The 72,089-nt window shown below is 26.5% G+C and overlaps 1 long non-coding RNA gene across 2 annotated transcripts; it reads right to left on the bottom strand.

Moving 5' to 3' along the window:
- Positions 1–55,210: 55,210 nt before the first annotated feature.
- Positions 55,211–59,942, bottom strand: LOC129957040 (uncharacterized). 2 transcript variants are annotated; one of them, XR_008782721.1, is made up of 3 exons: positions 59,730–59,811; positions 57,065–58,610; positions 55,211–55,469 (listed from the first exon to the last, which is right to left on the bottom strand). It is a non-coding gene; the product is annotated as an uncharacterized LOC129957040 (long non-coding RNA). The 2 variants fall into 2 exon arrangements; XR_008782720.1 differs by having other exon boundaries at positions 57,065–59,942.
- Between the last annotated feature and the right edge of the window lie 12,147 nt (positions 59,943–72,089).

The following is a 72,089-nucleotide window of genomic DNA, read 5'->3' as shown; positions in this document are numbered from 1 at the left end:
AATGTTTTACATTAATACAAATTTAGATTTACTGGAGCTTTAAAAATTGTGGCATTCGGAGTTCATGTACACTGTTTTCATGCGACGTCGGAAAACGCAATGCCTATGGTTGTTAAATGACGATGTTTACCGAAAAGAATGTCAGCTGTTTCATTTGAAGGTTGATAGAAAATTGAACCGGATCATTTCTTTAGTGACGCATTTTCTTTAAAATAGACGATGAGTATACTTTTTATTGCATTAAAGCTCACAATAAATAGGGCTTTAATGCAATAAAACAATAGGCACAAAAGTAGGTGACTGAGAAAATTTCTTAGATTTTCAGAAATTGTTAGTTTTTAGTTGATTCGTATTGGGAAGAATAAGGATTTTATACAATTTCTTTTTCATTGCGTAATTTTAAATGCATTTTAGGCAACGTAATTTTAAATGCAATTAAACGGTCTAACATTTAATTATAAGATATTTCAACAAAAATTTATTAATAATAACATTTAGTTTAATTTCTTTCTATCAATGTTTAAAAATTTCATATTTTCTTAAAGTTATTGATTGCTAAAAATTTCCCGCTTCTTTATTATGATTATACAGGTTTTAATCATAAAAAATATCAATGGTTCATATTCATTTTTGAGAGGAATAAAAAGAAGTGAAAAAAATATTGCGACTTAGATTCTTAGCCAGTTTGAAGCATTTTATTTGAGGCGATGTGTTCTTAATACATAATGACACCATATGAACAGAGAAGGAATATTTTCTACCTTTTATACAGCATATTTTAATATTTCAAGACAAAAGACAACTAAGCGATATAAACAATTAAATGATGTGGATGATTAATTATAACTGGTCATTTTCAACAAAAATGATTAGTTTTCAATAAATCCTTAAAGTTATAAATGCCATTCTTTACAGAAACACTTGCTTTATTTTTTGATTATTGAAATACAATCCATTGTGTATGTAGATAACATTGTATGTGTTGATTTAAATTTTTTAGATGGACAAATGCAACTGCAGCCTTGCTAATTAGAAGAATAGGATAATATTCAAACATAGGATATTAATTTTGGAATAGAAAAAATAGAATAAAAGAATTCTGTAGTGAGATGCACTGAATTAAAAGATATAAAAATCTATTGAAGCTTATCAAAATAATGTAATCAAAACAATTTATTTTAATTTTGTTTCAGTTTGTGTGTAAAAGTTTATTGATTATGCTTGCCAAAATGGGGGAATAGTTTATAAAAATGTTTTTTTTTTAATTATGTCGTGGAAATGTTAGAGCGTTCATTTTACTATAGCAAACGAAAGGAAGTTAAGCATAATATATTTTAGGCAAAAATTGTTATAGTTAAATTTTATGAAGATTCAGAATTGAATTATTGGTCTCAAAAAACCTGTTGAATTTTAAATAAAAACCATTGAAGAAATTATATTTGAAATTCCTTTCTGAACGCATTTCTACACATTCAGCATTAATTTAAGCTCGTATTTTACACGCGGATATCATTTCTATTTTTATTTTCAAATTGTAATAAGAAAATTCGGAAACTAAGAGAAAAAGTAAATTACATTGACAATGACTAAATTTCGTAAATAACAAGAGGGCACCACATATAGAAATTGGCTTTATAGATGACAGCAATATCTTGATCTCTTTTGTACTAAAGAAAACTAAAAGATATGGACTTATTTCTTTTAAATAAACTTTAAATTGAAATTTTAAGATAACTCAGATGAATTCTGTGCTAAAACATTAATAGAGCGCTGTGCCTTTTTGTCTAGGAAATTTTATACTCATAATGTAAGATTTTTTTTATTCGTCGTCTACTATACAAACTATTGTAAAGAAGGATAAGAAAAATAATTAAAAAGTTAAATTAAAATTTAATTTTTAGTTAATATTAATTTTAATTAATTAAATCATGAACTTTTAATTAAGGTTTTTATTAAATATTTCTTTTTCTAACCACAAATGTTTTCAAACGATAATTTTATTAATGAATTTACAAAGTAATTCAAAATTAATTATTAAAATAAAAAATTGCGTGATTTGATTATGAATCATTGCGAAATACAAAAGTTACAATCTAAAATATTGGTCTTTATATCATTTCAACATTCATAATTTATTGTTTATTATGCTGCTAAAATACCTTAAGTTATTTCTGAATAATCATGTGATAAAAAATGACGCATGCTATTTTTCTTTGCTCTCATTGTATAATGAAATTCAACTCAAATCGTGATAAACTTTTTTCCTTCAGTTTCTTATAGACAAATCAAGTAACTTGTAGCATTTTATGTGGGAATAAATTTTACTTTTCCAAGAAAGTAAGTACAAAAAATGATTGTTTGAGTTCTAAAGACGTATTACCAGGAAATGTACATTTGGCTGGATTTTTATTGTTTTCGATTCCATCAGGTTTGGATCCACGTGTAAGTCGTCAAATTAATATAAAAGACGAGGATTTTCTTTCAGTGTTTTCATGCTCAAGAACGTTATTTAATCAATTTAATTTATGCAATAATGTTTATTATCATGGATAAATTCACGCTGTACAACAGATATAATTGCGTTTAAGAAAAAATAAATAAAATAAATATAAATAAAATAAATATAAATAAAATAAATAAGTTTTTAATATATAAAATATTATGAAATAGTTTAATTCAATTTTTAATTCAACTAATCTTTAATTCAATTTTATTTAATTCAATTAACCTTTAAATGTGAGATTTGTCATTAAATGCGAGTTATTTATCACTATAAAATAAATATTATTATTTCTCTTATAAGGTGAATAATAATTGCACATTAGACTTATAATTAAAACAATAGTATTATTATATGTACTTCGGAGTTCATATTTAGTTCATATTCATATTTCATACTTTCATATTTAGTAAAGATTTTTAGTTTTGAATTTAAAAAAAAAGTCAGTAAATTAGTAAAATTGTTGATAAATATAGCTTTAAAATAGAATTTATTGAAGAATTATTTCTCAATATTTTCCAAATATTCATTCATTCAATGTTAGGAGAGGAAATTGTAATCTGTTTTAAACAGATAGTGAGTAAGGGGATATATTCGATATTCGTGGTTTGAAGGGGAAAAAAACTTGTTTAGAATTCCTCAACATCAAAGCTTTACATACATGTTGTTCTCAATTGTATTGAAAGAAATTCCGAAACTGGATTTTCAGATTTTCAGACATGCAGTAATCTCTTAATTAAATTCTATTTATCCTTTCTTGAAAGATTTGTATATCAAACTCTTATCTTAATTTTCTCTGGAGCAATCGATGCAAATTAGTAGTCAATATTTGCATTTTTTCGTGCTTAAGATATCAAGCAGTTTATACAACATTTACTCCTTTCGGTAAGTACACAAGTACTCTAAAATATAATTTGTGTTTTTGAATGCATTTTTTTCCTATCGAATGGAACGGAAACTTGATAAATATTATTACGATTCCAGTCAAAAGATCACATGCCGAATTGCACCTACATTATTCCACTTGCACTCATTCGAAAATATGTCAATTAACAGATGATCAACTCTTTGACAGATTTTGTTCAGAATTTGATAAGAATCTACATTTTAGATATTAAACCTGTAACTCTAATTTTATCTCTCAAGATGTTTATATTTTGCATCATCGAGTTCATTTGTATTCAAACAGCAAGCCAGATAAAATTAATCCGAATGTATTTCTTTTAAAATTTGATAGAAACGTACAAATTTGGTTTTAAATCCATATGTTAAATTTCATCCATCTAGTTCAAGGCATTTTTGAGTTATAACGTAACAGCTAAATTGACAGACAGACAAACGTGATGTGAAAAATGTGTTTTTCGGACTCATAGAGATCTAGAACTTCATGGTTTATCGAAATTCCGATTTCGAAATTTTTTTTTATGATTACATTGCTTTCTTTATACTTCGTATGTGAGAAAGTAAAGATCTAAATTATGTCGAGTCAAAAATTTATTATTTTTGTTTGTTATTATTATTATTATTTCCATCGTGGCAAAGAAAAGATGCAAGATTCAAACAGCAAGCCAGATAAAATTAATCCGAATGGATTTCTATTAAAATTTGATAGAAACGTACAAATTTGGTTTTAAATCCATATGTTAAATTTCATCCATCTAGTTCGAGGCATTTTTGAGTTATAACGTAACAGCTAAATTGACAGACAGACAGACGTAATGTGAAAAATGTGTTTTTTGGACTCATAAAGATCTAGAACTTCATGGTTTATCGAAATTCCGATTTCGAAATTTTTTTTGATGATTACAGTGCTTTCTTTATACTTCGTATGTGAGAAAGTAAAGATTTAAATTATGTCGAGTCAAAAATTTATTATTTTTGTTTGTTATTATTATTATTATTTCCATCGTGGCAAAGAAAAGATGCAAGATTCAAACAGCAAGCCAGATAAAATTAATCCGAATGGATTTCTATTAAAATTTGATAGAAACGTACAAATTTGGTTTTAAATCCATATGTTAAATTTCATCCATCTAGTTCAAGGCATTTTTGAGTTATAACGTAACAGCTAAATTGACAGACAGACAAACGTGATGTGAAAAATGTGTTTTTCGGACTCATAGAGATCTAGAACTTCATGGTTTATCGAAATTCCGATTTCGAAATTTTTTTTTTATGATTACATTGCTTTCTTTATACTTCGTATGTGAGAAAGTAAAGATCTAAATTATGTCGAGTCAAAAATTTATTATTTTTGTTTGTTATTATTATTATTATTTCCATCGTGGCAAAGAAAAGATGCAAGATTCAAACAGCAAGCCAGATAAAATTAATCCGAATGTATTTCTTTTAAAATTTGATAGAAACGTACAAATTTGGTTTTAAATCCATATGTTAAATTTCATCCATCTAGTTCGAGGCATTTTTGAGTTATAACGTAACAGCTAAATTGACAGACAGACAGACGTAATGTGAAAAATGTGTTTTTTGGACTCATAAAGATCTAGAACTTCATGGTTTATCGAAATTCCGATTTCGAAATTTTTTTTGATGATTACAGTGCTTTCTTTATACTTCGTATGTGAGAAAGTAAAGATTTAAATTATGTCGAGTCAAAAATTTATTATTTTTGTTTGTTATTATTATTATTATTTCCATCGTGGCAAAGAAAAGATGCAAGATTCAAACAGCAAGCCAGATAAAATTAATCCGAATGTATTTCTTTTAAAATTTGATAGAAACGTACAAATTTGGTTTTAAATCCATATGTTAAATTTCATCCATCTAGTTCAAGGCATTTTTGAGTTATAACGTAACAGCTAAATTGACAGACAGACAAACGTGATGTGAAAAATGTGTTTTTCGGACTCATAGAGATCTAGAACTTCATGGTTTATCGAAATTCCGATTTCGAAATTTTTTTTTATGATTACATTGTTTTCTTTATACTTCGTATGTGAGAAAGTAAAGATCTAAATTATGTCGAGTCAAAAATTTATTATTTTTGTTTGTTATTATTATTATTATTTCCATCGTGGCAAAGAAAAGATGCAAGATTCAAACAGCAAGCCAGATAAAATTAATCCGAATGGATTTCTATTAAAATTTGATAGAAACGTACAAATTTGGTTTTAAATCCATATGTTAAATTTCATCCATCTAGTTCGAGGCATTTTTGAGTTATAACGTAACAGCTAAATTGACAGACAGACAGACGTAATGTGAAAAATGTGTTTTTTGGACTCATAAAGATCTAGAACTTCATGGTTTATCGAAATTCCGATTTCGAAATTTTTTTTCATGATTACAGTGCTTTCTTTATACTTCGTATGTGAGAAAGTAAAGATTTAAATTATGTCGAGTCAAAAATTTATTATTTTTGTTTGTTATTATTATTATTATTTCCATCGTGGCAAAGAAAAGATGCAAGAATAATAAATTTGACTAAACTTATATAATAGAAATAAGAAGATGATAAAAGCATATTATTTTTTAAACATTATTTCATAAATATTTATTACATACTTAATATTAATATGCATATTTAGCATAAATACATACATACCTTTATTTTAATATAATTTGATATATTAAATAGTATAATTTATTATACATATCTTTCATATACATCTCTGTATTTAAAAAAATCCCTTAATAATCTCTTGCCCATTAGGAAACAACAAAAATTAAAAATTTAATATCAAAAAATTCCTGAAGGCTATTATCATATGGGTAATATGTCATCTGTACATTTTGTCTTTCTTTATCAGAAATAAATATGTTCTTATACAGCTGAATTTTAAATTTAAAAATTAGTAAAATCAATATATAGCAATTCCATCTTAAAACAAAGTTATGCTTGGTTAGAAATAATAGTTATATGATAAAATTTCAATTAAATTATTTTTGTTCAATATTTAATAATTCCAAGATATACTTAATAAAATACTTTCTTGTTTGAAATCGTTTGTTTTTATTGAATTATCGTTATAAAGTTCACTATTTAATCAAAATATAGATGATATGTTCTAAAGACAAATCAAATTTACAGAAATATAATGAACTGGCAAGATACATAGATATACTTTTAAAGGACAATAAAATTATTCAAACTACAGAAATTCAAGCATATGATAAATGATTATAAAAATAGTTCTAAATTTTTATTCCTAAAACTTTTACTCCAGGAAATGTCTAATTACAAAATTAATAGATATTTATTGAAAAACTTCAGAAGTAATAGAAAACCATTGTTGTCATAAAGAAAATTTATAGATCTTTTCTACGAATTATAGTACTATTTATCTGTAAATTTTGCATTAGAGTTTTTTAGATACATCTCGAACGCATTATCTTTAGCAGCTATGTTACGATTCTATAGAGAATTCAAAGGAAGTTTATTTATAATATAAACTAATATAAAGGAAGTTTAACTGATATGAAAATATTTAAACAATTTTTTAATGAATATTATGTAGTGCTTAGAATATACACGAGGAAAACTATTCGTTCTTTTATTTTATACAAGTTGAGACACAGATTTAAACACACTTCTATTCTGCCAGGCAGCAGTGAAAGAAAATCACACTATAAAACATTTGACTTGAATTTCAGGGCAATAATGTAATTTATTGTTAGAAATCAAGAAAGAAATATTTCCGAAATTGAGGAAAACTTTTCACAATTATTTAATTTGGCACCATTAAAAACCAATTTTAAAAATATTGAACTAGTGTGAAATTTATTTTTTCGTGCATTAATATTTTCAAAAATTGCGATAATTTTTAATTAATTAAAATTATAATTAATTTTTTTTTAATTCCGGAAGTTGTACATTTTTACCTTTCAAGATATCTATGTGCCAAAATGATAACTGTAGAAAGCAAACTTTCTAGTCAAAACAAACACACACACACACTCATCTTTATTAGTAGTAAAAAAGATATAATATTGCATTAATTAAGGTATCTATTTTTCATTTTCTTCTTGCTTAATTCTATTGTAAATTAGAGTTTCTATGAGTAATCTTCAATATTTGATTTTGAATCAATCAGAAATGACATGAGAAATTATATTTAATATAAATTATACTTTCTGATTGGTAAAATAATAAAATAAATAAATAATAAAATTACTTTCAAAGTTTGAAAATTCATATTTGCATTGAAAGTTTTCATAAACATAGAAAAAAAATGCAGTATTATAATGTCACGCGGACGATGCTTATCTCATATCACTTTAGATCTTTCCTGATTTTGTTTGTCCAATGACCGCAAAGAAAATACTATATAATAAATTACCTTTTTATAGCCTCGAGACCGTCATGATAGATTCAGCTGTACTTTGTAAAGAGTAAAATGCATTGGGTTTACCATTTTCTACAAGTGTATCACTTTATCACATGCACCTGTTTTACGAATTGTCAGGCATTTGGGTAGTCTTTCAACTATTTTACCTTTTTACAAAGTTCTGTATTAAGACTGCGAAATTTTCTACTTTTCCAACTCTTAAAGCTGTCATTTAATCATTGCTAATTATAATATGATTCCTTTAAATTATCTAACGAATATTTCAATGCTATTTTATTTTTAAAGCTTAAATTGTACTTGATTGCTAAAGTTAGAATATTCCAATTTTTGAAAATAACATAGGAAAATTCTTCCCGTTTCAAGATTTCTACAGGTGCATGCGATAAAGAGATATTAGTGAAATTTTGTTCATCATTTAGTATTCGTAGAATTTCTTTCCATTTCAAGATGGAAATAACTACGACATCAGGCCACGTAACGTATTAGTAAATGTTGCTTTATAATTATTTCCTGACTGCAAATTCAGTGTTTCGAGATCTGATATTATTGAAGGCCTACTTTATATAAGACGTTATTGCATACTGAATCTATAGAGATTTTGTCCTGAACGAGATTTTTTTGATGTGGAGTAGTATTTGGAGAGAGGTGTGCCGTCTTAGCTGATTCAAAATTATAAGTCTGTCACTTTCTACACGTGATTAGAAACTAAAGTTAACTAATAATTTAGAGATTATAAATACCCAAACTCACAAGTACAATGTTTAGTCATCCCATTGTTGTAGTGCGGAAGTTTGGAGAGGGGGTGCCAGCTCAGGTGTCGTCCTCATAATCTAATCGTGGTTCAAAATTACGAGTTGCTTTAAAACAGGAAGTTAATATAACTAAATTAAACATGATGTTTAAAAGATCCGAACTAACAATTCCTAATTTTATAAAGCAAAAGAGTTATGTCAATAATACCTTGAGTCGAACAATACATGGCCTCATAACCGATAAATGATAATATAGATGTTTTCATGCAGTCCTTAGATACGGAAAGAGCTCATGAGATTCTGAAATTTTTATTGTATATATAATTTTTCATTATAAGTGTTTAAAAGCTATCGCTTCTTAAATACAATAATCACATTAAAAATAATTAGCCTGTCACTAATTATATTTAAAATGAATGTCTAAGAAGACATTTATAAAAAAAATTACTGCTTACACATTATGTTATTTACATAAATTGTTCTTTTAATCTTTGAAACAGTTTTGCAGATATCAAGCTTCCTTAATTTTTCGTTCATAATTGAAATAAATCTTTTGTGAAATAGCACAGGGAGAATAATATCTTATTAACAAAAAGGAAGAATTAAAAATATTTTTGATTTGTAATTTTTGAATTTTTTGAAAGAAATTTTATTTATATTTTTTTAGGTTTACATGCAGGGAATAAAACTGACGCAATTGATTATGTGATGAGAAAATTTATTAATGATGAAATGAAATATGAATATCCAAATTAATGGCATAATACAGTTAAATAACCTGCAGTAAAATGAATATAATCTTCGGAATTCTCATACATCTGTGATAAATAGTTCAATTTAGAGTTTTTTTTTGTTAAGATGAAGCTAAAATATATAAATCTACGAATATTTCATTGAACACTTGCACACTATTCAACAGTACTTTCATGCGAGCCTTATGCTGAATGTTTCTTGAGAGACATCAAACTCATCTGCAAAAAATATATAAGTATGTAAGTCGAAATTATATGTGATTGGTGTAAGTTGTTATTGTTTTGATTTGATTTTGATCATTCCTTCTTAATTAATTTAATAAACTTCTTGTTCTCAGATATAGAATCTGATAGTATTCAGTTTGAAAATTATGATGAACTCGTATTCGCGTCAGTTTAACAATATGACACAATAATATAATTCATCTAATTTAAAAAACTGTGAGAAACACTCAACTTTTACTTCGCTTCTTGTTTTGATGGGACCTGGATGTATCTTTTGTTTTAGGTATTTATATTGCTCACATTTCGATTCTACATGTATTTCGTATTCTACATGCATGGATAATTCTTGATTGAAGAGATTGAAGTAATAGAAAAGAAACAAGCACAATTTACAATTGTGCAATCTTCTTTGAAAATTACCTTTTTTTACATATTTATGAAAAAAACTGTCATTAACATAAATATGATACAGTTTTTATCATTAATATTTTCTTAAAAATTGACAGAACAATAAAATTATTTAGTGGAAAAAAGACTATTAGAATAACAGAAAAAGAATTTTTAAAGCATATTTAAAATTATATTTTAAATAAATATTATAGACTTCAAAAGTATTTCCTAATCTCATACGATTTTAGCAATTCTTCTCATACATCATATTTCACCCAAATGCTTTAACTCACGATTTTATAATGATTTTTTCTGACGTACATGCGCCCGTAAATATTTTGTTCGTGGCCAAGATAATAATAAATACACATGTTGTAAAATATCATGTTAACAGTATTTTGATTTAAGTTTAAAAAAATCCTTCTGGTTTGACACTGAAAGGGGAAAGTTTCTAATAGAAACATATAAATGATGTACACAGAATACAGAGCAGATGATTTGGTAATTTACGAGATTTCTTAAGCGATATATTTTATATCTCTGAAGTCGGTTAGAAAACCTCCTTATTTCGTTTAAACCATGAAATAATTTTCAGTTGGTTATTATTCAATTGAAAACTTCGATTACAAATAATATTTTTAATAAAATATAATTTAAAAAACATTTTTAAAAAATAAATTATAAGAAAATTCATCGGACTTTCCCCGATTAGTAAGAAAATGCATACTTACAATCATCTTTTGTATGTACATGATTTCTGTGACCTGATAAAAGAATATTTGAAATTATTTCTATTCGTAAAAATACAGATTTAATAAAATTTTCATACCAATTGAAATCGAAAACGTTTAATAAATCTTACACAGTTATTAGAAAACTAAAATTAAAAAAATACTGAAAAAATTAAGGTATTAAGAATTTTTTGTAAGTAAGTGTTATAAAATGTAATTCTGAACATTAATGGCAGAATTGCTTCATCAACCTACTCCTAATTCTTATCTTATTTTGTACACTTTTGTAATGTACAATGCCTACTTATCTCCAATAAAAAATATAGATAAATAAATAAAAAATAAATAGTTTCAACCTTTTTGGGATAGATTACTTTTCACTAGCGTTAAACATAAGCAGTATTTGGACATAAAAAATTTTTTAAAAAAAAAAAACTTATTCTTAAATCTTTTTTGTTAGAAAAAAATAACTCGGTCTTAAAAGACAGCAGAAGTTTCCATCAGTATTTGCTTGACACGTATTAATAATCATATCATTAATTTTTACTCACCTTCATTTTCATTCTATATTGAATTTTACTTTTTAATTTTTTGACATTTTAATTCTTTAACGTAGAAATCATTTTCCCTTCCAATTAACTGACAAATATCTAATCTCTCGAAACTCTCAGAACCATCAATGAAGGATTAAATGAAGGACAATGTTGATTGAGCTGGTATGAGCCTTGAACTTAGTTTTTAAATTCAAGGCTAAAAATAGAAATTAATTTCATTTAAAATTTAAAATTTTTAAATTCAAGGCTGATAATAGAATTCTGAATTTCATTCAGAAATCATGGTATTTAACTATAGTTTTCATGTTTCATGTCAATTCGGATAATTTAGAGACTTGCTATAATAAAATGATTGATTTTTTTTTACTCTTATGATTTTCTTTATGCATTAATATGCTTTCATTCATAAATATACATTGATATAAATCTAATATTTTTTTTTGAAAAAATATGCTTTTAAAATATACAATATACTTTAAACAAATAAAAAGCAGATTTGGGAAATTTCTTGATTAATTTTGTTTAGCAACTGATTCTCGACATAAATTCAATAAAAAATATTATTGCTTATAATATTACAACACACAATACAGAATTATTCAATAGGAATCATTATAAATTATTAAATATGTCAATATTTATAAAAGATTAAAAAAACTAGTGAAATAATATTGAAACGAAGAGACAAAAAGTAAGTGATTTAATGAAGAAATTACAAAGATATAATGAAGAAAATTTTAAAATTAATATTTTATGCATTCAAAATCAGTGCTCAACTTACTGGAACCATAACCTGTAAATAAAAAGAAAAATGTTAAAAATAAATAAAGAAAAGAGTACCAATTACTAAACTTTCACACTGAAAGTAAACAGAAAAAAAATAAAAAAATAAATATAAAACGATGCACCAGCCAGCAAATTTTTAATATTGCATGATAGTGCATTTTAATATCACGTATTCAGTATATTTTACTATAAACACAAACTTTTTTGAGATTAAAATTACGAAATATTCAAATTTCTCAAAAACTGGATTACTTTTTAGAGAATGGTCATAAACAAAACCTTGTGGCTAAAACCGGATACAAATGCAACTAACACAGCAACCACAACGTTTTCATAAACTCGAAATGTAATGCAATTTATTATAAATCTAGATTACCTTTAGAGAATGGTCACAAAAAAACCCCTTCTGGCTAAAACCTATTACAAAAGCAACTACCACAGCAGTCACAACGTTTTCAGGAACTCGAAATGTAATACAATTTATTATAATTCTGAATAACCTTTAGAGAATGGTCACAAACAAAACCTTCTGGCTAAACCGGATTACAAAAGCAACTACCACAGCAGCCGCAATGTTTTCAGATATTCGAAATGTAATGCAATTTATTAGTCCTTGTTTTTCTGAAAACTTGGGTACTTAAAAAAATCATGGATCAAAATGGGATTTATATATTGAATTTTGTTATAGAAGCTTTTGAATATGGTACTAAAAACCTCGGATTTATTTTCAATGTTTTCCAAAAAAGTTTAGGAAAATTCGTTGCACAAAAATTCAGCACAAATTTAAGTTAAACAACTGCCAAGAATTAGTATTGCCCTGGAATTATCTGCATTTACGAATGTTAAAAAAACTGTAACAATAATAGTAACTTTTCAAGCCTACAAATAGCTGTTGGGAAATCCTGAAATATCAACAACTTCAAGAGAAGAGCAACTTACGGTTGTTTACCAAATAATAGAGAAGTGGGATATAAATGATGCCTGGGCAAATATAGAAAACTAACCAACGTAATTTTTGCAGATACTTTGACAACACATTTTTCAGTTAGTTCTTTTCAATCACGAGGGCAAGCTCTAGTTCAAAATGGCGCTTTTCAAAAGATTTAGAAAAACTTGGACAATACTCGCCAAAAATATTTTCATAACTGTTAGCCTGATGATATGCTCTACTATCAATTTCAGCATTTGATAAAGAGAAGATTATGTATTTTTCTTGCTCAAGTGTGCGTTCGATTCTGGTTTTTATCATTGAGAATAAAGCACCTAAGCATTCTAATTAACTATTCATGGGTCAACTGTTAAATTATCAAGATATTAAGAAATCCCTGAGGTTGTCTTCAAAATTTTTTTCAAACCCTTATTGGTACTTAGTTCCCGAAACTGTGGCTCTGTGTTTATCTAAAGAAAATGTTTCAGCCATCATGAAAACAAATATGGTTCTAGTTGTGCCTGAAGCAAACAAAAGAAAGAACAGAAAAAAAAATTATTAACTAAAGAGGCACACTTTACAATGAAATGGTTTTCTTCTTTTTTAAATAAAGAGTTTTCGTTTTTTATAGGCTAAATTACAATAGTTATCTCCAGGAGATTTACTATTAGCATAAATTTTATCTCCAAGGACCCTTAAACATGGAAGGATGACCTTGGTTACAAAAGTGGAATTAAAAAATTATATAAAACAGTTGTTGTGAATGAATGATGCTGCAGAAGGATATGCTAAACTAATTCAAGAACACAGTACCACTCTTACTCCAAAAGATGAAAGGAGAAATAATCTGTTTAACCGATTGTTGTAAAAGAACATAAAAAATACCCAAAGGCTACCAAAAAAATCTCTGAGGAAAAAATACTATTCAATGTTAGTTCTTTCAAATTTTGGAAATTATTACTCTAAATAAAAATGTATTTCCTTTATAGAAATTTTTGCCTTAAGAAGAAAACATAATATTAAAAAAATCTATATTATTTCAAGGATTGTTCCAACTGCAAGGTGTTTGAGAATCACTAATAGTTGTCCGAATCAAGTGAAATTTTGTACAGCCCATTTTTTTATTGATTAAAAGAATGATTAGGTGAATTCGGGAATTTAACTGTAACTTTTGTCATATGATTGACTGTAAAATACATTTCTTTTTTGTTATTCAATATTTTTATAGAGATTAACAAATTTAGAACTTTTGTTAACTACCAAACATAGATTCTGTCAGCTTTTTATTTTTCAGTATTTTGACACTAATTGATAAGCCAATGGGATAAACAAAGCAGCGCTTACATTTTTCTTGGTAATTCTGTATGGAATAGTTTTCATAAATTAGCCAGGAAATAATGCATTGCTCTGAAATAATACTTCAATATGCTGTTGTTATAATTGTCGAATGTGAAATAATAAATATAACAATTTTCTTACTTCGAAACATAAATGAAAATGTCATTTTTTAAGAATTAAAGAGGAGTGGCTTAGAACAGAACTTGGGAACTTCGTGATTGGTTGATACGCTTACGGTTTACAGTAGAAAGCCTGGACTAATCATTTTGCGCATAAGGAATTTTGGTAAGGTATTTCTTTTGAATACCTGACCATTTTGCATTTCCAGTTTCTTCACTTTTGAGAAATTCCTGAACTTAATTATTTATAAAGAAAATATGCAGCTATGACTTCTAAACTCAGTCGTTAAACTTAAACAATAAACTTTATTGAATTATCAGGTATGTTCTTAGAAATACAAATCAGATACAGGAGCTCTGAAAAAGAAAATTGCTTCCTTCTAAAATAACATCATAAATAATATAAAAAGAATCCTGGCTAATACCACTAAAGAACACTATGTGATCACGGAACATAATGTAGAATGTATCAACAAATTAATCAGTTTATTAACTGTTCATCTTCAATACAATTTTCAAAGATTCTTAACATTCCTAAAAATTTGTTGAGAAACTTCGCAAAGGAATTTATATTTGTGAAATCCCAAAAAAATACATTCCGCCCTGTTGCATTTCACAGTAAGCAGTAAATTTTGTGATACGTATAATTGTGAAATTTCTCTTTATTATATTTTATCAATATATTTTAAATTGTATCAAATGTTATTCTCAGCTTTAATCATTTGATGAAATTCCCTTGAAATATTAAATTTTACTTAGTATCAAAAGTTTTGTTAATATGTAATAGTGGTAAGTTCTAATATAAATTTAGAAAAGTAAATTACTATATTTTTCTTAACAAGAAAAATCTCCTTATAAGAGCACACGAGTATTTAAATACATTCAAATATTTAAAATTCATTTTCAATTCAGAATAAAAGTAAGGAATTGAAATAAAAAGAAATTCAGACTGAATCAATTTAAAATAGAATATTTAAAATTTTGTAAGCCAAAGCCAAAGAAAATTTTACATAAATTTCATTTACTCAGTATTTTTTAAATTTCTAACAGAATAAAAGATTTGTTAATTATTTTTTTTCTAATGATATTTATAATGACAACATAAATATGAACAATTTCAATGAAATAATCGTTGCGCACTCAAACACTTAATTGGAATTTCTTGTTCAATGCAAATGTTTCATATAAAATTTGTCATTTTTATCACCAATATTTCTTCTTATATTATAGAAGCACAAAAAATGAAGAACTGAATAGAAATTAAAATGAAACAGGCTTATAAGATTTATTTTCAAAAACTTTTAATTTTACATGGATTCTTAAAAATGTATATTTATGCACATAATATGCATATGTAATGCATAATAAAATATACATTCTTAAAAAATGCATTCTTTATGGATTGCTTAAAATATATAATGGAATTAGTTATATATAACGTTTCCCCAAAATGTTAAGGCGTGATATCATATAGATATATATTTTTTGGTATAATACTGAAATTGCATATAAATAGTACATTTGTTAAAAACATCATGAATATCTTTTTTTGGTATAATACTGAAATTGCATACATTTAGTACATTTGTTAAAAACATCATGAATATCTTTTTCAAAAAGGATTCCTTTATCATTTTAAAACAAATAGCAATTCTTAAAAAACTGCTTTTGGAGATTTTATTCTTTTTTACCCTCATAGAAAATGATTAGTTTGGTAAGTCACATGAAAATTTTAACAGAAAAATAGCATTTGTAAATTAATTTTGAAAAATAAATAAATATAGATATTGAACACGTACGTTTAATGGGTGCCTGAGTTGAAAATAAGTAGAAATTTATATATACTAAAAATGAGAAATTAAGAAAATAGGATTAGTACTTTTCATATTAAGCAATACCAACTTAATAAACAATCTTGCACTTTGGCTCGCATTTAAAAGCTAATAATAAAATATATTTGCATGTTTTCTTTCGTTTACTTAAACATTTAAATTTAGAACTGAAGAGAACGATTTGCATTAGATTTATTGAATATCCAGAAGTTCATTATCGAATATTCCATTGGCAATATTTTTTTATTATAATCTATTTTACTTACTATCTATCCATAGCTATTTATTTTGGAAAAATGTTGAAAAAAGTAAAACGAATTTCTTTCTTATTACTTTATAAAATTATGAAGCTGATTAATGTAATGCACATTTCATGAAAAGATTCAAAAAATATATTCATCAATGTTAATATTTAAAAATAAATTAATAGAAATTTTCTTTAATAACAGGCTGATCAAATAATGTAAGCAATGCAATATGAGGTTTTCAATTTCAAAGTAATTCGAAGTTTATAATCTAATGAATGTCAAATTTCTAATTCAGAACTAAACATATGCTTAAACGAGGATTTTTTTACCTCAAATTATTTGATTTTTCTATTTTTTAAAGGCTGTGCAAATGCAATCCAAATTTATTTTTCAAATAAAGAAAGCTTTAAAAAAATAAAGCAATTTAAAAATAATATTTAAAAATTATTATTTTCTTAAAAAAAACATATTTTTTCAATTGAAAATTGAATTTTAACTGTTTAGATTATTAGATAGTTTTAAGGCACCATGATTTCGAAGTAACATCTCAGTAAAATAATTGCTGTAAACAATAAATTTTAAAAAGAATTGCAAGAAAAATATAATTGCTACTGTTATTTTCTGAAAAATAAAAAATGTCAATAAAATTATAAAATATAACAAAGTGTCAAAGAAATATAGCAAAAAATATGAAAGCAAAAATATATAATGTACTTATAATAGCAATTATTATTCATCTCTGACTTTAATTTTATTTATATTAACAACATTCATAAATAATAAATATGAATTTCCAAACAAACCAAGAAGAATCTATAATGAATTATTAAAAAAAATGCATTCTAAATTGAAAAGCACATAGCAATTAAGAAAAAAACCCCTTCCATTTGATATGTCTTACTTTGGAACAAACCATTAAAAAAAATAATATATATATATTATGTTAGAATAAAATTTTAGATTATGTTAATATTATTCTTACCTAGTTTTAATAATGGAAATGGTTTAATCGAAATCTATGTAAAATAACTTTTCAAAGCTAAATTTGGTATGCTAATTTTATTTTTGTTGATTGAAATCAGTATTTCCAATAATTAGATCTAGAGCCACTTGCTGAATAATGGATTGTTTTTGGACATTCCAAATGTTGAAATTTTTTTTTATGATACTAGATAAAATCTTCCAATATTGGTATATTGAATTGTTACTATATTTTTCGAAAAGATATCTCAAAGAATACGTAGAGCTTCAAATGATAATTATCAATAATTCTTTTCATAAGTTATATCTTTTAATATAGATCAATGAAGTTCCAATGGAAAAATTTGAACGTTTCAATCAATGAAAGCTTGAACAGTTGATGTTAGAATTCATTTAAAGGTAACACGGGACAAATAATTATTTTACGAGCAATGTTATTTCATAATGTTACTGGAAGCAAAACATATTTAAGATCAGTATTCTATCACTTGTTTACCTTTATATAAATTTTCATAAAATGGAAAAAAATTATATACTTTAATTATAGTTAAAAGCAAAGAAATTAAAACATGAAAATTTTAATTTACAGAAGTTGTCATACAAAATTATATCAGTACTATTGATATTAAAATGGAAATAAGTTTTAATATGAAATCAAAAGTGAAAAACAATTTATTTATTTATCTAATATCGTACTACAATGGGTATCTTGACTATGGTTTGAAAAATCTTCCTCATTTTTATTAATAAAAACAATTGTTTCTAATTTTAAGCTTCTATTTAAAAGCTCAGCAGAAAGAAATAAACGCAGATTAAAAATTTAAAAATAAATATTTATTTCATACTATAATTATATTTGACATTTTAAGAATTTTCTTTTCAGAATAAATAAGAGATTCTTTTTTTTACAGTTATTATAGCAACTTCGGATTTCTGGTTTATATAAAATAACGGATGTTTTTTTACTACCTTCTTTATATATAGATTTTTAAGATCTTCCTTTTTAATTGCATTTTAAAATATAGCTTTATTACTAAATTGTGCAAAACGATGGGTTTTAAATAATTTTTCAATAAAAAATTTATTCAAATTCAATTGCTATTTTTTATGTGAAGACTCAGGAACATAAAAATTGTTACTTACACATCCCTACAAATGTCAAAATTAAGAAAAGAATAGTAAGTAGAACATTCAGTGGAGACATACTCCGCGGTTTAGAAGATCCGTTAAAAATACTGACTTCCATATCTTTAATGGAGAAAAACACAGCTGCAGCATTACAGAGTTACTGAGGAGTGCTTTTAGTGGCGTTCTTTTTAAAACGACATATGGAAAAGAAAGATGTGGCAGAAAAAAAAATCATACTAGTTGAAAAAAACCTTGTTTACTTAGTTGGCAGTCTTCCGTTTCTAATTATGAAAAGAATGACAATTCTCACAGAACAAACAGTAAAGAAAGGAAGTTTCTATTCTCACGTTTCTATTTTCGCGTGCTAAAACACTTACTTTATTTGATTAAACCTTAATATTTAATTTTTTTATTGCTTCTCATAGCTTTTTTGTGCCTCATTTATTTCATTTCGAATGTAAAATTCTCCAAATTTGAAATATCTCAAAAGAATTTATTGTTAAAAATTTGTACATATGCTATAAAAAATATAAAATAAAGCTACAAAAAGTATCATGGTAATTTTAGTTAAAGAATAAGCATTGTAATATAATTATCTTATTAACAGATTTCAATGACATTCCCATTTATTTAATTCATTGCTTTGGACAAGTAAGAAATTACAATTTGAGGGATGTAATCTTGGATTTATTTTTGGAATATTGAAAATTATATCAAAAAAAGGGAATTCATATTTAGTAATCATGAAGTATTTGCATAAAATTAAAAGAGAAAAAAAAAGTTGAATTTCAGTTATATTTCTGATTTAATCATATTTATATAATGTTATTTAGAGCAAGAAGCTGATATTAAATTTATTCCTTTAAAATAGAAAGCAATTATATGTTTTTTGTGTTTTGGAGAATTTTATATTTTATCTCTCCGCTTTTCATCTTCGATGCTTTTTCTATTTGAAAAGAACCGAATGCTACAAAAATAATGAATATTATTGCTTAAAAAATGTCAAGTAAAAAAATTCATGAAATAATTTAAAATTCTAATGTTATTTAAAATGTAAATGTAACTTAAAATTGTAATGCTTTGTTATACATTCTTCCTAAATGGTCAGCAATAAAGTTTTCCTCGACCAAGAAAATAAGTCTTAACCCTTAACTGGGGACGTGCGGTCTGTGAGACTGCTAGAGATGGAATTTCGGTCACTCCTATTCTATTTTTAGCTCAATTGAATGGATTGATCCTGTAGCTTCCTGTTTTGTGACCTTCAATACACGTGCACCTTTTCAACCGCTTTTAGAGGATGCTTTTTAAAATAACTCAGGCATTTCAGTGCTCCAGAAACTTTTAAATGAAGCAAAAAGTAATTTTAGTGATAAGGATAATCGTACAGAAGAGTTTTTCGATGAAAGTTCGCATTCAACTTATTATGATATGTATGTTAAAACATAATTAATTTCTCTAATGATAATGTATTTTGAAAAATTTATAAAATATATTAATATACCAAGATATATATATATACACACACACACATATATATATATATATATATATATATATATATATATATACAGAATTTATAAGTTAATTTTTATACAAGTTTTTAATCTGTATGTTTAAAATGCCCCAGAAAACAGTGCTTTGAAAGTCACACAAGCCGATAAAAAAAGGGCCAATTTTACTCATAGTCAATTTTTTTAATTTTTAATATAATTGTAGAGTTTTGCATTATATTTTCTTCTATATACTTTAAAAATAAATATGATTTCGAAAGTAAAAAGTAATATGTTTTTTGAAGAATATTATTTATTGTAACATGTAATTTGAGAAGAAAATGTATGCTCCAACGCATGTACTTTTTTCAATGATAATATATTTTGAAAAATTTCTAAAAATATTTATATATCAAGAAAAATATCTGCAAAATATATTGGCAGATTTTCATACTAATACTTTCATTAGAAAATTAAATTTGAGAATAAATAAAATGCGGTCTCATAGGCCGCAACTCCTCAGTTAAGTCCTAAATTTTCACCTCCCCAGTTAAGCCTTAAACTTATTAATTGTATTTATGCAAAATTTTGTTAACTACTTTAATTAACTAATTATGTCATTTATTTTGATTTAATTATGAATTATTCCTTTATATTATCTTATGAATTATTTTATTAATTCTCGTTGAAAAGAAAAATTAAACTCGTAATTGTCTTGAATTCCATTTGAAGAAATTAACATAAATCTCTACTAATAATAAAAATGAATGCGTGTGTTTATTGGCGCTCTACAAGCCAGACCATTTGGAATAGAGCTTCCAAACTTGGGACATACATATATATATTTTGCAGAGCAGGAGTGAGCAACTGACTTCAAAATTGAATTTTAATTTTATTTAATTAAAAATCAAACGAAATTGATATTTCTCCTTGATAATTTCAGAAAACATTGCAACTCAAATATGATTTCATATCATCGTAAAAAAAAACACCACCCTGTCATATTAGTGATATAAATATTTGATGTATCATTTTTTTAACTTAAAAAACTATTTCACAACAATATTTTGATGATTGAAGTGAAACTAATGTTTTTGCATTATATTGTATTGCAACTTTTTACCGATGTTGAGGATAAAAGTATGATGTAAAGACTGAATAGGATTCTGTTTAAACTATATATTTACTTTGCTTTTTGAAATTTGTACTTACAACTGAGGTTTAACTGTAACTAAGAAATGAAGAAAATTTTTAAAATACGCCGATTTTTAAATCATATTAATTAGATGTATATAGAGAGAAAATAAGGAAAAATGCATGAAGAGAATAAAATTGGAACACAATGAACAGAACAATATAAAGTATCTAAAATTATATAATTTATGTGTATACAAAAACTTTTTCTAAAAAATCTTTAAAAAAAAAAAAAACGTTTACAAATATTTTGTTGAGAAACGATTAAGATAAAATTACGCAAAATATTTATTTGAAATTTTCAACAACTATTAATCGCGACGAATTAAATAATTGCCAAAAGCGACTGTCTTCAAATATATGTTGTATTTTATATGAAATAATATATCAAAAGTTTTATTCCGAACGAAAATTTTAAAATACTTCTAAAGTTATCGAGAATAACTAAAATGCATTTAAAATGAGATTTTGCTAGAAAATTATGGACATTTCATTTGTAATAAGTAAATAAATGAATTATTTAAAGCAGTAAATAACCCTAGTAATATCAAATCTTGCCGGCATCCTGGCATAGGGGTAGCGTTTTTTCCCCGTGATCTGGATGTCCTGGGATCGAGTCCCGGTTCGGGCATGGTTGTTCTTCTTCTGTTCTATCTGTGAGGTGTGTAAATGTGCCCCCTTGTAAAAAGGGGTTGTGAATGTGATGCGTGAGTAGCTAAGACGTACTCTTGGCCCTAGTTGGCGCTACTAAAAACAAGAGACGCTCTCTTGGCTTAAAATCGCTGACTTCGTCAGCGAGCTTGTTCATGGCAAGTGCCATTATAAACAACAACAACATATCAAATCTTAAGGAAATAGAAGAATTTAATTTTAAGTCCACTCTTTCCTTGAGATATTAAGGATAAAGAGTCGGCTTATGAAAATCTGAAACCGACTTAAAATTACACAATGTTCAAGATCATATATGATCGTAGATAGTGAACTAATAGAATAACGAAGAAAGATGAAATAATCTTGTTCATCCAGCTAGAAAAGATCTGAAATGTCTTCTATTTCACATATGCACTATGTGCATATGTGTGTTATATGCAGAGTTCAGAAAATGATCGACTATAAAGAGAAGGAGGTAAGTTCTTGGTTCTTTTATCATATTGTGGACAATAGTTACTGAAGAATAGAATAAAGCGCTTGAATTTATCATTCAATAATTCGAGCTATAAAAGCTTAAAAGAAGAAGTGTTGCATAATATATAATAACACTATTTATAATTTTTTTCTACCTCGCGGAGATATACGGAAATGCTGAATTGTGGTTGAAAAAATTAAAAGATTTTGTGCGTTATAAATGCATCTAGGATGTTGTCACGGCAAACTAGCCCGGATCGAAGAATTACTGGCAAACACGTGAATCTTCTTAAAAAGGACCCGGTGATATACATTTTTTACTTCATTTTTAAGGTCAGATTTTCAGATAATTATTAGTCAACAGATATTATAATGGATATCACAAACAAAAACATGGACATTGGTTTCAGATTCTTTGCTTAAAAAATATATTAGATCTTTTAAATAATGTCTTGAATTTTAGTGTCCTGTATTCCATTTTAAAAAAGAATAAGAAATCAATTCTTTCAAACATCTTTATTATTATTTGGGGATTTTATTTTTCGCATGCATTACAGAGATTTTTAATTTAAGCATGTTGAAATAATAGCATGGTAAACCTGCAATCTCTTTACTTCTGCATATCAGCCATCGGGATATTTATAGAATGTCAAACACCTGAAATTTATGTATAGAATGTCACTTGAAACTTATTTTCTAATATGGGGAGCTCTGACAATATCTAGAAAGTATTATTGGAACCTATAAGATCGGTTTTGTCTATATTGATTTTATTGAATGCCATTGTTTCGGAATTTATTACTGGTAATTTCTATTAATTAGGCAATTTGCTAATTTCCCAAGGAATGAAGCCCGTGTCTTCCTTTCTTAGTACCTGAATCAGGACTCGTTGAAATAAAGTAAGAAAAGGAAACACTAACATAGGCTTTGAATGTTAATCTTCAGGTTGATGTTATATCTTGACAAACTGCATCTTGCTGGAATGATGTAACCGATTGATTGTCCTCTAGGCTCGAATCAAGTTGATATATTGTCTTTTCTCATTCTTCGGTGCATTTCAACACATAATTTTCTTGAATTATCTTTCCTGCCAGCGAAGTTTATTTCCTTATTTACTATGAGTGGCCCATATCTCTGCTATGAGAGTCCATAGTGCCGCTTAGTAAAATACTGAGAATATTTGTATAACGAATACTTATATTGTAATTCTTAGAAAATACTTCCCAACTATGTTTCGAAAATTTCGCAATATATTAAATCGTAGTAATTCAAATAAAATATGTATTCAATAATAACAAATAAAAAAATTACGAATAATGATGAAATTGGGACGAAAACACGAATGTATCATTAGTGTATGTAAGAATGTATTTATTTCTACAAAGGAAACATATTCTATTTTTTTGAATATGAAGCAATTATTATATTTTCTTCAGCGTACTCAGTATGACTACCGAAGACAAAGTGGCTATTCGAAACACTGGTGGCATCATCAAAAATAACTGGATAAAAAATACAAAAATAAGTATTTTTTATTCTTACTGACATAGCTCCATTTATTAATACTGAAGTTGTCGATTCATAATGAATTTGTCAAAACGATTTTATTTAACTTTCTCTGTGAGAATTTTCAAAAAACGTAAATACATCGAAAAAGAGCTTTTGAAGGGAGCAGTTATGATAAATATAAATAAACTTTCACACAATAGTGATTAGTCTATGATATTTAAGTTTAAATGTTAAATATTTTTAGAAAACATTTAGCTGATTAAAAATAATGTGCGAAATGATGCTAATTCATTGTAATAAATAAGTTCGTAATAACAGAAATTTTATATGCCATAATGACGTCTGGCAACAAATTCGCCCTTTGATGATGTACTGGAGAGAATGGAAAGGATGTTAGGGACAAGTCAAGGACGGATAAATTAGTCTCAAACATTTCTTTTCTTTTACTTGCTATATTTTCAAACTTACTTTGTACGTGACTAATTCAGAATAAATAAATATTTCTTTTACTAAATGGATTATTTTTTACAATCTAACAGACCCTGCCATAAATGGGAATTCCAAACCTTATATTTAAAACAAAACACAATTAAGAAGAAAATCCTTCGTAAATGATTACATTTAAATAAATGCGGCTAATTTTATAAATATCGAAAGTGAGAAATCCATTTCTTTTATCGAAATCAACTGAAATTTTGTTGGAAAATTACAAGATTTTCATAAATATTTAAAGTTCGTGTATGTATCATATATCACAATAAAGTATTTCATTGTTGTAAAGGGATTTTAATAACAGGATTTATTGATAAATACTTTACAGAGACTGAATACACATATATACAAACAATTTATACTTCGATTTAACAATTCTATTCAGTGGAAATGGCCTTTTTACATTCTCGTACAGAATACAGAGAGTATAGAAAAAAATTGTGATCGTCAAAAAATTCGAACTCACGATTCTGACGAAAATTAATTAACAGGAGCATAGGGTTTTCCGGAGTTCAAAAAATACATTTTTGGCACTGTCTGTGAAAAAGATAACTAGAAAACATTTTTAGATAAACAGATGTATTTTTATCAAATTTTGAACGCAATCCATTGATATTAATTTTGTATGTCTGGCTTTTGATTGCGCGTGAACTCGACAACTCTAAATAGCATCGAATTAGGTTGATAAATTTTGGTATACAGATTAAGCATATAAAATGTAGATTCAAATTAAATCTAAAATCAAATATTTCATGAAATTGATTATCTGTCGATTTTTACTTCATAAGAATGTAAATGCGATAACTCAAAATCGCAGTGACTTAATACATGAAATTTGGTATGTCATTTTGTGAATATAATTGTAGTTCTGCTCCAAATTTTGGTGTCTATCGATCGTAAAAAAGGTATTCAAAAGTCACATTCGGTTTTCTGTTTTTTTGTATATGAATAGCATATCAGCGATTAATCGTCAAAGAACGCTCTCTAATATGCTTTTTCATAACTATTCTTACCCATTGTCACAGAAGTTTGCTGACAAATTGCTGTCATCTGTCACATCAATATGCTTTTTCATAACTATTCTTTGCCATTGTCACAGAAGTCTGCTGACAAATTGCTTACATCTGTCACAGTTAGACTTTTTGTACAATTTTACCCAATTTTTCTTCTCGTATTATATTATTCATTATTTTAGAATTTTAATACGGTAGTTGTAGTTTATTTTGAGTAATACACTGCGTAAAAAAAGTAGAAGGACAGTGTCTTTTTGCCAATTAATATCTCTTATTTTCTCCTAACTACCAGATATTTATGCAGATTTAGTTTAATGACCCTTGTTTTCATTTTAGGAAAAAATTAAACATCTACCACTAATATTATTAAGAAAATTAGTATATATAATTTCCGATGCGTAAAAAAAGTAGAAGGACGCTTGCTAATATATTTAATTTAGTGAGTTGTTCTTTATTTAAATAGTGATTTTGTACTTCGTTTATCCTTTTCTGTCAAAAAAATCTAATTTGTTTAAAAGTTACGTTGTTTCTCCGTTCTCAGAAATGCCTAAAGGAATACCTTTGAACGATTTGCAAAAAGGGCAAATTTCCGCCTATCAAAATGATGGTAAAGGTGTCAGAGAGATTGCTCGATTGTTGCAGGTGAGCCCCAATACAGTTTCAAACTTTATCAGAAATCCTTATAAAAATGGAAATAAAAAGAAGACTGGTAGACCGAAGAAGCTAGCACCACGTGATGAAAGAAAACTTGCTCGTGTGCTGAAGAAAAACAAAGGAAGTGTTTCAAAGATAAGAAATCAAGCAGGACTTAATCATGTGACGAAACAAACAGTTTACAACTCTATTAAAAGATCTAAAAAAATTCATTTTCAAAAAACGGAAACATCATCCTAAGTGGAAACAAGCTCACATTGATAACCGTTTAGAGTGGGCTAAGGAGCACATGTCCTGGACTACAGAATGGACTTCTGTGATATTTTCCAATGAAAAGAAATTTAACTTAGACGGTCCAGACGGATATCAGCACTACTGGCATTGTCTGGGGACTGAAGGCGAATACTATTCAACACGACAAATGGGAGGAGGGAGTTTAATGGTTTGGTTGGCTGTTGGATACGGAGGAAGGACAAGTCTGGTTTTCTTAAATGGTAGGCAAAAACATACAGACTACATTCAAGTGCTGAATTCCGAACTTCTTCCTTATGCCTCTGACATGGGGGGGTGAAGAGTGGAAGTTTCAGCAAGACGGAGCTTCCATTCACACCGCGACTGGAGTCAAAAATTGGTTCCTAACAAATAATGTGGATGTTTTACCATGGCCAGCCAAAAGTCCTGACCTTAATATAGTGGAAAATATCTGGACAATGCGAGTTTGTTGAGTTTATGCTGATGGAAGGCAATTTGATTCGCAAACTCAGCTTCGAGAAGCATTGAATGACTCGTGGGACAATTTTTGTCAAACTGAAATTCAAACTCTATACAATTCAGTTCCAAACAGAATATTTGAAGTTATAAAGGCCAATGGGAAGACCCTTCCTTATTAAAGTCACTATTTTTTCATTCATTATAACGCTGTCCTTCTACTTTTTTTACAAAGTTTCAAAAAAGAGAAACTATTTTTGTTGTCATTAATATTTTATGTTTGAACATCATAATTCTGATGTTAAAATTGTATTTTTGAAATATTTGTTAAATGTTTTTAATAAAAAATTTCAGTAAAAATAAAATATTTTTCTGTTATTGTTAGAAAATCAAGTGTCCTTCTACTTTTTTTACGCAGTGTATAAATAAAATAGTGTATTATTTTTTTATTTTGCACGATTTGATATATCAGGTATTTTATTAAATTTATATTTTGAACGTAAAAAATTACTTTTGTGGGAAATATTATAATAAAAATTTTTATGATCAGCTTTTAATTAAAATAAAATATTTGTTGAACCAGATAATTTTTTAAAGTCACCCATAGCTAATTTTCTCCATAAACTATTTGAAATTATTCGATGACAACCTCAAATTTTATTTACAACTGTTGAAAAATGAGAAAGGTTGTCTTCGTTTGAATGATTGAGTTAGTTCAGTTCAGTTTTAAGCATGATTAAATTACAGCTGTAAGACCAGAAAATTAAAATGAAATTTCCCCTCAAAGAATGTTGAGAGGTAAGGATTAATTATCTAAGTTAAGCCTTTTGCTATCTCAGTAAGTTTTACATATAGAAGCACGAAGCTTTTTGTTCTTGCAGATCAATGTAAGAAAAACATACGAGAAAGGTTGTCTTCGTTTCTGGCTATGGGTTGTTATAAGATTTCGTTTAATTTTTTAGGGAAAATATACATATCACGAAAGATTATTGAAAGTTCATTATTATTTTTTTAAAAAATGGTCAGATAATACATTAATTGAAGTGTTTAAAATGTTCATCAGAATGAACATTTTCGACAATTGTAAAACATAACATACTTTTAACCCTATTTTGTGATATACTGATTTTATTTATTGAGTTTATTATTCATGATCCAAAGATAGGCTATTTAATTCGTCAGAAAAGATTGAAAACATGAATCGCCAATGCATAGTATGCTTTATTTCGGATGTAATTTCAATTAATTGAATAGACCAACAATAATATGAAAGAATATATCGGTCACCAACCAACCGAAGGAGGAAGGGAACCAACAAAAAATTTCTAAAATTGCCACATTGTATATTATATAAAATTACCACAAATACTCTACCTGTTGTATGAAAACTCGTTTTCACGTTCACAAAGTATTTTGAGTTTTGAAGAATAATGTTTTTGTCTTAGTTAAAGCTACGTTCATCTGTCCAAACTACATTTATCAGAAAAGAAGGATTCGGATTTACTAATGGTTGGATTTAAAAATTATAAAATTTTAGATATCGATTTAGCTGCTGTAACAGTTCATGAACTCCATGAATACTATACAGAGTCCATTTATTACGTTAAAGTAATCTGTATTCTATCGATTTGGGAAAATTGAGTTGTAGATTGACTGTTCTTACACCAGCATGAGAATAAGTTAAAAAATAAATTTTTAACTTATTAATTTTAAATGTTATTTTTAAATCACAAGTACACCTCTCTCTCTGAAAAAGAAGGACCTCGTATTTTAAAATTGCTTTCTGTAAATACATTTCTTAGAATATTGTTGTAAATTCGGAAAATGACGTTTGCATTCTTCTATAACTAGGCCGATATTACAATTACATAAGCGTAAATCTTCAGAATACCATACGTTTCTTGTTACTGGATATAATATTTTTTTAGGAAGCATACGAGTTTAGAAAGCACTAGAGCAAAATAATTTTATTTTCTTGTTAAGTATTTCAGTACATCTCATTCCCCTAAATGTTCTGTTTATTGTTCTTCGCCCCTTTTTTATAAAGTCAAAATTGCAGCTGTTGAGCAACTTGAGTGAACAACATTATGCATGATTAGCAAATATCCTTGAATTCGTGATGATTAGATGACGTACTATTAGAAAATTATTTGCACATGGAAGTTTCTATTTTGTGCCGTATAAATTTATATTTCTGAAATAAAAGCTTTCATCAAAATTTGAGATCAGTTTCTCCAATTTTAAGAATAAGCATGTTTTTTTACAAATTTTGTTGATAGAAAAAGCAAAGATGTGTATGCTTTAGATAAATGTAAGAGAAACATTTTACTAATTCATATTCTTTTGCCATGAAAACAATATAATTTTTTTCAGTCTTTGTACTAATGCCGTCTATAGAAGCCAAAGAGTTTTCAAATAAGATTTAATGAACCTTTTTAATTAGAAGTGTACGTTTAGATACAATTTGTGAAGAAATAAAAGCTAGCTTCACTTTTTTTTTGAACATTCTGTATAGCAATTGGACATGATTATTGGCAGGAATGACCACGGGAAGGCACTGTCCAAAAAAAAAAAGGTTCTGAATCAGGCCACGCAGATTCTACCTCTGTGAAAGTACCCGCTGTATTCGCCACATGGTTTGTGGTTTATCTTACTATTTCTGCAACAGATATTGGAGTTTCTTTTGATATCACCTTGGCACGGCAAATGATAGCAATTTGACAATTCGAAGGAAAGTTCCAAGTTAGACGTCCGGTAGCTTTCACCAACTTCAAATCATCATAGTCTATAATTTCAGTGCCATAAATTAGAGCTCATTGGAAAGCAGAATGAAGATATATTGTCTTCTTAGGTGACAACACATTTATTTTAAACGCAGTGATTTGACACAAGATTACACGTTAAAGGCTTGGAATCAGCTGTCTGTCGTTTTGACACACTGGATCTTCATTAGGAATTATGGCTTGGTGAACCATTTTCTATGATACAGGAAGTACTCTCGTCTTTATTCAAAACAATTTGGCTTCATACAGGTGTTTAACTGTGCGTGCTGCCCCTTTTTGTCTCTCTTTCAGAAAGATTTACAAATAAGACGACATTCATCCCTTTGCCATTGCTGACATCCAGTGTCCTGGAACGAAACACATTTTTAGCCATCTTTCTCCTGTCGAGTTCTTATGAGACATTATTGGATAACATATCCAGCTTCATCTATATAAAGGAAAGGCTTTTCAAATTTGACTGGTCAAATGCAACAGAGAATGAAAGCAGAGATCTCCATCCAACAAAATGGCATATGGCGCCTCTATGCGATGCAATGCTTAAGCATTTGGATTCCAGCATTGAAAATAGAAGCGATTTTATTGGTTTTTAATGCACCATCATTTCGCATTTGATATGACTTTTCCAGAGCATATAATAGTTTTTTGAGCTTGGAACTTTAATCAAATGTATATATTACATAGATGAATGATCTGCCTTAATTTCTTTCTTTTATAGTAATTTTTCCTTTATGTTGGATTTACCTTATTCATTAAAGTAATGAAAAAAAAAGGCTTTCATTTTTATGAAAGTTTAAAAAAGTAGTCAAACTGATTTAAATTTATATTTTACCCAAGCATTATTTTTTAAATATAAATATGCCAATCTAATTGTTTTTGTTATTTAATTATTATTAAAATTTAATTATTTCCTGTTATTTTGTACTTTAGCAATCCACAGGCTAAAGCATTTTACTAACATTTGCCATCACATCATATATCTTATTCAGATTATAATATTTTATTTTGTATTACTTATATACTGGCACAAGTGGCTGCTAATCAAATAGGAAATTCTTTATGTTAAAAAGACGATTTCCTTAGTAGCAAGGTAATTAGACGTTTGATTCTTGAATGAAGTTGAAAACTATTGTAGTCAAATCTATGTAAATAGTGTCTGTTACATAAAGATTTTCATTATAAAATTCTGTTTATAATATTTTCAATTGTGAAAATAAATTTAAACGTATCGTAAAGCCATCAGTATTCGAAATAATAATTTTTAAAAGCGCACCATGGATAAGAAATTTTAATAACTAAAAAAATAGAGAAAAAATAAAATAAAATAAAAAAGATATACAAATATCTCCTACTTTTGAAAATAATTTAAAATTCTGATAATAATTTTCATAATAATAAGACATAATTTAATCTATTGAATCATAATTTAATTTGGTGGAAAATAAAATTCTCAATAATCGTTAAAACGTTTCTTAAAAAAATGTATGTCTTGTGAATAATGTTTCTAAATCTTAAACATTTCATGAATATCTAATTCATATATACCCATTTCGCATATAGTCATTTTACGAGACATATTTTTAATATATTCCTTAAACTAATGTTTTAATCTAACAATAGATGACAGCACCAAACATTCAGTCAGTAAATACTCCGCCTTCTTTTCTATCTTTTTTTTTAAATACCTTCTCGAGATTTGGATGAAATAATTCTTATAATGTTTCTCAAGTGACAGAATTCAATTTCAGTTTTTAGTAATTTGGAAACAAATATGAATTATTCTTACGAATGGTAAATGAAAATCTTTTTTGAATGAACTTTACGTGAGACAAAAGAATTCTTTTTATGGATAAGCTTATCAAAAGCATGTGTAAATTTGATTAATTATTATAAAGCAGAATATTTTAAAAATTATCTTACAAAATGGCTTTATTAATTTCTTAAATATGGGCCCATTTTCTTAAAATATGATTAAGCATAAATCAGACAACGATTTTGGAAGCAAATCATTTGTTAAGCTATTATATTTTTTATGAACAAGAAATTAATATCCGTATAGTTTAACTTATCTGCAGGAAAGAGTTAAAAAAACATTTTTACCATTTTACTTTATTATATATATAATATACTGTACATTAAGCGTAATAGAATTTTGATGTAAAAAATTCTTTTTTTATTATCTATGTCAGTCCAGATATTAAATCCGAATATTAAAAATCATTAATTGTCTAGCATATTCCGTATGAACGCCCGAATTACAGAAAGTAAACATCATTTCTTTGTCAGCAAGAAAATACTTTACAATCACATAAAATGAGGTTTAATTTTTTTAGAAGTCTAGGCTAATTTTTTATGGTGCACTCTTGTGTTAAATATGACAGTTACATAAAGTATATAATAATAAATTTCAAGTTTATAAGGATATGCGTTCGTCCCTAGATGCTTTAAAATGTCTAAAGTAATGACATAATGTTATCTGAAAAATGTTTAAAAATTCTAAAAATTATACTGATTACTATAAGTAATGGTAGTTATCATTACTAGTATACATTAATATTACTAGTGCTGTTGTTGTTGTTTCTTATGTCACTTAGACAAGCCCGCTGTTACTTAGGCAGTGGTTTAAACCGATAGGGGGTGCGTCTCTTGTTTTAGTATCGCCAACTAGGGCCAAGAGTACTACTTTGCTACTGAAGCATCACTCATTCGCTTAAACAAACCCCTTTTTACAGGAGGGCACATTCACACAACTCACAGATAGAGCAGAGGAAGAACAACCAGGCCGGAATCGGGACTCGAGTCCAGGACGTCCAGATCACGAGGTAGATGCGCTACCCTTATGCCAGGACACCGGCAGTATTAGTAGTGGTTATCAGTACTAGTTTTTAGATAAGTATCGAGTTATATAAAGCGAGAGACATTGGCATTTTGCAGCAGTAGGCGGTACACGTTATGAGTATCTTTTTTGTTAAGATGATCAATTTAGTTTCATATTTAAACGTATTTTTAACATGTTAGTAAATTGTTTTGGTTTAATATTTCCTGTTTTAATAATTTTGAATATGTATTTATTTTTATTAATATTTTCTTCTAGACTGCCAAAATTTGTACACAAAATTATTAAAGTAGTTGTTCTATTCTATAGATATTTTAAAAGAAAAATTAAGGCAAAGAAACGTAAAAGAACCTTAGTGATCGTACAATTATCAATTTAATATTCAACCACCCTTGGAAATTGGAATTTTTGTAAACTTGTTTGTTTAGCAGTTAGAAAAATGGAGTTATTTAATCGATCTGCATGCAAGCCCCTGTGAGCCTAAGTACCCTAGGCAGTTGCATAGTCTGCCTAGTTGGAATAATGCCACTGGCATTAGATGAAAGTAATAGAGTATAAGTACAAAATTGTTCTTAGTAAACATATGAATTTCACAATTTGGTATTATCAAAAATTTACAATAATCTAAAATATCGTAATAATATTTTAGAATAACATATGGTACTTCATTCATACACTATACATTAAAACTATTTTTTGATTTATTTTTTAAACTAATTTAGATGGATTACTTTAAAACTATTTCAATTTAAAAATTACTATCTGCAGGTGTAATAGATTAAATGGTTCATCATTATTTGATGTTCATTTATAATTGCCAAAATGATGTCATAAATATTAAAATAAATAATCATCTGGCATCCAAAAATAAGTCTATTTTACATTCTGGAAATAATAACAATAATTTATGTTTTTACGATTTAACTTCATGACTTGAAATTTAATTTCTGTAAGTTCGTCAGACATATTTTTAGAAAATGATTTACATTTGAAATTTTTAAAAAATTGGATAAACTGGAAAGAAAAAATATAAATATATTGTTTTTAAGGCTGATTTCAACACATAAAGCTCTTGCATCCTGTGAATTTTTTCAATGCAGAATTCGATTCACCATTATTTTTTTTTTTTAAAAAAAAAAAGACTTGCAAAATTGATTTAAAAAAATTTTCGTTCTTATATATGATGATTATAAGAATGAAAATGAGTTTCTTTGAAGAATAAGTATAAAATGGAGTAAAGTTTATAAGAATAATAACAAAATAATGGTAACGAATTGGAGTGTAATAATAATGAGACAAAATTTATAATGTCAAAGAACGCTATTTATTTCTTCAAATAAGTGACATTCTATATTTTCGAATATGATGGAAATACATAAATAGATTTGAAAAATTATTTATATCCTAAAACAAAAAGTCAGGCGAGTTATCTGACAAATTTCGGGCAATTAATTTTTTTTAACTTGGTAAGGAATTTAAATTTTCGAACAACAAATTTTATTGTATGTTCAGGTTCACTCAGGATGACTTTTTAACCAAAGAAGTTGTCCAAAACGCTAGCGGCATCATCGAACACATCTGTAAAAGAAAAAGCAAAAATTAATATATTTTTGTTTTTTAGACATTATATTCAAAAATAAATACACTCTGAAATAATGCTTTCAACATTATCAAATAAGAAAAATTAAAATTGTGAGGAATTAAAATCAATGAAGATAGTTGTACAGATCTGAAGAAATTTAGGAAAAGCGATTTATATATTTTTTAAAATTTTGTTTTAGTGTGGTTTGTAGTTTATTAATGTATACGCCATATTTTGATCATGCTATGCCAAATATAAAATTGGATTTCCATTTTCGTAATCTATACTTATATAAAGCTCAATGTGTGTGTGTGTGTTACCGCTCTACAGGCCAGATCGTTAGACTACAGCTACCAAATTTGGCACATGGAGGTCGGGAATGTGCACCTGGGTTCCCTTTTTTTGAATTTTAATTATTAATTAAAAACTAACCTTCCCGCCAAAAAATCTTTTCATTTCCTCACTGCCAAATGAGTAAGGCTTCAGTTTTTCCCCACGCTAACGAGGATAGGCTTAGCATATTTTCGGCAGATTGTTTCAAACGATTCTGTTTTTTTTTTTTTTTTTTTTTTTTTAGTGTTTGATGCATTTAAAATTAAACATTGTTAATTAATCGATCTTTCAGATTCATTCTGAAGTAATTTTGAATTAAAATAAAACAGAATAAAGGAAATTAAAAATTCCTAATCTGCGTAGCTTTACCCCAACTGGTGTAGAAAATTCACGTATTTGCGTTACCATAATTGGCGTTGAAAATTCATGCATGCGCCTTGTGTTCTGATTGGTGACAACTCTATTTTCAACGGATACTGACTTGGTTTTGAAGGTTAACATGTTTCCGACCGATTATTTCAAACGATTATGTTTATTTTCTTAGAGTTTCATGCATTTAAAAGTAAACATTGTTAATTAATTGATCTATTCATGATAAATTTGAGAAAAATTTGTAGAAAACTTCTTGAGATATTATATAAATTAAGAAAGATATTCTTTAGTGTCCATAAGGTTTAAATATTCAGCGACTCTGTTTTCAGTATTCATATTAAAAAAAAAAATGCTTTTCTTCAGTAAAAAAATGTTTTTATATTAATTTCAATTTAACCATTTCCACTTTAATTTAAAGCATAAATTCTACGGGATCTAACAGAAAATTATAGAGATACATGTTACGTTATGGCTGAAGGCCTTTATAATATTATGATTGAATTATCTGATTACCAAAATTTGAAGCTTTAAAACATTTTGATGAAGAAGCTATTAAAATGGGAGTTACATACAATATTTAATTATTAAAATTTTAACGAGCCTTAAGATTGGCGAACCGGCTGGTCGCCAAAGGCGGCTAGTATAATATAAAATTGAAATGTTTTGAAATAAAAGATTCATGAAAGTGATTTGTCAAGGATTATTCGAGAGGTATCTAAAATAATATAATAGTGAAAATAGACTAATAATAATATTTGAATTAAAGAACGAATCTGAACGATTATAAAGAGGACATTTTAAGAATTTAGATAAATTTAGATACTCCACATATATGTTTGAAGTTTCGAAGAATAATTAAAAATGTATGCAAAAACTATTATTTTAAAGGAAGAATTCCGATACTTAAACATGTACAAAATGATTAATACTTTGAATGAGGTAGCAACAAATATGTATTTCTTCAAGATTATGTTATGCCCTAGGATAAGGTTTGATTTAATAATAATAATAATAATAATAATAATAAACCTACCTTGGTAACAATCTTTTATGGTAGTGAAAAAAATCTTGGTAAAAGGCTTAAAAGAGCTTAAATTTTAAATATAATTTGCAAACATTATTGAAAAGATATTATTTCCTAAAAATAATTTTAGTGTTTATTAAATAAAATGGAAATCTGAAAATGAATGCTTTATGCTTTGTAACCACCTTGAATTAAAGAAATAGCAAAAATTTTATTAATATTTAAACTTGTTATTTAATATTCTAGTAGTATTTTCCTATTTAATTGATTAAAGGTAAATGAATACTAAAAGCTCTGAAATGATAATAGTTTAATGTTTGGCCAAAATTCTAAAATTGTTTCGATCATTTCAATCAGTTCAAATATGAAATATCTTAACATAAAAAAGAAAAATTGTATTTCATTTATCAGGTATTTTAATTCATTTACAATTGATTCTAATTACTTACTTCCATTATGTCCAGCTATAAGAGGAAATAAAAACAATAATTAATTATTTTAATTTGAAAAATAATTTAACAAATTTCAAATCATCACAAATTTATTCATATTTGATTAAAAACTAAGAATTCTTTTCAAAAGAGGGTTGAGATGAGAAATAACGGAAAAAGAATGAATTATATTAGAAAATGTTTGATATAGTGCCAAAATAAATCGTGAATGTAGAGCAGTCTCATGTTATCTAATTTATCAAAAGTAATGTATAGTGGTACGTATATTTATGCAAAACAAAATGTCATAACATGTTAACATAACTAAGAAATGGTGCCTTTTTTATAATCTGTTGAAGGAATAGGTCCTGAAAGCAATGCAAATGCTGCAAAATTATGCCACAATGGAGAAATCGTAATGGAAATTAAAGTGAACTGGTCATGTATCTAAACTATTGATTTTACTTTGGAAATGATGATAATTTCCGAGAGTAAATCAGTGTCAAAATTATCTTGTGTCTTTAATGCAAAAGGAAATTATCTTTATAATTTAATTAGTCATTAAATAATGTTTTTTATAAGGTCCTGTTATATGAATTTCATTAACAAAATTCTAGTTTTATGCATAAATTTATAAGCATAGTAGAATATCACGTTTCATTTTTTCTTATCTTGCAAGATGATTGGATATCTAAGGTTTTGATTGCGATATAAAGGTATTCGATATTAAATCCAAGACTTTTTACAAGGATTTTAATTTTCTTTTCATCACTGCGTCGCATAGTTTTCGAGATAGAATAGGGAATCACAATTCGTCATTGATTATTTCTTTCGTGATGATAATTCCCGGACTAAAAATAACTAAAAGATATTACTTCCAGAATTGATTTTTCTGTTTGAAATTTTTATTGCATAAAGATATAACTATGCATGCTATCAAGTTTAAAGCGATGTAATAAAAGAAAAAAAAAGAAACAAACTATTATAAAAAAATCAAGAAAGGTAAAGGTAAAAAATTTAAATTAGAAATACATCTTTCGGTATAAATTAAGGCTTTGGAATGAACAATACAATGCTATATATGGTTGATAATTTTGGAATTTGATAATTTATAGTAATTTTCATTCAAATTTTCTCTAGACAGCCATATTATTAACTTTTTTAATATAATTATTTTTCAGGCAGACAATCATTAATAGAAATGTAATAATTTTCTAGGAAAATTTTATTGAAATCTTATGTAAAATGTTTGATTATTTTATGATAGCCAAAATATTGATACATTATTGTTAGAAAGATAAAAAATATTATCAAAATCGGGACAAATCAAATCATTTAAAAATTTCAAGAATGGAAATAAATAAATGGATCATATTAGACTAAAAATAAAATTACTAAATGTATAAATAAAAATATGTATTAGAAAACCGTAGAATTTCTTATTATCGAATGTGTAAAAAATAAAAATATTGTTTATTATAATAAAAATAGAATGAAATCCTTACGTTCAGCTAAAAATAAATAAATAAATAATTATTTTCATATATATACAAAAGTCGTTAGAACATAATTATGTTTAAACAATTTTGTAAAAATGTTAAATTTTATAAACAACTTTGTAAAATAATGCTTTACAAAGCACTGAAAGCATTAAAAACATGATTATTATAATAGAATTGAAATAAAATGCTTACGTTCGGCTAAAAACAAACAAATAAAAGAATAAGGTTTTTTTTTTTAACTCCAAGTATTTTTTTAAAAAAGACATGAAAAGAAACTGTCATTAACGATTTAAATACAAGAATTAAATGATAATCAATAAAGTTATTTTCAAATTTATTATTCAAATTTATTTGAAGTTACTTAAAGATAAATATAAAGAAATTAAAAATTTGTTAATCCATACTTTAAATCTTATTTTGAAGGGCTTAATCAATTTTGCAAAATTTTATTAACAATTAAATTAATGCTGCATTTGGTTATTAAAAAGTATAATTAATTGCTAGAAATGTAAGATTGATGGATTTGTAATAATTGCTTTAAAGCAATTTAAAGCTGATTTAAGATATTCAAGAATCTCTCAAAATTTCACACAAAATCTTTTAAAAATTGCAAACACCGGAGAGAGATTTTTACTTTTGAGATCTCGATTTCAAATTTCTAGAATTTTTTTAAATCTTTTTATGAAAGAATTCGTTTCGTTCAATTATATTCAAGTTTTATTTTAAATTCATTCTAGAAAAGTATTTTGGGAACCATATTTAGATAATGAAGAGGGCATTAAAGCCGGCACCTCAGTTTTCTAATCTTTTTATCTTTTAAATTAAATTTTCAATTGTAAGAACTTTTGAGTTTGACAATGCAAGAACCTTCCCTCAGTTGTTGTTTTAAGATGAATCCGGTCACAAACATTACGATATTTCGAATTATATCTCTAATCTGAGAACATCCTATCTCGAAGCCAATGACGTTGTACCTCACTTCCATGGATCATGAATTAATTCAGAATGAAGAAAGTTAAGTAAATAAACTTACACTTACTGTATACTTATTTAAAATAATTGACAAAAAACAAAGTGCAAATTCCCAAATATTTTTCTGTAATAGACAATTTTTATTTTATGCAAAATATAATTTCTTAATATGTTAAAAATAGCTACCTGTCCACCCTTATCCCTATTTTTGAGCATAAATCACAAAAACATCACTTAATGTACTTTCTCAATGTAGAAAAATTCTTTACAGAGTTTCGCGGTCACAAGCATTGTACTGATTTTATACCTTTTTATATTAAAAACACATGACCTCTACATGCATCGTTAATGGTTGTCTGTTCAACAAGGATCATTTTATCGAAGGATATCACAAAATAAAGATTTTATAGAAGATTCAGCCTCAACAATTGCATCGATTTCTCCAATTTTTTGCACACATTTTTCTTTCGTATTTGCAGACATAGTTAACTAATCAGCATTTTCTATGATTTCCTATGATACTTCAATGAATGAATACAAATATAAATTTCAAATAAGACTTTCTTTCGTTGCACTGAGATGCATTTCATCCATGTTGGTTGAATTAACAAAATTAATATAACAAATATATAGTTAAAATAAATAAAAATATTTTCTTACCAAAAGCTGCAATCAGAAAAAAAATTAAACTAAGTATAAAAAAGTCATAGTTAAAAATTACAATAAAAACAAAATGAATTAGTAGCAAAGATGTTACCAAAATATATTATAAGTCGTTTTTTAAGAGAGTGAGTGGCTTTCTTATACTTATTTAAATGTTAATTATCAACACAAAAATTATATCAATATAATATTTAAAAATATCTTTATAATATTGAAAACGTTAATAAAAATACGGGAAATCTAGATTAAAAGAAATATTTATATATTTTATTGCTAAAGCTAATGCCAATGAATCTATTTATTGAATAGATATACTAAAATTTTGTAATAAAATTTACATAATATTGAAATTTGCTATTACTATTTTCAAAACTGACTTATTTTTTCTGATTTAAAGCAAGACATATTTTCTGACTGACTACTTGTAAAATCTCAACACTGATAAATCTTCTTAAAGCACCAATATTTATTGTGAAATGTATTATAGTATTAAATATTGCTCTCTATTTAACAAAATGTATTATTATTATACTATATGACTCTATTATAAAAACTTTACTTATTAGAACTTGTTTACTTCTTGTATATTTAGAGAAAAACTCCAAAAACTTTAACTAAAGGTAAACTCTGTTTGGTTTTTGGGGTATGTCGAAAACGATGGAAGACATAATTTATAATATCTAAAATGATTTTAGCTAGAAAAATTAAGTTCTGTGACAAATTATTCCACACGGTTACAGAATTATGACCACCCTAAAAACTCGCACTTGTATATTTTCAGTTATTTTGTCAATGAGAAAAAACGCTGTTTAATTTTATTAATTGAGACATATAATTTGTCAAATTTGGAAATGCAACTATAAATGGTAAATGAAATTCGCATCGTGCTTGATGAAGAAAAAAGAGACTTTAAAGAAACTACTTGATTTTTTTTAGTATTATTCTTTGGCATTTTGAAGATTAAAGAGTTTAAAAAATAAAAAGATTAATTGCAAACTCAAGACATCAGATATTCAGATAAAGACTAGCTACAAGATGGTTCAGTTAAATACTAAAATAGCATAAAATATCGTTTGATTTTAATTAATATCAGTGTTGAAGAAATGAAATTTCCAAGACAGTAAGAAATAATAAAAATGTAAGTAACTCGTATTCTAAGTGTATTCGCAAAGAGTTTTCATCATATTCGTAGATTATAATGTAAAAATTTCATATTTGATGAAAAATATAATAATGTTGAAATTTTAATGAATTAGAAAGTTAATTTCCGAGAAAAATATATAATTTGATTCCATTCATAAAGATGTAAAAAGAGCGAATATTTTACAAAACTATTTCATTTGTACCTTATTATACTTCATATAAAACTTTTATAAAATTTGATGCTAAAAATTACAGTACTTTATTTCTGCGATGAAAAACTAGATGACTTATAAAAGCCAACTAAATAAAAGAAATATGTTAATTAAATCAATTTATTTTTGTAAATATTCTTACCCAAGCTCAAGACAACAACAAAGGCAAGAGCGTACAAAGTTTTGGAAAACATCTTTAAAGTTGGTTCTAGGATTCTAGACTATGTTATTCACTGTCTCTCCAGATCTTTTATAGTACCAGAATTCTGATGTAGAAAAACAATAGCGACATAAAAATTTTAAAAATTTACAATAAATATTTGCTCTAAAAAGGTTTTAAAAGTAAAATTAAATCTTTATATACTTAGTATATGAAATCACTATTTTATATGTTTTCGAAAAATGAAGGATGTAGGACGCACATTCAAGTGATTGTGAAAAAGAATGCTTTTAATATACAATCTTATTTAATTGTACGCTATATCATAAAGTGATATACGATAAATTTTATTATTATATTTGATAAGGGATATATTCTTTAGGTATCTCAATGTTTAAACATGATTCCACTTGCTCGATAATGGTCTTAAAATCACATGTACAGGAATAGATTCAATTATTTTGAATTCTTAATGTTTTTACCTTCCCTTGAAATTTGTCTTCTTTCTTTCATAAAAATTTACATACTTAGTTAAATGATGTTATAATAACATGACTAATTTGAAATCTGCTAAATTTCTCTTAATAATGACCTAAATTAATCTGAAATTTTATGTAATCAAAAACATAGTGATCTATGAAATCAAATGGACTGTTATGTAAGTAATGCTACATTACGTAATGTGACTAATTTAAAATCTATCGTTTTCTAAATGATAATGACCAGATTGGTTTTTAATCTGATACGAAAAACGTTAAAAAATAATTTTTTCGAAGATGATCTGTCTAGTCTGAATACTGATGCATCAATTAAGTAATTTGACTTATTTAAAATCTAGTATTATCTGTATGATAATGATAGGATTGAGTTTTAATTTGATGCCAAAAAATATTAAAAAATCATTGTTGTAATGATGATTTGTCTAGAATAAATACTAATACATTCGAGATTATTTTTGTCTGATTAATTTCAAATTTGTTGTAATTAATATGTAATTAACCTGATTAAATTTGAAATGTGATCTGATACTGTCCAGACTAATTTGTACTTTGCTATAGAGCAAAAATCAATGCCTTGCAAATGATATGTCTATTTATTAACATAATATAAGATTTTTGTACCAGAATTTTGTAATTATTTGCGATCCTGTGTAAATCATCGTGAAATTATTGAACTTATCTTCTGATTGCTTTTTTGTAAATTCATATGACCTCTTTTTTATTCCCTCATTCCCTTAAAAAAATATTTTCTAGACACAGCTGCTGGGTCGGATTAGATTTTATTCTCTTTAACCTTTTTATTTTCTTATAGTGTTTGGATATAACTAGATAAATCCAAACACTGAAATAAAATAGTTAGGATTTCAAGAGGTTGAAGTGAGGTGATATCAATGAAATTGTTATCCCCGATTATAATAACAATTAATATGACAGAAATAAGCTGCAATAAGTTTTTAATATACCATTTTTGAAAGTAAACATCTTTATTAAATTCTGCAGCCACTCATGTATTCGATAGCTGAACAATGTGAAGATGAGACTAGACTATGACTAGACAATGGCTAGATTGAGAAATCATTTATAAATAATAAGTGTCTACAAAACAAAATATTTTCTTAGTGTTGCATTTTTTGATTTGAACAGATAATTTTCGTCATTGAATCATTATGTATTATTTTATGTACATAGGTGAGATCATGGGATTTGTGAGGTTTCTGCTGCTCTTCTTTTTTAAATTTGAAATATATCATATATTTGATACATGTATTATCTTAGTTTTCAAAATTTTTATACCAAAATCTGTTGTTTCAATCATTTATTGCAACATTGAAACTAGAGTTGGGTCTATTTAGTTTCAAGGAGCCCCAAAATGTAATTTATTTTCCCCATATGGGAGTCATTATGCCAAAACTTAACTTTTGATTCACTATTAACGTTTATAAACTAGTTATGCCACTGGCGATAAAAATAATTTCCAAAACGGAGCTGTTATACATTTGATCATTACTGAATTATTTATAAATTTATATTATACATTAGTGAAATCTTGGGATTTTTAGGGTTTCTGCAACAATTCGCTATTAAATAGGAAACATGTGATTTAAAATTTGTAATATTATTAATTATTTGCGAACAGTTACAGTATTATATATCGCTAATAAAAATGTTACGCTGCTATTTTTTTTCTATTATTTAGCTCTTTTATTTTTTATTCAGAGGAAGATTAGATTGTCTCTCTAATATTGAAATACTTTATTATGAAACTTTTTTTCTCCTTAAAACATTATGTTGTTATTGTTACTTATGGCACTTGTAATAGACAAATGCCCGCTGACGAAGTCAAAGATTTAAGCCGAGTTTGTGCAGTAACTTCTGAGGGTAAAGGTCCCTGAGCCCTTGAGGGCAGAAGTCTGACTTCTAGCTCTTATGAATGCGACACTCACACAATCGCTTGCACAACCCTTTTTCACAGAAGGGCTCTCTTTCACACACCTCACAGATAGAAAACAGGGGGAAAAACAACCATGCGCGAGCTGGACACCCATACCACGGAGAAGACGTGCTATCCCTAGGCCAGAACGCCACTTTGGCAGTTAAATCAGTTAATGATGAATACTGCTCAACAATTCATGAAAAAAAAGGAGAAGTTGTTTGACTGCTTATTCACTTATGATTATCTCACTAGAAAGATTTATATATTTTATTTGGAATATTTCATTTCAATGATATTAAATTTAAGCATGCATGCTTAAAGAGGTAATATTGGTATTTATTCATTTTTTTTTACTTGATATATAATGAATTCCAAGTAGCTGATTTAACAAAATTTATTTTCCTGATTCATACTATAATTACGATGTCTACAGTGAATACTTTTCTGCATTTTTCATTGCAATTACGGCAAATTACAAATGATATGCATCTTTTAAAGGCATGTAAAATTCTAAAGAATATAATTTAATATTATTGATTGATTATTTTGACCCTGACAGCACTTATATAATTGTACATGAAATATAATATTTAATTAAATATATTCAAATGAATTACTGGAAAATGAGTAGCATATTTTCTACACATCTATTTATTGAATATTGCATCAGCTTAGCTTAGCAGAAGTTTCAGGATTTATATATTACTATAATTTTATAGGTATCATATTTTGTTGAGAAATGCTAATTTAATTTAATGTATTATTTTTTGAAAAATACTAATTTTCCTACAAAATATTTTTTTTTATGATCATGATGCCTAATTGGTGTCATTTTCCCATATCTGAAATTAAGATTTCTAACATTAAATAAGCCTAAAAGAACATTTACAAATTAAGTTTTGTCGATCGTTTATTTTAACACTTCATTTCATAGTTCTTGGAATAGAAGTGAAGAAGAAGTTGGTAATAAGCCCATTTTCATACAACTAGCCGCTATAAGCTTTATTGGAAATGGATTTGATGAGCGACTTCTTTATTTTGCCATAGCTAATATATATATATATGTTTTAATTCCAAAATTAAAAATTAATAAATTTTTTTTAAGGAAAATTACATTAAAAATAATTAAAGAAACTAAAGAAAACTATATTTTATTAATTTTTTCCAGGATTTCATAAGAATAGGTCTTAGAAAAATATTTTGCAAACTCAATGCTTGACTACACAGGCTTCATACGGGGTTTAGTGATTTTGTCTATCAGCGAATGAAAAGAAGTATATTACAAGTACAAATTAGAGGTATTAGAAATCCCGTGCGAAATCTAATTTTATTTGCAGTATTATGAAACAAATATATGAAGCAAGCACATTTATAATTTATGCATCATGTGCTCACTTTGCTGCACCTTACAAAGGCAAAATATTTATTGTAAGACACAAATTTAATTTCTGAAAATAGCTTACTATATTTTATTTAGTAATTTTTATTTTTTCCTTTGCATTTACTTTTCTTTGAACCTTTTTCGTAAAACTATTTATGCACACTCTTCTTGCATTTGATCACGACGGAAAATTTAAAATAATTTTAAAATATATGCCGGATTGCATACAACTGTAGTTTTTATTGTTATTATATTTATAACCAATGAAGGTTCGTCATTCATATATAAACATTATAACTTTGAGAAAACGATCACCTGTCGCTTAAATAATTCATTCAAATTTTTAAGCTCATTTAGCAAAGCAAGCGGAAATGATCTCTGGAAAACTTTCCTGCATACTCTCCAATAAGGGCAATGAAGAATATGCGATATTCCCCCCCCCACACACACATGAGATTGTGGACCTTTGGTAAGACCACGAATAATTCATATGGCAGTAGGAAATAAATTTTCGAAATATAGATATTTGCATACATCTGGTATTCCCATTGAATTGCCCATGCAAAAATTTATTTTGGCTGTCTATTGAAACCAAAATTTGATTTGGAAATACGATTGCAGTCACAGAACAGAACGCCGTCTCATACCCCCGTATCCGTGGCCATTCTGGTCACTGAACGGTTTGGTAGGCATGTTACAGGAATTTTATTTAATTAACAAAATATTTACAGTAGGAAAACGAAACAAAAATAACTATTTACAGAATTTACAATTATATAAGAAATTATATTATGATGAGACCGTTTACATAATTTTTCAACTTAGAAATATAATGCACACTGAGAAATAAAATTTGTAAAAATATACATATAATATGTGTTCACTTATTTTTTATGTTATAGTAGATCAGGATGCAGTTAAAAAAATCAGATGGAAAATAATTTGAGAAATGGAAATGAAGATAATCCCTGTTTGATTGAAATGTGTGACAGGAGACTGCAGTGCTTGTTTTTTCCCTTAGTCTTTTTTGGTATGAGACTTGATGTTGAGTGCTATGGAGGCAAGAATAGGTCTCTATTTCCACTTATAAATTTGATTATACTGTGGATTTTTTTGCCTGGAAAGGAAGTTGCTGGCGACTCTTTTCAGCCATTCCTGTTCATGGCTTGGTGATGGTTTTTTCAAATGCCAGGAGATTGTAAGGATGCATTCCGTAGCATAATGAAGTGCGGTGCGTATCCCGCCACAACTGCACTGGTCACTCTCAGACCTTTTGAGGTAGGCAGGAAAAGGGCCGTGTTCTGAGAAGAAAATAATTTCCTCTCTGTTCCAGTTAGTGGGATTAAGGTTGACTGAAGGTAGGATATTAAAAAGTTTTCTGCCTGTGACACCATTGCTCCAATATCCTTGCCATTCCTCAAGCATGTCTTTCCGGAGGAGGGCTTTTATATGTGGTTTTGGTATCTTTGTTTGCCTATAAAATTGCCCATTTTGCGTTGTGTCCTTTGCCAGTTGATCTGCTTTTTCGTTGCCTATATTGCCCGCATGTGCTTTAACCCATGAAATTTTTATTGTTGGTTTTGAAAGCAGGACACCAAAAATTTCTCTTGCTTTTTGGTTTGTGCTCTTTGGATTTGAAGATGCCATGATACTAGCTCTATTGTCAACATGTATTTTAAAAGTATTGTTGTTTGAAAACTGAGATGTATATTTTACTGCTTCATGAAGTGCAGTGAGTTCAGATTGGAAAACGGTATTGTTGTCATTCAATTTGGCAGACCAGTGGTAGGACCAATGATTATTGAACAGAACACAAAACGCAGCTCCGGCTCCATGTTCTGTTTTTGAGCCATCTCTGAAGATATTGATATTATTTATTTGAGATAAATTTATTCCTTCATCTTCCAATGAAATTTGGTTGGGATTGAGATGCTGTGAAGGGTGAGTAGACCAATCAGTTGCTTTATTCTCAAGATCTTCTGGTTATATCTCTGTTATATTATGTGGAAGAGGGATTCTTAGGCGATATATTGTCGTTAGTCTGGCTTCAAACTGTAATTGCAGGTGCAGGGGTGGAATGCCGAGAATGGTTTGTAGCGCTGCTGTTGGAGTTGTGCGGTAAGCACCTGAAATGTAGAGAAGAAACGGTCTCTGAATGGTGGAGAGCTTCCTCTTCATTCTATATGTTGGGTTTAGACACCACGCTGATGAACCATGGGCGAGCATTCTCTCAACTACTGTCTTGTAAAGAGCTCTTTTGTGTTTCTGAGAGATTCCCCATGTGCTGCCAGCGATTCTTTTGAGGTTTTGGTGCATTTTAATGGCCTTTTCTCCTTGTTTTTCTATGCGTTCTAGCCAGTTTCATTGGTCATCAATGTGGACTCCTAGATATTTAATAGATTTGTTTCTCTTAATGATGTCTCCATTCCACATGATTCTGGGGATTGCAGTCACAAGATCACAAACAGAATTTCATTGATTTAGGTCATTGCATTTATGAGTGATTGCGTTTACAGGCTTGAAAAATTAAAGATCAAGAGTCAATCGATTCTTTGATAGATTTTAGGTGTTAAACCTGCGTACTAAATTTTATTTATCTTTTTCATTATGTTTTGATCACTTGTGTATACAAAGAGACAGATAGACTTCCTCTGAATGGATTTTGTTCAAAATTTGATAGAAATCCCCCAATTTGGTCTTAAGTCCTTACACCAAGTTTCATTCGTCTAGCTTAAAGTGCTTTTAGAGCTTTTAAGTTATGTCTTCACAAACAGACATAATTCCAAAAATGTGTCTTTTGAAATCGAGGGGGGGGGGGCAAAATGTAAAGATTCATCAAAATTTAGTGTTCGCATTTTTTTCCCCAAATGCAATGCTTTCTTTAAACCTCATATATGGGTGAATTGTTAACACAATCCTTACTTAACTCATGACATGAGAAACTAACTATAAGAGCTTGCAGTGTTGGGAAACACATTCAAACTACATTCCGCTTACCTTTGTTTATCGGGAGTTTGCATAGAATACATTACAATGCTCGTACTAAAAGATTGTCAACATTCTATTTTAAATCCTCAGCGTAAAATCATGAGGCACTTAATTTCTCTCATTTCATACTTTATTCATTAAAATGCCAGTTAGAAACGTTTCATAAAAAATAAATGTTATAACTACCTAAAAATGAATGTCAATTTGAACGAATTTTATCTTTATTTGAACAACATTGTGAAGTAAAATTATAGTCAATAAATTTCAATTGATATTACATGAAAGTAACTTAAGTAAATATTGTTTTATGAATTCTGCAGGAAAACTATTTCAAATTTGTTACTTTAGGATAGTTGAATTATGACTAATTGTACAAATATGTTTCTTACGCTCTGGCAACGTTTTCCTAACATTATTTTATTTCTAATCGTATTTCTCCGTATCACTGCTCCTTTTTAAGAAAAGTATATTCTTAATTAAATAGGCATGTTAATTATAATACAAATATGATTTCTAATTTTTGATAAGTGATTTTTTAAAAGAATATTCTGTAAACACTTATAATTTCTGCTTTTTCTTATAAACAAGATTGAAAAAACTTCTATGAAATAAAAATACAGAAATAAATGCTAAAAGTGTTTTGAAAATTATTTTAAATACTTGGTTTTAATTAAAATGAAACATAAAGCAAATGTCTTTTATTTTAGAAATTGATTAAATCATTTATTAAAGTTCTTACTTATTCAAATTCTTACATATAACTTAAGAAATATATTACTCAATTATTGAGTTAAAAATAATTTGTGTTTTTATTTAATTTTTAAAGATTGTGCTTAGAATGGGGAATAATATGAAATTTTCTATTTCTTTTCTCTGTGAAATATTAAAACAGCTGTAAGATTTTTCTAAATAAGCAATTACTTATCCTATCATTCAATGCAATCTCACAAAAGCATTAAATTTTATTTTTATATTTGTTATGCTAAGGGACAGATAAAATAGAACCTGCTGTTTCTTCTGAAATAACAAATTTTCTTTTTAAATTATTTTTTCAAACATAAAAATTTAATTAATTTTTACCTATAAAAAGCAAGATTCCGGTACATTTACCACGCATTGTCTTGTCGGAGAATTATGTGGTTACCTTTCAAGTTCACTCTGTCAACTAATTGCTTGTGAATTGCCCTTTGATTCATCATTAGATTTTTTGAAAATTCTGGAGGCTTTTAATATTAATTCTAAATCCGAATTTGAGGCCGAAATTTCAAAATATTCAACGAAAATATTTTAGCTAGAGATAAAAATTAATAGATATTACCGAGGAAAGATATCGTATATGAAATTGAGGATGTGCTGCATTATATTCTATTAGATAAATTAGCTCAAATTATATTAAAACATAATTAAAAATAAAATTATAAGTGTAATATAGAAGTTTCAAAAGACTAATATAGAAAGAAATAAAGCAGAAATTTCAAGAGCATTACAATTTGTAATAATCGATTAGAATATGTTGAATTACTATCGAATGAGGGCGCGTGATTTCTACTTTTTAAATGATAATTAGTTTTTGTTTTTCGGATGAATGTGTGAAGGTTAGTCTTACCGTAGTCTCGACTTCATAAAAGAAAAGATCAGAATGTGGATGATTAAATTAGTTTAATTTTGTGAGGTAATCAGGGTTTTTTTGGCCGATGAAGAAGTTCAGGATAGGCCATAACAATGAAGCATTGATAAAATGAACAGCTCAGTTTTGAGAATATCACAATACATATTCTGCCGAAATAATTTGGATTAAGGAGGTAGGCTTTTAGCTGTCATAATCATGGAAATTTTTTTGATTCTCTAGTGAGAGTGTTCGATGCAATCTCTCACAGTTCTTTTAGGATTAAAAATGACGATCTAATACTAGAAACTAAATAAGATTTAACTTTGGTGGCAGTAAAATATATTATTCCTATGCTGAAGATATTCATTGCAGATCTTAATATCTAGGTAAAAATGAAATAAAAATTTTGTTTCGAAATATAGCAAAATATGTAACAGTTCAATAGAGTTTGACGAAATAATTTTGTATAATAACATAACTTTCTTGTTGCCAAAATCTTCAGCCGGTTTGGTTCTTTGGCGAAGGTGTTCCGTCTAGGCTTTGCATTTTTTATTGAATGTAAAATAAAAACAGATATAGAAAACTAATCTTTAATTCTAATGAAAATCAAACTTTTTTTTTGGAAAAATTTTATGAAAGTCATACAAAATTTTATTTGATGAAATGCGTCAACTGGATCGGAGAATTCAAAAATATAGAAGTTTAGAGGTAAGCAAGGGATTTTCTATTTTTTATCTTCTTATTTTGTTTCTAAATTTGTTTAGTATAGTTTTTAAGAATTATTGATGAGATAGAAAATAAAGACCAGATTTGAAAAGAAAAAAAAAGAAGCAAAAGGTTGCGTGAATGATCTTAACTTAATTACGTTTTTTTTAAAATACTTTTTGCTATTTACTTATTATATAAATGTAATTTCTTATTTAAATTTCAAAGTCGAAAATACTTTCAGGTCTTTTAATTAAAAGAAAATAATACGCAGGATTATAATTAAATGCCTTTGAAGAATTTTTTTTTTAACTCGAAATGTGAAATAAACAAAAATATTGCTCCCAAAAAGAATATTTTTTTTCTAAAGTATTATTTTTTTCTTTTAAGTTTACTCAGCTAAAGCTTGTTAAGCATATTCATGTATTAAATATTATAAATATAATAAAATATTTTGTGTTTAATGTCTATATAAATGCAATGTGTATCCTTTTTAAATATGTTTTGACATTCAATAATAAGATTTAAAAAGCTTACACTATTTTGATAATTATTGGCTTTGATTCATTTGAATTCATTTGGAGGAATAGCATTGTTAATAGAATTGAACTTTTAATAATAAGGTCCACAAAATATCTGAAGTTGAAATTCAAGTTTAAGATGAATATCGTAGAAATTAATTGAAAAATAGATTAGGTGAGCCTGTAGAAATGTATAACGTAGAAGTGAATCTTGAGATAATGAAATTTGCGTGATAAAAATATTCCAACAGATAAAAAAATATAGTTATTGATGCAATATGTATGTAGCATATTATGTAATGTATTTATATTATGCAGATAAATCTAATAATTTTTTAAACTGTATAAAGTTTATTAAAACTAATTGTAATTGTAATATATCGAAGAGTTTTTGAAGTGATCTTTGAAGTTATATCTTTCTATTGCATAAATTTTTCTATTTAAAAAAATCGCTAATATTATTGAAAATACTTTTTTTATATCCCGATACAATTTCTCTGGTCTATATAATTGTGAAAAGTGGTAAAATATTTGGGAAAAAATAGAGTTGTTTTTATATATAAATATTATGAGTGCGTTATGCATATAAATTTTATTGGCTGTTTTGGAATATAAGATAAATAATAGTGAAATAAGTCCCTGTTTATACGAGTATTTATTACTTACAACTAAAAAAAAATTCTAAAAAATTTTCTCAATAATAATAATATTAAATTTATTTATTTTTAAATTAATCAGCTTAGTTTTCATTATAGTTTATCTGACGATTACTTTTTATGCAAAAACACGAGACAGAATTTATCATAAATTAATATGTATTTACGGCTGCGTTATCGGTACTGTAAAAAGTACTTAATGAGCCTACATATTTCTTTCATATTTCGGCATTTATAGATTTCGGTATTTCAATTTGCTTCTGTAAAAAACTTGAATTTACTTGTCTGTATTTAAAACTAAATCCCAATTTCGAACAATGAATAAATACACAGATATGTCTAATTTAGCAATAAATTATAGACTAAAGTTATATAAATTATGAAAATGAAATATTAAAAAAAATCTCTTTATAGAAATTTTGAAAACACCACGAATTTAAATACAAGTTTAGTTATTTGTTTAATTCTTAATTGTTAAAATATCTAAAATGCCAGTAAATATGTGCTTAAGAAGGGGGAGGGGCTGAAAAATGATATATTATTCTGTATTCTGAAGAATTTGGGCATTATTTCTCTTTATTTCTGCGTTTTCCCTATCAAATGACTCTCTTTTACCGAAAATTGTACAATATGAAACTTTTGTTTGCCTTTACATTATTGGTTGTGAAAAGTTGAAAGTTTCATCAAGTATGAAGTTGAATTTAATTTGTGAAATAATGAATTACTTAAAGTCACATTTTAAGTTTAAAGTTATGCCTGTAGTGATTTCAGCTATCTTTTTCATTGCTTTGTTGCTATCCTTGCTTTATAAGGGCCATTAAATTGTGTGACTACTTTCGGGTTGAATTATTTGAAAAACATACGAAACTAGATATATTTTTGAAAATTTGCGTATAAAAGATTGAAAAATATATTTTTGAAACCAAAATATACCAATTAGTTGAGAAAAAGAGTTTTTTTTTGGTTCAAAAGTGGAATAAAGCAAAATCTTCTAGATTAGAGGCTTATCAAATTATTTGCTTAAAATGCTACAGGTAGCTTAAGAAATATATTATTTAGTTCCTGAATTAAAAAAAAGTTATATTTTTTTTAATCTATTCTTGAAATATTGAGGTTAGACTGATAAATAATACGAAATGCTCATTTTTTCTTGAAGTTTGAAGTACTAAAACTTCAAGAAGCACTAAAACAATTATAAAATATTTTAAAATCAATAGATCATTTATTCTCTTGTTCTGGAACTGCATAACATATTGAGAAATTACTATACCAGATTTGAGCGAAAAATAGTTTCGTCAGAAAATTCTATCTAAGATTTGAATTTGAGAAAATAGCATCTAAATATGCAAAATGGCATTAAAATGCAAATACAAAAATCCATAAAACTTTCCAAAAATAGATTTAGAAACCAAATTCTAACGGTTTTATGAAGACACCTGTTCAAATATTAAGAAAATTAAATAAAAAATTAAATCTCAAATTATCAAAAAAATATTGATTAGATGTTTTGTATCAATTCAAAATAATAATAAAAATTGCACAATTTATTTCTCATAAGTAATATGAATTTTATAGCATCTTTATTAGTAAAATTCTTAATCAAGTCATCTTCAGTTTCTTCAAGTCATTAAATTCTCCTCTGAATAATCCATAAAATACTGTCTATTTCTCACCACCAAAAAAATCATATTTATTTAAGTTCTTTGCTGATGATAAAATTTGTAATGTAGGACAGTTTATTAATAGAATAGTTTAGACACGTTAATTTATTCTGAAAATACTCAATTATACATATATTTCATTTTAATTGCCTATTTTTCATTTTAAATGATGTCATTCTCCCATGCACTTGGTATTTTTTTAACATCGACATACAAGTAGATGTTCAGGAAGAATTTCAGAAAATCAGCTACATCATGGATTTCTGATAACGATGTATGTTCCTAAGATTCTTTTGCTCGTGAAGCTGCATGAAATTGAAGACATTTTCCAAAATTTCAATTTCCAGAGGCGAGGGAATTCATTCGGATCATTTCGCTTTCATCACAAGAAATTAGTACTTTTCTACAAAATATTTCAAATCTTTGTGTTTTGGTAAAATATTGATGAAATAATGCAAACATCAGATGTACCATATGATGCGCAAGAATGACATTAATAAATTCTTTTAAGTCTCATATAGTGCTTTACTGTATATTCTGAAAAATCTACTGTGTATCTCAGTTGCACATGAAACGATACAATAATTGCTACTACTACTGGACCCGATTTATTATGACAAGTGTTATTGATGATCTGAAGGTAATATTTATACTGATGGGCCTTCTGTAAGTACATCAAAATATCGCTGTTTTCTTTGTAATTGGGATAACTTATATTTGAAGTATATCTGCAAAAACTGTCTAATGATAACTCTGATTACTGAACAAATGAATATTGAGAATCACGAATGATTGAATCATATAAAAATTGAACCATCCCTCTAAATTAGTTGAAACTAAATTAGTTGAACTTGGAAAGAGCAAAGCCGGGTTTCAAGTAATTGCTTATAAAATTCAACTTAATTTATAGAAGTAAAACTAAAATAGTGAACAGTTGTGAGTTATCAGGTCAGAAGATTTTATACGATTTAAATTTAAAGATCAATTTTAATATGTTGCCAAACAAGTGTAAGTTTTTTTTTGGAATACATCATTAAAATACTTTGAATATATTACAGTTTCGAATGATAAAGCTTTCATTAACAACATATTGTGCCAATATCAGAAATTAGGTTAAATATATTCACTGACAATATATTTCCTGGTGAATATATTTATTAATATATTTATACCATCAGTGAATATATTTGCGATATATTCACTGACGATTTTCACTTTGACTTCTTCCTACAAAATTATAACTTAGTCAATGAGAACATGGTGAATGCTTTCACAAGGTTGTAGTTATAAAGAGATATCAAAGAGTGTGATCCACTTCCATTCTTGCTCACTTTTGTTGGGCACATTTAAGAAAGAATCTTTGAGGGAAAAAAACCCCACAAAAAATATATTCACTGACGATATAGTTCCTGGATTTTCACTTTGACTTCTTCCTACAAAATTATAATTTAGTCAATGAGAGCATGGTGAATGCTTTCACAAGGTTGTAGTTATAAAGAGATACCAAAGAGTGTGATCCACTTCCATTTTTGCTCACTTTTGTTGGGCACATTTAAGAAAGAATCTTTAAGGGGAAAAAAACCCACAAAAAATAAAAACAAAAGGAATAGAATGAAAAAATAAATTGCCATAAACTGAAAATGATGCATCATTGTTTTGCATAAATATTTATGAATATTTCCTTTCATGAGTGTATTGAAATATTTCATTTCCCTCATATTCTTTGCTTATAAAACAAGTAAATATCCCAAATCTAAATTTAATAGAAATGTAAAATACATAACAATTAAATTTGATTGTATCAGAAGTTCAGTTAATTTTTAGTGCCTACATTTGTATTTTAAAGTGATTTAATTATTTATTTACAAAGAAGTCTAGCTTAACGCTGACACTATGTAGTAGTTGCATGTTATAAAAATAAAAACAAGATAATGAATTTAGTTTTTACATGGCCATAATGATATTGAAAATATTGCATTCATTGAAAATCTAATATTTTTATAGTGGTAGCGTCAGCTTCATGGATTTTTGTTTTACAGTGTATGTACAGTGTTTTACAGAGTATTACAGTGAATGTAGAAGAAAGATGTTTTCTAAATGTTTAAGTAAAATTATGAATCTAATTTTAATTTTTAATGATTATACTAGAGAATAAAAATACACAAAGCTGGATAATACAAATTGTTTTGAATGCTTATACATCCGTATATAATATAACGATCTCGTGGCTTAGATAGAAGACATTGTACTTAGACTGAGTCTGTGCTCAAACAAGAATTTTTCAATTTTAATTCGCGTTTTTGTCGCCGTAAATTTGTGTTTTTGAAATGTGTACACAACATTGTTGATATGAAAATCTGATTAGGGAACAAAGCATTCTTCCAAAATAAAGCATTGACCAATAATACAAAACTTTATGCTTACAAATATTTAAATTGAAATAAAAATTAAAATAAAATTATTTAGTCACAAAATAAATAACAAGAAGTAAATATGATCCTTTTTTATTAGATTCTTTTAAAGATCAGGTACATTGTATTTTATAAATATGCTTATAATTAAGAATATTTAATGTACACAACTTCAGATAATAGAAGTGCAATTAATTTTGGATACATTTGATAAAATTTTGAACATTTGATAGAGTTTTTGAACTAGATATTTTTTTTCATATTGCGTTTTCAAAGTGGCTTTCTAACCGGTTCCAAAGAAGTTGTCCAAAACGCTAGCGGCATCGTTGAAGATGTCTGTTTCAGGAAAAACAAAAATAATCAGTACATTATTGTTTTATAGACATATTTTATACTTCCTCAGCCCGAATATATGGTGGGAAATAATTTTATTTGTCTTAATGCATAGATTTACAGCTAATTGCAATATTATTTAAATATATTAAATTATCTGACATTATTCATATACATAATTTATAGTATGAAATAATATAATATCAGAAGGTATTTGATCTATCCGAGGGTTTCATTACAAACTTACTAAATTGTCTAGTAACCTTAACTAAAAAAAGTTTGACTTAATCTCAACATTGTATTTTCAGCTAATAGATTTGATTTGCTGCTTTTACTTTGCAAGGTTATATAAAGGAAGGCCTTTTTTATTTTATAAAATTTTTTCATTGCTTGATTTTTCCAACTTGAATACAAATGTTCCTTTACCCTTTACTTATTATAAGGTGGCGCTACTTACAAATATGAAGAGGTCTAATAAATTACAAGGTTATTTATTTAGTTCATTAATCTTAATAAATTTTAAAATGCATATGTCATATTTTAGAGCAAAAGGATATTTAAGAAGGAACAAACAAATAAAAATAAAACTATTCTTTATCGCTCTGAGAAAAAATGGAAATTGAAAGTTTTTGCATCTCACTAATTTATATCAAAGTTATTTTATCATTACTATACTTAAAGACTTTTTTAAAAATTACAATTAATCAATACGAAAAATAAAAATAATTAATAAAAAAGTTTATAATAATTAGACGTGTATGACATTTCAATTCTTATCACTAAATCAATAACACAGCTATTTTAGGAAAGCATTTAGATCATTAAAAATAGATTCCATACAGTCTACTGTTTTATAGTATGAGAGATATTAATTTTTTAATATTAAGTATAAAAAAGTTTGAAATTAGACTTCTGAAAGAAATGCACTTCTTATAAATTAAATAAATATTTCTTCAACTGAAAAATGAAAAATTTTACTTCTTCTCTTTTTCAGATTGTAATTTCTCTGAATGACAATAAATAGATATTGAAAATATTTAGAGTTTATTAAAATAAGAGAGCAGAGTTTCTGTTTACAATTATTTATTTACTTGGATGTAGAATTTCTGAAAGGAGATTGGGCAATTGCGAGATTTGCGGTAACAATAATCTTTGAAATTCAAAGCAGAAAAAGAAATAATTTTCTACATACAAATTCTATCAGAAAATATGATAATTTTGGAAAGAATTTAATGTTTCTTTTTATCAGAAAACTTCATAGAATACTTATATCAAATAACTAATAATAATAAAAAGATTCCATTGCTAGTTAAATATTATTCTTAGTTTTTCTCTCTCTTACTTAACATTTTAAAATAATTTAGTATTTATTTTGATCAAAAAGTCCTTAATAGTTTAAAATTAAAAAAAAAAGGAAAATTAAATCAATCAGAAATTAGAGCTATTAAGAATTGCATTTCTCAAAAAATTAAAAAAAAAACAAAAACAAATAAACCCTGTCAAGTATTGAATTAAGTGAAAAGAAAATGAATAATTAATTTTTGTTAATATTTTGCTTAAATAATTATAAGAATTTGAAATTTTGAAATAATACTTACTTCCATCATGGCCAGCTATAATAAGTTATAGAGAAAAAGAAAAACCATTTAGAATATTTATATATGTTTAAATGTTACAAAATGTCAAAAGTTTCCTTATCATTCAAAGATCTCGGTTTTAAAAAGATTGTCAAAAAATACTTTCCAAATATATTAAAAATAAATATATTTTCAATAATTATTCTCTAATTTTCGTAGCTTTATTTAATATTCACAAATTTATTTCAAAATTATGGCATTTCTGTGGAATAAAGTTTAATTAACACGTAAGTTAAATTTAAAAATATTAAAATGATGTATAGTTGTTGGCTGTATAATGAGAACAAAAAATTCAAAATTGTAGTACATTCGGAATGAAAATTTATTTTGAAATTATATCTTTATGAGCTTAATTAATGGAGTGTATCCATACAGAAATACTTTATAAATGCTATTTAAATTGAGATTATTGTCTAGAGGAAACTCTAAAACTATTATTTGTTATAATTTCTTTTTAAACTCAAGCCCCTTTATTTAAGAGTATTATTTATTAAAATTTGGTAAAAATAATATGTAATTTTTTTTAATATTGAAAATATTTATTTATTTGTTGTTAGGAATAAACGTTCCTTAACTTTCTGCCATTAATGTTAAATTTTATTGATTAGAAAAATCATGTGACATGTAGCAATTCATATTAAAATAAGCAGAAAAAAAAAAGAATAGCAAATGCTTACGTTCAGCTAAAAATAAAAATGCATGCATATATATAAATATTAGAAAATAAAAAAAATAATTTTTATAAACATAAAACATATGCTTAAGTAAGGAAATAAAAAATAAAACGTTTCTAAGAATTTTAGCAGTATTAGAAATTCTTTAAGTTAATAATAAGAAAAGAAATAATTTCTTACGTTCGGCTAAAAATAAAAAAAAGCATACATATAAGAATTGGAAAGCAAATTTATTTTCATAATCTTGTTATATTACATCTTTTATTGTCTTCATTGTATCTGTATTTTTAATGATATTAAAATTGCCATTTAAAATGAAACTGTGAACTGTTTTTATTTATAAGCTACCACAATAACATGCTGTCCAGTTCTATGCAACTTTATATTAACATTAAGAAATGAATTTTATATTCAAAATTAAATCTGAGAAAAATAAGCCACGATGTATGTACAAATAGATTCTAGAGAAAATATTCAATTTGAAAACTCTGAAAAACTTTTCTTCCAAACTTGTTAAATTTAAAACTTTCTGCTTTAATCACATATATGAGAAAAGGATTTTACCAGAATGTTTGGATATGACTAAATTATAAGAAACATTGGCAAACTATCTGAAATATCATACAGCTGATTAAATTAAAATATGAAATAATTAAATAATAAAATTAATATCTGTATATTTCTCATTAAATTTCATATAGTTAAAGAAATATATAGGAAATTAAAATAGAATAATAAATCACAAGAAAAATTTATCACAGTTTCAAACCAATTAATTAATTCAATATGACAGATAACTCGATTTTGAAAAAAAAAATCATCCTTACCTAGAGCTGTAATTAGAAAAAAAATCATAATTAATTTTTGAGTTTCAGTAATAAAAATTAATCAAAAAATTAAACTATATGTTTTTAGAATTATTAAAGAATAGAAGTTTTAACCACAGAAGAACTGAACTCCCGGAAACTTTCTTGCATATTGTTCAAAGGAGGTCTTATTCCCCATTCACAGTATATAACTGTGGAAATTATGTAATGCAGCGAATGTCTTGATAGGTATTAACAAACAATGGCTTTGAATTATAGATCTACAGCATGAGTCTAGTCATTTTATTGAAATCTATAGGATGAACCTATCGTTTGGAAGCCTATTTGCGAAATGATTGAAACTGAAATTTGACACAGAAACTACAATTACAATCACAAGATATAACGAATTTCATTGCTTTAAATCATAGTTTTCCTGAGTTATTACGTTTACATGCTGCGAAAGTATGATGAAAGCAGCGTGAGAAACGGCATCTGGTGAAACTTTGACAGATTTGGTAGAAAATATGATAAAAATCTACATTTTAGATGGCAGAACTGTGTGCCAGATTTTATCTACCTAATTTCCTGCGTTTTGAAGTTATAAAGCTCAATTATATTCGAAGAACCATAGAGACATACTTCTTTTGAATGGATTCCGTACAGAATTTGATAGATAATATACCAAATTTCACCAGTCTAGCTCAAAGCATTTGTGAGTTATCTCTGTTTCAGACTGCCGGATAGATAGAGATACCTAATGCCAAAAATGCCTTTTTTCGAATGCTGGTAAATACCGAAAACGAGAGTAAATATAGGAATGAAATATTACTTTTAAAGTGTTAATACTAATAATTGCAATTTTAAAGAACTCTTTCAGTATATTTTTTTATAACCACTCTGTTTTTATGAAACAGATTTAAATAAAAAAAGTAACAGAAAAAAATTATAATTTTTTTTATCGAACTGTTGTATTGGTCTACAAATCTGAATAATTGCGCCTCTATTTTACTAGAATTTTTTTTCCAATTTTAAGGATTTATGAAATCTGATAAAAGCATTCAGGGGTAAAAAAGAATAAGCAGCGAATAAATGTTTTTTTGCAAGATAAACAAAAAACAACAAGAACAACAAAAAACAACTTACCCAAACTCAAGACAGCAGCAAAGGCAAGAGCGTACAAAGCTTTAGAAAACATGTTTAACGCAATTCAACTCTAGTGAGATCGAATCTGATTCGAGGGATGTCTGTGTTCTTTTTATATGTAAGGAAAAGTTTGCAAACCATTAAAAATCAGCGTCATTAAATATAAATATGCAATAAATAAAAGAAATAAAAATCACGAGGTTAAACATTCCTGGGACATTTCCACTGAAAATAGATAAATTGACTAACAATAAATATAGGAAGTAAATATAAAAAGAAATAAAAATAAAATAAAATTAATTAAAATGAACTCTTTAAACATTAAATAAATCCATAACCTATGAAATTTTTTTTTAAATGATTGAAACAAATATCGGAGGTATATGTAACTTTCTATAAAGACGTAATCACAATTTTAAAAATATACATATAAGTTTTATGATTCATAAAGTAATAAATCCTATTGCCAGAAATTTTGAATCATATTACATCGATTTTTGTGAAGGAAGGTTGGTCTTTAATGCATTTCAGTTTCTAATGTAAAGATTCTGAATTTCCGTCTGATTGAATTGGAACGGTTTTTCTATTCTATGGTATTGATTGGTATGCATCTTGAAATTTGTATTTTTTATTTAGTTAGTACTGCTAGTGGATTTTTTTAAAAAAATAATGATATTACTTATTAATTTAAAATAAAAATATGTTTAACTTGATGTCTAGTTTCCGAAAAAGAAAGATAAACGTTTAATTTTTGCATGATATACTTTATATCTCTATTAATAATTACTTATTAAATCAGGAACCTTTTTGCTTAGTAATTGATAATATTATTAGATTCAGAATTCTCGTTGATAAAATAAATTTGTCATTGCTATTTTATTAATACATTTTCTTCCTATTTATATATATTTTTAACTGTTACTTGAAGATTTGGTATTATGCATTTAGATATATGACTGTCTGATATTAAATTTTCTTACAATATTTTGAAATATTTAGATACAATTTCATTTAATTTCACTTTTACTATCTGCAATTTTTATTTAGAAAGAAGAAATTTATCGCAAATTTCTGGAACAATGTTTGTGTCTTTTTATCACTGTCTCTGTTGTGGAGTTAAAATACTTTTGAGTTTTGTCTTATTTAACAGAATAACCAAAAAGTGTATTAAATTTCACTTGAATTAAAAGTGACAGAATTTTGGCTCTGAAATAATTGAATCACATTTAGTAACATAATTTCTTTTCTCTCTCTCTCTCTCTCTCTCTCTCTATATATATATATATATACATTATGGCTCTGAGGAATGGAATGAATTTCAAATAGGTTAATACATTTACTGAGATTGCAAATAATATGGACAGAGAAAGGCCTGGAGAATTAAGTGTGCTATAATATATATGATTCTATAGTACACGATATATTTCCCTCTACTTCTAATCATTATTATATCTTCATTTGTTTGCCATATTGAAGCGAAATACGTTCAGATTTAGCAACCTTTGATCTCATATTTTATAAAAACGTATATGTCTGTTATAACGCAATTTTTACATCACTCTTTTCCACCTGTTTTATATCCATCTATTTTGAAGAAAGATTTTAAATTATAATGTGTTTCAATTACTTTACTTTGTGTTTGCTTAATAATCTCTGATAAAAATATTCCTTGTTAATAAATTTTATATTTTTAATTTCAGGTGCAGCATTATTTATGACGTTTATCTATTATTTTGTGGTGAAGAACTTTAATCAGGCAATGAATGTTTTCTATAAATGACTTATTAACTGCATTAAATGTAAGGTAAGATATAGTAAAGACGAGTAAAACTGCAATAAGAAACAAATTTTTATTGAAATATAGATTAGTCTTTTGGAACTTTTCTAATCCTATTCCATAATAAGAATACAGTGCATTTTTTAAATTGCTAAAATTCTTAACAGATTTATTAATTTAGTTGATAAGTTTCTAGTCTTTTTTCTGATTCCAGACATATATACCCACAAAAAAAATGGGTAAAAGATACAAATCGAGTCAAGAGTTTCATTTAGTAAAACTCAATCCTGTTTATATTTTTAATATTCAAAAAGCTATTTTTTATTTTATGCATATAACAGTTTAGTTTGAAGTACGTTTAATCCGAATCAGGTGAAATGTGAAAATATTTTTTCATTTAGATGGAGTTTAGGAACAGCTTTCAGGCCATAAAAGTTATATACAATATAATAATACATAAAATCAAGAAACTTTCGAAACTTTCTGTTAATTTATATGCACTTTTATATATGTTTATGATATAATGTATATATGAGTGATATAATTTTTTTTTCTTTGCTTTCACTGTCTGCTCTCAAACAGATCGTATTTACTTATTTTATTTCTTTCAGTCTATTTCTTTCCCACTTTTATTCTTATAAATCAAACTGTCCTAAAAGTTTTCAGTAAACAAATAGAATTGCTTCAGCAACAGTAGTATAGTATCATATAGTGTAGTATCTCATTTTAATTTAAATTTGCTGGTTAAAATTCTATTTAATTTCAAATTTGGTTTCTCAATTTTTGTAATTTCTTCCCATTTTTGAAATTTTTTTGTAATTTTAAGGGTTTATTAATGATGTACAAAGTAGGTTTGCGGAAAACATGTGTTTTATAGGTATTTCATTAAGTATGAAAAATTTTCTGTAATTCATATACTATTTTATGCTTATTTTCTGTTTGAATAAGAGCATCCCATTGAATTTTTTTGATGTCAAAACTTAAGAAATATGCATATATTGGATAAGAACTATAGTCGAACAATAGTTTTTATTTAAAATTTTCTATTTTCTGATATACATGGTCTATATATGGTTATTTGCCAAATAATATTTTTTTTACGTAAAAAGATCTTTTAATATTTCAACGCATAAATATTTTAAATTTTTTAAAAAAATTATAAGATGTTTCCTTGTTTTTTATAATTTTATATAATTTTTATTAATAAAATCCTCTTATTGAAGATGTATTCTTCGTCATTTTAATTCGAATATTTTGAATATTTTTATTTTATTATAAAACTATTTAAATAACAAGTACTAATCACAAGTACTTAAAATAATTTCAAAGAAGAAGAAGGCTTCGTCTCAGGAGTCAAAAGTTTTTATTTTCTAAGATATTTCCAACAGAATGAATGAATTGTTATCATCAAAGAATTCGACCTCGAGAATTTGACTCTAATACAATATTTTCGAGATTTTGATTCTAATACAATACTTCCGATATTTTGACTGTAATACAATGCTCTCGATATTTTAATTTTTACACCTCCTTAATTTTAAAAAACCCATTTTAAAAATTCTGTTTATAGTGGAACGGAATAAGTCAAAATTGGAATAACATAGAAGAATGAATTTTATATATGTAATTAAAACCAAAAGGAATTTCTGCATTGGATTTTGAACCCAAATCTGTAACTGATTTTACTATGAAAGTAATAACAAAAGTACACTATATTGTGTTAGTATACTAGGCAGCTGAGAGGAGAATACTTCCTCGAACTGGTTCAGCTACTTATGAGTTTATACTGGATTGCCGGAAAAAGAATCTTAACAGTTATATCATCAAAAAAATTGCATAGTTTCTCTAAAGCAAAAATGGTAGTTTCGAGCGATTTTGTATTTGTTAAAAAGCTAAATTCAATTAGTTGAGAATACTGAATGGATGTTTTCTCTTTTTTTTTTCCCTTCAATGACTGCTTTCGAATAGATCGTATTTATTTATTTTATTGTTTACAGTTTTTCTTTACTTTTATTCTGATTATTCAAACTTTCCTTAAAGTTTTCAGTATAGAAATATAATTGCTGTATCAGCGCATTATTTTAGATAGTGGAGTATCACATTTAAAGTTAAATTTGCTTACTAAAATTCTATTTATTTTTGAAATCTTATTTTAAGGCCATTGTATTTTTATGTTTTATTGGATTATTTTCATCATTGTCTATCATTTAATTTTTTTTTACGTTTTCATTTGTATAGCACTTTTTAGAACTTCTTTTTATTCCATCATCAATTTTTTTGGGGGTTCTTTTATTGATTTTCAAGATGAAATGTAAAATTTTAGTTAAAAAAATCTCAGAATCGTAGTTTTAATTTTTGGTGTTTAAAGTTATTTTGTGTTTTTTATCCATAATTTTGTGTTCACTAGAAAAAGTTCTGTCTCGAATTTTCTTGTTTTTATTGTAATAAACTGATAATAAAGCTACTTTTCAACTTTTTTATTCATGTTATTTTGTTTGTGCAGGAGGTCCAAATTGGTTTGAACACACTACTCTTACTATAAGTTCTACCTTGAATATCCAACTTTTTATTATTTCCTAAATACTGAAAAATAATTTTTTAGATTGCAGAGTGAACCAAGGATGTAATAAAGACTAGGAGCAAGAGACTTATAATAATGGACTGAAATAAATATTCAGTTATTTTTGAAATTTGCCAAATTGATTTCTCAACTAATCGGTTTATATGATGAACTAAAGTTCATCATAATCATATAAATTAATGTTTAATAAAATTCTCATAACCAAATATTCAATTTCCAAATCCTTTATTAGAAACATTTTTTTTAATTAAGATTCATTTAATTACTTAGATTGAACAATGAGATTTTATTTTCAAGGCAGAAATACTTTATAGTTATAATTCACTCAATACTTTATGGTTATAATTCATCCTTTTTGAGTATAGTGTTATTCTACTTTCACAGGCTCACTGACCTTTTCTCCGAACTATTTAGGAAACTTTTGAGAAAGAGAATCAATTAATCACATTTTCCCATTAATTAATTAATAAAACCCCATGAAATGTCATTATCAAAAAATTCAAATCAAAATGATCTGAGTTTCACTTTAGTAATGATATATCATGTTGCAAAATATTCTTAAAGAATTTTTTTAAATTATATAAAAATTATTCAGCAAAATATTAATAACAATGAAATAATAATTTTTTCCATTTGAAATTGATGTAAAAGTTATTCGTAAAATGTAATAGTTTCGGAAAATTTTTTCCCCAAAAATTCTGCTATTTCTTTAATAAAAGTTTTAAAAAATTGCTCCACAATGTATATTTACAACCTTTTATATATATATATATATATATACCAAATTTGATAATCCAAGTTGAATGTTCTAGCATGTAGAGCTTCAACACGCGCAGTCATCTCTAATACAAGTAAATCGTCTTTAATATTAGAATAAAAATTGTAAACATTAAATCTTCATGAACGTGTTGCATGTTATAAAAAATACAAGAGTATTAAGATTTTTTAGAGCAACAGATTCATTTGTCTTGGAAATTTGTAAAACTCTTAACTATTATGTAAAAGGACGGATCATCATTTTACCCCAAGTAATAAAGTAGAAATTTACTGGATTTTATTTCTGTTTTAAAAGGACTGAAAGTCTTAAAATAATTCAGCGGACAAAATCAGTCATCATCCCTTATTTTTGCCAAAAGTTTGTTAACAATAAAAGAAAATATTTATACGTCTGTGTGTCTTAGAAGGGTGAGAACAAGCATCTTTGACTTTTTAATGAACTTTTATTAAAATTTTAACGAAATGTCAGTGTTATACCAGATTATAGTCTAAAACACAACAACAAAATAGAGTTTACACCATCTAAAAATTCCAAATAAATAATCATAAATTCAATTCCATTTAGCTACCATAAATTAAAAAAAAATGTAATGCATTTTTAAAGTTTAGATACATTTTATACTAATATTTCTGAATTCAATTGAATAGTACAATTTTCATTGCTGTAGCGAAACTCCAGTTGTTTTAATTATTATTACAAATATTTTATCAAAGGTTTTTATTCCATCATTGAAAACCAAGGCATGAACAGTTGACTTTTGATTTCATCCCACTGACTAGGGTTTTATAATGGATTTAATTATTTTTCAGTTCTGATGCAGTTACTTGAAAGAAGTTTTGTGTACTTTAAAAGCAAACAATCAAGAACATTTTTTATGATTTGTAAAACTGTTTTTTTAAAAAAAAAATTTTTTTTGCTAAATAATTCAGTGGAAAAATATTAGAATTCTTCCTGAAGCTAGAATGGTTGTTGTTTGATTGCGGTGTTCTTACTTTTTCTATTCACTCAATGCAGAAAAAATCTCAAAAATCTAATAAAAATTAATAAACACATTCGTTATTGCACAGAAAGGTTCATCGCTAAATAAATTCCATTTTTAATGTTTAATTGAATAAAATAATATTATTAATTAAATTTAATTAAATATTATTACTCTTATGCATTTCGTGAGTATTTTTCTATTCAAGAAAAAATTTTTGAGTTAGATAAAGTTTAATCATGCATCATTTCGGATCAATGCTTTAAATTTTATCTGAAATCGTAAATAAAATGAATTATCATATTCATTGTACACATATTATATTTTTAAAACAGAACTTGTGTTTTGAAAAGTTTAAGTTAAAAATATTTTGTTGATGAGATCCTTAATCAATTAACGTACAGTTTTTTTTGTCTGAATTTTTTTACCTGATATGTTATATAAATGCACAAAATGTTGTGCAAACTATAATTATATTAAAATTAAATTTTTGTTTTGAAAATATTTAATATTTTTGAAAAGGTTGTCGTTGTGAAATGACCAATAAAATTATTTCCATAAAAGAACAAGACTGACCGGTAATATAACATTTTAATAACATATTTATATACAGTAATTCATAATAATAAAGAAACAAACTAAAACCAGAAGGCTTCAAATATGACAGTTGTATTCCATTCCACCCAAACTTAAAAAAGGACTTTCAAAATGTGTTCACTTGTTATAAAAAACAATGTACAAAATTCAAACTTCTTGCTACACACAACATTGAGTCATATATATATATATATATATATATATATATATATAAGTAATGGGATTAGATCAAGCCACTTATTTATGAAATATTTTATTGAAAATTTTTGCATTCAATGGGCCAAACGAATCAGTGTTGATCACTAAAGACGGCTAATAAAAAAGAATCGGTCAGTGAGACTACTAGGAGTAAATGTTTAAAAGATATTTTATATTGAGCTCAAATGCATACATTGGTGGTTATTGGTTAGTCATATCTGATTTTTGAGGAATTATCACACAAATAGAGGCTTGCGAGAACTCTAGGCCTTTGACTGGTTGAATGATGACTGTGGCTACTTTGTTTTAATTTCTGCTCACTTTCTTATCGGAGATATTCTTATCATACTACCCCATAGTTGTAATTCTAACTTTTCTTTTTCTGGAAGGTACGCTTTACTGGGAATCATGTATCAGGGCTTCTGGAAAGTATGGAGTCGTAACTTTATTATCCTAGTAACTGCTGAAAAAATGGATAATTCACACATCAAATTCTCAATGATGTGGTATTTATGAAAGATAAGGGACAACCAACTGATGTCGTGACTTTTGGAAAAGTTATTGATACTCATTCATCCAGGGGTTGACAGGCTAGTTCGAACAGTAACATTTTGGACACTAATGGTCTAACGAAAAGGATGATTTCGAAATTGATCACACTTATTCTTGACAATACCTGTCAAGAATAATTCTTGACAGCGGGGGGAATGCGCGGGTTTTTCTGAAGTGACGTCCCCTTCAAATAACATTACTAATTTGTAATTTAGTTTCTTATTTTTGATTTATTAAAATTTTTGACTTTAGGCAATTTTTGGACTTTAATAAATTTCTTAATTTTAAGCAATTGATCTCGAGCCATAAAGAATTACGAGGATATCGTTTGATGTTTTATAACATTTTTCAGTTTTAATTATTACATTCTTGTAATACACAACTTATGTTTATCCTTTTAACGAGTTTTTGCATGATTCAGAAGCGCACTTTTACAACTTTCACCGCACTCTCACGAATTGTGTTTCTTAAAGAACCTGTAAATATGTTGTTAGTATTAGAATGTAATTTTAAACAGAAGTTTAATTATATTGATTGGAATTTACCACATATACAATAGCTTTCAGAATATTCGAGTAATAGCTAACTCACGATCGATAAGATAAGATATTTCATTTTGCATTTTATTTATATGTAAGCATAAACTAACTTCACCTTTCGCACTATGGAAATCATTAGTGTTTTATTCTTATTTTTCGAATTATTTTTTCTTTTCATATCATTATAACTTGTTTATTTTCAACAAACCGCATAGTTGTGAAATTTGCTTAAAGCCAGTAAATATAATATTTTTCCGTTAAAAAGAATATTTTTAAATGTACGTTTGAACTGCGCATAAAAACCATAAAAACTGTTGACAAAACTTTTGCATTCTTTCAAAGCGGTATGCATAACTTAATTTTTGTCAATTGCTTATATGCGTTTCACTAAATAAAACAAAAGTAATTACAAAAGATTTAAGATGATTATATCATATGAATTACACATCACCAAAAGTTTGAACCTTTAAATCATCAATGAATATATTCTATATAAAAATACTTCAATGAATATAGAGATGTTTACTATATTTTAGAATATTGTTATACTCTTCACATTTTTTATTAAGAATTAGTCGTCTTTGGTGACCAGTTGGTTCGTTGAATATATTGGATATATTTAATTTAAATCTTTTAAATAAAACTGTATACCCCTGAATCTGTCAAACCGTCATGGATTAAAGATATACTAAATTAATTAAATAAAATAATATTTATTACAATCCAAGAATTTTCATGTTAACTTGCTTCCATTGAGACCTCCTTCTTCTGTACTTAAAACAACAGAATTTAAATGCCATAAATATATTTTAAAAACAATGTGATTTTCATCAGTTGCTATTTAAAATTTCCTAATTTTTTAATAGAAAAAATATGAAATTTCTCTTAATTTTAAAAGAAATTCCGGATTTTGCCTAAAATTAATTTTAAATACTATATTTCTTCACAAATATTTCGTTACCATGTTAACGATAACAGCTAATAAGTGTACCGTTTAAATAATGGTTTGGATGACCTTAGATAACATCTACACATGCCATGAAGATAACCGTCGAGAAATAAGTTTTAAACAATACCTGGATAAAGATTAATTTTGTTCAATTATATTAAGATCCAGTTTTTAAAGCAATACTAGGGTTAGTTTGGGACGAAATTCGTAATTTTGAACCGCGGTCAGATGACGAGAGCGCCAAACTTCCATACCACACCAGCGGGAGGACGGTTCGCCTGGACGGATTTACGTGCACTTGATCCGCTTACACGATTGTTCTTCAGTGCAATCGGGTCTCGAACCTGAAACCCTCCCATTCTGAAACCAAGACAATATCCCCAGGCCACCGAGGTCTTACGTTGATGAAGAAGCATAATAATTAGAATTTTTTTCTTCCGACCGAAGAAAATATAATTTATTAAAAAATTAACTTAAAAGAAATTTAACGGCGAAGAAATTTTTTTAGCTTGAAGGAATATATTTATTACATGCATAAATCCCTTTAGATGATTCTTCGTTTATTATTATCAGTGTCAATTACTTGAAAATATTTCGAAATATATATATATATATATAATGAAACCCTCCAAAGTTTTTATTTTATCCTATTCAATCACAACTTTTTAAATTCATGCATTGTATGTAGACTTTAATTTTTAGTTTAGTTTAGTTATTTTAACGTCCCGTTGTAAATCAATACTATGGCTATTTTGGGACGGACCTCTTAATTTTGAACCACGGTCATATGACGAGGACAACACCTGAGCTGGTACCTCCCTCTCTACACCGCACCACACCACACCACACCAGTGGAAGGACGTATGGTCTGACGAATTTAACGTGCAACAGACTCCCTTACACGACGGTTCTTCGGTGGAATCGGGTCACGAACCTGAAACCCTACAGATCACAAGCCGAGACCTTACCACCAGGCCACCGCGGCCCATTGTACATAGACTGTTCACTTTTACTCCATAAAAATATCGAATTTAAAACTAAAGTTACGACTGGTAAATCAATAAGCAAAATAATTCTTAGATTAAAATTTTCTCCATAAAAACAAACTTAAATTTAATTGCTAAGAAATGAAGCCTTTTAATCGAAGCTTTATTTTCAAAAGTATAATTACTTTTTTCAAATTTTTTTCGTATGTTCTAACAAAAAAAATGCTTTAAAAACTCAAACCATAATTTATAGTTCATTTACGGCCATATTAGCCTATTTAAAAATTTATTAAAATTACTTTATTTACACAATATTTTAAAGCAGAATTCATTTCCAATTGTGGTATAAAACTTTCAATCTCTCAGAGGGAAAGAATGTAAATAAATCAAACTTTGATAAGAAACAACATTTGCGCATGAAAGAAAAGTATATAAAACTGCATAAATTTTTAATTCTAGTATAAAATTTTATTTTCAAGATATTTCATTTTCTTATAGCTTTTCCTTTTATTAAGTGATTGAAAATGAAGTATTAATACATAGCTATTTATTATGTAGCATAAATAAATGAATATTCATATTAAGTGCTTTTGGTTTAAGTATATTTATTTCATTATTTATGTTATTTATTGTACATTAAAAATTTGCTGTCTTATTCAATTGTATACAGAGATATCAGTAAAACATTTAATTTAGGATACATTTACCTATGTCACAAAGTATTTCTTACTGAAATATGTATAGAAATTGATACATAGAAAATAATTGAAAAATGTGCAACTAACGGTAACAATGAACAAAAAATTAAATACATCATATTAACATCAAAATGGGCAAGCAGAAGGTATATAAAAGAAATATAATGATGTGATAAGTATTTTATATATAAGCATGTGATTAATATTTAATGTAGTTTTAAATCATTTATTGCAAGTTGTGATTTTTAGGCATGCAATTTATAAAAATTATGCTTACTTAGCTCTCAAAACTAAAACAAACAAACAATAGAACTATAAAAAGCATCTAAATTGATGATATTTAAAAATAAAAATTTCAAAACAAAGCATTTCAAAATAAAATGAATTGTGAAGCAATATATAAAAAGAGCAAATTCTATAAGCCATTAAAATATTTTCCATAGTATTTTTAATAATCATTATGTTTTATTAGTTACCTTTAGAAGTTATTGGAGTCAAACAGTTCATAACATTTCTTGCAATAAAAGATATTCATACCTGTAGCTACAAGCGAGAAGAAATTGATAAATTTCAATACTTGGAATGAAAAATATAAAATAACTTATTATAACTAAAATATTATAAGAATAGAAATAACAATATTTTTAAAAAAATTCTCCATATTTTACGCCGGCAGTTAAAGAAATTAAATTAAATATTTAATACTTCATTTGATTTAATGATGTAATAAAAACGGTCAATTATCGTAATCATAATTTGTATGGTAAATAACCGTCATAACTTTAATCTCATGTATGTTGGCATTAATATTTATAAATAGGTTTATCTAAAGTCTGTTTAATGTTTTTTATTATACTCTAACATACGTTATCATTAGAATTTATGTTGGATATTTGAAAGAACGGTTTATTATATGCTAAATCTACATTTAATTTTATTTAACGTTTAAAATTAAAACTAAACTAAAAATATTTTAATTATTTATAATAAAGAATATTAAATTAAAATAAATTATTATACTTATTATAAATTATTATTATTATACTTTATTAAATTATTTTAAATAAAGAATATTTATTTGCATGCAGTCCAAGCAATCAATCAAAAGTTATTACTTCAATTAAATCAAAATTTTTATTTGAAACCAGTATAAGTATTTAAATTTAGTGATAATAGTCTGTAGTTTTCATAAATGAAATAATTGAAATCGAAATAATATTAACAATAATTCAGTATAAGTTAGCAAATGTTCAGTAATAATAATAATAATAAGGTTTCTTAGCAGCAGCTGAGAAAATAAATAAGTGGAATTTGAAGTTTTGTTTGAATAAATAAAAATTATTATGAGATAATATAATGAAACGATTACTTACGAAATAATATATGCTCCATTTTAACCTGGAAATCTGTTATGAGTAATTGGAATCTCAATACAATTAGCTGATACATCAATATACTTTTTGAATGGCGAAATATTGCTATTCACAATTATGAACTTGGATGTTTAATATGCAAGAGATGTCAGTTTATTTGATCAGCAATGGAAAAGACCGAGGTAATTTTAATTTAATTCTTTCACTTTCCGAAGCAACATGAAGGCTACCTTAGAACGTATCTTGTAATTCTGAGCCGTGGGCAGATGATGATGTTTTTTTGAGTTTTGAAATGAGGTTTGATGTACACATTTTTTTTCACTTCTCAATCCAATTCAATTTATCCTTAGCTT

Source organism: Argiope bruennichi, chromosome 2, assembly GCF_947563725.1.
Source record: "Argiope bruennichi chromosome 2, qqArgBrue1.1, whole genome shotgun sequence".
Taxonomy (NCBI): domain Eukaryota; kingdom Metazoa; phylum Arthropoda; class Arachnida; order Araneae; family Araneidae; genus Argiope; species Argiope bruennichi.
This window is presented reverse-complemented; position numbering and strand designations above follow the sequence as displayed.